Source organism: Glycine max, chromosome 20 (assembly GCF_000004515.6).
Source record: "Glycine max cultivar Williams 82 chromosome 20, Glycine_max_v4.0, whole genome shotgun sequence".
In the NCBI taxonomy this organism is placed as follows: domain Eukaryota; kingdom Viridiplantae; phylum Streptophyta; class Magnoliopsida; order Fabales; family Fabaceae; genus Glycine; species Glycine max.
Window position 1 is genome coordinate 24,088,871 of NC_038256.2, and position 72,089 is coordinate 24,160,959.

The 72,089-nt window shown below is 33.3% G+C and overlaps 2 protein-coding genes and 2 long non-coding RNA genes across 17 annotated transcripts; 2 read left to right on the forward strand and 2 right to left on the reverse strand.

Annotated features, from left to right (window-relative positions):
• Positions 1 to 1,652: 1,652 nt before the first annotated feature.
• On the reverse strand, positions 1,653 to 9,303 carry LOC100793223 (serine/threonine-protein kinase fray2). Of its 3 annotated transcripts, XM_014772970.3 has the most exons (19): positions 8,519 to 9,303; positions 7,994 to 8,041; positions 7,456 to 7,537; positions 7,264 to 7,329; positions 6,913 to 7,083; positions 6,761 to 6,826; positions 6,294 to 6,362; positions 6,142 to 6,210; positions 5,720 to 6,042; positions 3,738 to 3,874; positions 3,532 to 3,626; positions 3,425 to 3,463; positions 3,268 to 3,333; positions 2,936 to 3,025; positions 2,800 to 2,851; positions 2,660 to 2,715; positions 2,408 to 2,472; positions 2,253 to 2,304; positions 1,653 to 2,099 (listed from the first exon to the last, which is right to left on the reverse strand). In XM_014772970.3, exons 1-19 carry the CDS (start codon positions 9,049 to 9,051, stop codon positions 2,034 to 2,036), a joined length of 2,145 nt encoding a protein of 714 aa, XP_014628456.1. In that variant the 5' UTR covers positions 9,052 to 9,303; the 3' UTR covers positions 1,653 to 2,033. The 3 variants fall into 3 exon arrangements, 2 of the variants coding, with proteins under 2 accessions (XP_014628456.1, XP_014628457.1); XM_014772971.3 differs by lacking the exon at positions 3,425 to 3,463 and having other exon boundaries at positions 8,519 to 9,270; XR_001387064.3 differs by lacking the exon at positions 1,653 to 2,099 and having other exon boundaries at positions 2,251 to 2,304; positions 2,660 to 2,707; positions 8,519 to 9,270.
• Positions 9,304 to 10,852: 1,549 nt separating this feature from the next.
• LOC102662111 (uncharacterized) lies at positions 10,853 to 12,033 on the forward strand. The gene is made up of 3 exons (XR_420238.4): positions 10,853 to 11,339; positions 11,520 to 11,578; positions 11,780 to 12,033. It is a non-coding gene; the product is annotated as an uncharacterized lncRNA (long non-coding RNA).
• Positions 12,034 to 19,354: 7,321 nt separating this feature from the next.
• LOC102662197 (uncharacterized) lies at positions 19,355 to 24,491 on the forward strand. 12 transcript variants are annotated; one of them, XR_005890169.1, is made up of 7 exons: positions 19,358 to 20,146; positions 20,338 to 20,396; positions 20,627 to 20,678; positions 20,835 to 21,851; positions 22,132 to 22,225; positions 23,501 to 23,596; positions 24,134 to 24,491. It is a non-coding gene; the product is annotated as an uncharacterized lncRNA (long non-coding RNA). The 12 variants fall into 12 exon arrangements; XR_005890166.1 differs by having other exon boundaries at positions 19,355 to 19,881; positions 20,088 to 20,146; positions 20,338 to 21,851; XR_005890168.1 differs by having other exon boundaries at positions 19,359 to 20,396.
• A 12,962-nt stretch (positions 24,492 to 37,453) lies between these two features.
• LOC100793762 (uncharacterized) lies at positions 37,454 to 38,145 on the reverse strand. The gene has a single exon (XM_003555641.5). It carries the CDS (start codon positions 38,079 to 38,081, stop codon positions 37,773 to 37,775), a length of 309 nt encoding a protein of 102 aa, XP_003555689.1. The 5' UTR covers positions 38,082 to 38,145; the 3' UTR covers positions 37,454 to 37,772.
• Positions 38,146 to 72,089: the final 33,944 nt, after the last annotated feature.

Consider the following 72,089-nt stretch of genomic DNA (forward strand, 5'->3'; position numbering starts at 1 on the left):
GATTTTGAGACTTGAGCTTGGAGAGGCTTCTTCCTTCTTGTCTCCTTCCTCAATGTTGCTTGTGGCGGCACTATTGACGGTGTAGTTGTTTGAGGGGTTATGATACCAGGGACGTCCATGATAGCGTGGATGCCATGGTGTATCCATGTTTAGCATAGCATTCATTGATAGTATGTCTGGTTCGGCCATAGTAGGTGCAAACTTTGATGCTCTTTCCGACGCGAGGAGTTTCCCTTCGAACTCTCATAGTTTTTGTTGTGATTTTTGTTAAAAGAGGAAGGGAAGCGTTTGTCCACAACATTAACGAAACTATTTTGTTCTTCCATGGGAGTGGGATTCGAGGTATGTTGCTCTCATGTTGGAGTACCATGGAAAAAACCTTGTTGACAGTTGGCAAAGGATCCATGAGCAATACTTGGGAGTGGACAACAAAGAACCTTTCATCAAGGCCTTTTAGGAATCGTATGACAAGATCTTGTTGATGGTAAGATCTTGTTAGACATGCACAGGGAGTGACAGGCCTATAGTTATCAAGCTCTTCCCAAATCGACTAAAGCTTTGTAAAATAATCTCTTACTGAGTGTGTATTCTACTTGAGTCCATAGATTTCCTCCTGTAGTTCAGCAATATGCAGGAGGTCACCTTGAGAAAATCGTTCTTTTAAATCATTCCAAATGTCAATGGCAAGATCAAAATAAATCATACTCTGAAATAGATGGAGACAAGGAGTTTAAGAGCCATGACGTTATCAAGGTATTGCATCTTTCCCTGGCAGCATAAAGCGTATCCGTGGGTGGCGGTGTGTGGACAACTCCGATGAGGAACCCTATGTTGTTCTTGGAGATGAGGGCCATTCTGACGGAGTGTGACTAGGAATGGTAGTTGTTTCCATTCAAGACCGACGTCACAGTGACTGAGGACGGGCTCTCACTTGGATGGACATTGTAAGGACTGGACGGGTTTTGGTCAGCTGAGACTATGCGATTTTAAGCCATTGACAAACAAGGACAGTATCAGTAGAGCTGAAAGAGGGAGCTCTGGTACCATCAAACGTTTTGGATATTTAGGGAGAACAAAGCAGAAAGCATAAAATATTAAAAATACTTCTTCATTCATTGATTAAATATGTGAATACAAGAGCGCTTTATATAGACTTGCTTTTCCCTCTAATGGTAGAATAAGAAGGAAAGTATAGGATAAAAGGTAAAAACAAAGAACATGTGCAAGAACAATGCACAGCTAATGAAAGCAAAATAATAACGGTAAAATCTAAAAAGAAGATTCCAGAATTACACGGTCCATGTAATAGGATAAGTATGTGATCGTGTCTGATACTTAGAGTTGAGGTATATGCTGCTCTTGCAGATATTTTAATTGTCTTGACCTGAATAATTGTTGTTTTTACTTTGTTAATTACCAAAAATAATTTATTTCTGGATTCTTGTTAGTAGAACTTTCAAAGAACTTATTATCAAACATATACTGACTATATAAAAATTTTACACACTTTATGGCGTCTCACTCTCACTTCTCTCTTTATGGCCCCCTCCTATATCCTTATTCCTTGGTAGTTACTTTCCAGTTCTCATCCATGACGAACTAATTTTGAATAGCTCAAATATTTGGCCTTTTCAATCGGTACAACACATTAATTAATTATATACAAGCTTTAGCTGCTATGAAATTAACAGTTAAATATGTAGTGATATTCTACATTTACAACAACCCGTGTGGATCTGCAAACTTATCAGGTTGCAGAAGATACAGCAGGGAAGCTTGGTTACATCGGAATTTTGTATGAAATAAACAATGAGATTAACTGAGATATTATGTCTGCAACTCTGTATATTGGCCTTGCTAAACTATAGGTATTCATAGAAACTTATTAATGGCAAGGCAAGTTGGATCGCGGATGATATACAACTCTTTTTTTTTCAATATCCAAATCCCGTTCTCCTTCGGCAGAGGTTCATCACTCAAGTGGATGTGCATGTACTTCATTAAGGAATGATCAGATCATAATTAATCAGCTTTCATGCAATTTCCTCTCTCTTGTCCATATTTTGTTCCTGACTGTAGAGAGTTAGCTGTTGTTGCAACTGTTAAATAACCAAGTGGTTAGTTTGTTCTTAAATTTTAAAGCTTCAACATATATTACATGCTTCCTGGATTCTTCATCTAACTACAAACCCATATTGGTTAATGAAGAATACAACAAAGAGAGTTAGTTAAGAGCTTCTGCAGAAAATTACCTGCATGTATTTTAACTTCTCAGCAGTCAGCTCATCAGTCAAAGTGATTATCCTGTAATATGAGACGGGGCAGGCCAGAGAGAGAGTTAAATAAGCTATTTGAAGTAAAAGTAAATGGAATACTGAGAAAGAATATTGAAATTGATATGACAAACCGAGTCTGAAGCTCTAAAATTTTGAGCAGCAGAAGACGTTCCCTCTCTGAAGCTGCTGTATCAACCTGCCAAATGACACAAATGTCCAACGAAAACATCAAGCTGACGAACAATTGTTACATTATAGGACTTAGTAGAGGTTTATGTAATAAAAGCAAGATTGACTAATTCTTCAACGAAAATCAACACACAGCAATTGGAAAGTAATTAAGCATACCAGTTAAAGGGATAAATTAAGTAAAAGTTACTCACACTTCCATTGATTTCTGAACTGCGAGGTAATGGTGGCAGCTTTCCATTCTGAGAAACTGAAAATTTTTATTGAATCATTATATCCTTCAAAACCGCCAACAATTGCCTCAAATATTATCAAGGGAAAATCTTTCACTCACCTTCAATTGCTTCAGCAGATTGCACACTATTTAACAGATTCATTATAAGATCCTGAAATTAAAATAGAACTTTCCATGAGATCATAAATTGGTAAGGTCGCAGTTTTGATTATTAAATTTCTAACATTTTCCTCACCTGTTGAATAGATGTTTGCTGTAAAAGATTTTGAAGGTGAGTCGTAAGAAGTGATGCAGAGATACTGTCGGTGGCAGAATCTTCAGTGGCCTGACCAATTGGTGAAGAGAAATAGATTCAATAAAAGATAAATGAGTCTTATATATCAAGCAAGTAATAAATGATACATCATATAGATGCCCTGTAACCAATCCAAGAAGCAAAAGTTTCCCAAAATTGAAGATGAACTCTGTTTGTTTAACTTTATAAATTGTTTTGAGAGCATTAACCAAATATGGAATATGCCGGTAAACAAATTAGTTAGATATGATGTGTATGGCTTATGTACAAACCATTTGTTTGGAATCCAACATCCAATCACTAACACTGGCAGATTTCCGCAGTGGTGATACTGATCCCTATATCAAATGTTATGGGAACATAAACATCAGATAGGGAAATATATAACATGAATACATAAACAATAATCAAATTAGAAAAACAACAAACCTGTGAAGATTGGCGTGAAACTGAACTTACAGGAATATCCTATGGCACAATGTTAAGTCAGTTAAAGTTAAATGCTGAGAGAATTCAGTTGTAAGGGTAGAGCATACCTTCACAAGATCTAAATTTTCTGATGTTACAGAGAATCGCCCTTTAATTTGCACAAGAGTAGCCTTAGACTTGTCATCCAAGGAATCTCTGAATCCTACCAAGAGTGATGGGAACCAAATTAAAGTCAGAGTTAAGATTGTTTGGTTCAAAAACTAGTAGAAATTCTGCACATAGCTTTATGGTTCACACAGTATAATTTAAGTACCTCCAGAAGACTTTATTGGAGCTGATAAACTATTTGCTGAAGCTCGCGTCGGAAGCATCAATGGACCACTAAAACTTGGAGGTTGTCGCGCTTCACGGTTATTTTTCTCGCCCAATAACTGATTTCCATTCTCAAGCCTAAAAATAACAAAGCATTAAATGTTTTATCGAGCAAAATATGATGATATCGACAAGAAGTAAACAACAATCACACTGAAGCATCAGTAAGAAATGGATAGAGGCACATGAGACAATGGATCCTTAAATTAAACTTCAAATTACATACTAATAGTCACAGACAACTCAAAACACATGAGGGAAAAATAAAACTTTCATGCCTACATATTCTTCACAGTTGACTTCAAACTTACATCTTTAGATACTAAAAAAATGCTTAAAATTCAAAATGAAAAATAAACAAAATTGATTGCCTGTGTCACTAATGTTTTTAATTTTTTTTTTTTATAAATTAGTGGCTAGAATTACAACTTTAATAAAAAAAAAATTAATAGCAAGATTTGTGAATTATTCTCCATAGTCAACTGCAATTTCAAATGGAGAAAATACCCCAAGCATACTTTTCTGAAGGTGCATCCTCATTCTCCCATATTCTTCATTCCTTCCAGGTGATGTTGAATTACCATAAAAAAAAAATCCACTATATAGAACAGAATATTATATTACAACCTTACTTAGTTTAAGCTTTTTACCTAAAAAATATTAGAAGTAAAATGCTTTCATGTATTTAGGTACAACTGATAATACTCTGGCAATACATCCATAGTATTGGATAAACATTTATGAATATGCCAGCAATTTTGGTGTATCCAAACATCTTCTAGGTTAATAGGAAAGAATAATATAAAGCAGCAATCTCAAATGCAATAAAAGCCACACACACACACACACAATTGTATATAATAAAAAGAAAACAACAAAATTACATTAAAGATAGAAACATAACTGTTTTTAGAAAATAATATTTATTATTAACAAACTCATAAACCAAAATCAAATTAGTATGCTGAATGCTTCAAAATTGTGCACTATCATCATTAGTTTGTATTCAGCTATCATTATTATTAACAAGAATATTCTTTGTTTTGTATTCAGCTACCTGTGTTTAGAAGCATTTCCCTTGACAGTTCATTTTTTGCCTTTGTTTTAGTGCCTTTGGCAAAATCCACCTTAATAAATTGTTTAAATTGAACCAATCTTGTCTTACTCCCTGTGTTCATAGTTTCCCCAGAGAATCAACCTCACCCCACAACATTCCAAGATTTTAGGATAGACTTTAACACAAGAGAATTGTTCCGGAGTCATCACGGTCCCTCAACCATCCCAGAAAATCAGTTTGGCCAACAACAGCCCTAGATAAAGCAGTCTGGTCCTGCCATTCTATAGTCACAAACTATATTTTTTGATTTCTTTCTAGAAGGGTTTATTTGTAAGTTCATAACTTAGTAAGCTATAGCTTGAGGGGAGGTATTAGAATAGATGAAAATGTCCAATATTATATTAACCATAACCTTGAGTATCTTAAGCTTTAGCTTGAGCCGAAGTGTTAGAATAGATGAAAATATTCAATATTATATCGATCATATCATAGTGGTATATTAGATTATCCTTTAGGATTACTTTCCCTATTTCCCAATTATCTCTCAAGATTAGTCACCATATTTCCTTATCACATGATTTGTTTCTTACTTAGTTAGAATTATGATTAGTAAAAATAAGGGATAGTACTGTAGGTTTTATGAGCATACCATCAGATTGTAATACATTATAATACTCAATAGAACATCATTCAAAATCTTGTAACAATTTTAACTAATTACAGATCCTCTGCTATCACTAACTTGTAACTACCTGACAATATTTGGGAAACTATAACAGGATCTGACTTCAATTTCATCAAAGAGTCTGTTAAACTTCTAATCATATCTAAAATAAAACAAGATGTGATACAAAAATATGAAGTACCTTTCTAATGTTCGTCTCCTTTCTGATGCAGAATGACTGAGAACTGTGCCTGGTAACCCACTTTGGGTTTGATGGCTCATACCTATATCTTTCTCTATAGTGGATGTTGTTGCCTCCATAATTGACCCATTTCTCTTCCAAATAATATTTCTGGGCAATCCAGGTTCCTGGAGATCACTTTCAAGATTCTTCTCCTTTTTGTTCAAGTATTCATTTTGCTCAGTCTGTTTTATGTCAAAAGCACCTACCAGTGATGTGATTTTATTCTGTGGTGATTTCTCTGTATTCATTTTGACAGTACCAGACTGGGAATCAATTGCACTCTGTCATGACAAACAACAGTAGAAAATGAATTTCTTTACTGTAGAGAAAGTTTAAAACAATTGAACCAACATTAAAATTCAGTAGCTCGGTCTTCGTACAGCCTTGTAATTAGTGAAAAATTTGTTTTCATCTTCCCTCATCTCTGCATTATCATTATCATCCATCACCTGGAAAAACTGAAGACATTAGTTCAGATCTAATAAAGGGACAAACTAATCAAGCAAATAAATCTGAACATGATAATACATACCAATGAAGCTTGAGCTTTCAAATCATCAATATCAAAGTTCCACGCACTAACTCCTCGTTGATATTGACTCTAAAGCAAAAGATATAAATTCGATTATCTATGGATCCAAAAATAAAGGTGCTAATCTTTCTTGTTTTCTACAGGAAACGTATATGTGTTACATTAGATATTAATTGAAGCTTTAAAATGTTCAGTTACCAAAAGGAACACATTTATAGGGGTTAGGGACAAAGTTCCCCAAATTAAATCATGGTTACTGCTAGAATATATGAAAAGCTCATATTTTACATTATCCAATAGGGTTAGTTTCCCTATTTCTTCACTATCCATTGGGATGGGTTATCATATTTCTTTATCATGATTTAATTCCCTAATTAGTTAGAATTATGATTAGTATAAATAAGGTTTAGTTCTCTCGTATCATATCACAGTAAGTGACAAATAAACATTTGAATATCAGCTTTTACCTGAGATATTGCCTCTTCATCTGCAGAAGGCATTTTCTTCACTGCTAGTTGTGCTGCATCTTTGAGCTGCAAGAATTCGTAAAGTCAAGAAAAAGTAGCAGGAAGATAGAAATTCTAAAACATGCACTAAAGCCTGCTGCATGAAAGCCCACCTTGAGGGATTTTACACAGTTCCAAAGAGGAGGTAAGTCAGCAAACAATTTCTTTACAGAGAGCTCGGGAGGCTTAGCATGTTTGAAGAAGGAATGTTTCAGTAACTTCTCTGCTGATGGCCTTTTTGTTTGATCTTTCACCAGGCACATAGCAACCATTTCCTTAAAAGACTGATCACAACTGGAAATACTTTAATTAGACTACGATTAAACAAGAAATACACTATGACACAACAACCATATCAGAATCAAAGATCAATCTTGTGTGCCATGACTAATGAACTAAATAAAACTATAAGTATCATAATGATGACTCTTGTGTAACAGTGCATAAAGAAAGAACAGCAATACCTTAGAGAACTTTTTATCTCGATCATCAAGTCCAGGAGGGGCATTCTGCATTGTCATTAGAAGAACCTATACATGAAATAAAAAGTGAACTCTCTTTTTCTTTTATTACAAATTATATCACATGAACTTCAATCGGTCCAATGTTAACATGTGTCTAGACATTGTCTCTGAACAACCACGGGATGTAAATACCTTCATTGGAGGATATTTTGAAAATGGTGCATGGCCATGAGCCAACTCAAGTGCCGTAATCCCAAAAGACCAAATATCAGCCCTGTCAACATCTATGCACATCAGCAATAACAATAAACTTGGTGCATTATTCAATCCTAATAAAGACAAAAAAAAAAAGGTTTTGCAGTCTATTGAACAACTTGTTTCAATAAACTCGATGGAAAAGCTTATTAGAATAAGCTCTTTTCAGCTTATTTCAATTGGACAAGCTTCACAGTTCACAGTCAAGTATATAATAATCTCTCATCCAATAAAACTATTTATCCAAAAACACCATAAATCAGTTGAACGGATTTAAAAACCAAGCAGAACAACACAATATTGAAACTCTTACAGTACACCAGCCATGCCTGTAATGCTAAAACACATTGGCAGCAATCATGTGTTTTGAGTTAGTTAGCAGTAACATAAATGGCAATGCAGCGCTTTGGTAATTAATTGGCAGAGACAGCTAAAAGACAGATAAAAAGAAGAACTGAATGAATGACTGACTGACTTGGAATTATAGCCACTTCCAGCTGGTTGCAGCACCTCAGGAGCCATCCTGCAGGCATGAGAAAGGTAGTGACAACATAGAGCATGTTATGTTGAGACAAAATAAAACAAGGCAAATGCTAACCATGCCCAAAGGGCACTAGTCAAGGAACAAAGTAGAAAGATTTTTATTGGAATGCGTAAATTACGTTGCTCATACCCATGATATATTTTTTTGTGTTAGGTCAGAAATAACATATCCCCAACCCATTGGGTCATCCTCAATCCAGTAAGTCAGAGACTAATCCGCTTACGGTGCGTGATTGCCTGGTCCAACACTGATTCTCGGATTCTCAGGCAACGTGGCCTAACACCACTGTGCCAACCCTTTGGAAAAGGGTTGCCCATGCCATGATATTGTTTACGCTCAATAAATACTTTCTTTCTTTTTAGTTTCTTAACCAATGCCCTAATGCCCTAAGAGCACACCAATGAGCACTACCCATAAAACAAATAGAGATGTTGCGTTGAGATAGCAACATATTACCAGCAAGGGGTCCCAACAAAAGTATTTCTGCAACGCTGCCTGTCGACGGCGTCGTACAAGCAAGTGGCGACGCCGAAGTCGGAGAGTTTGACAGCGCCGGAGGTGTCGAGTAGAATGTTGCCGGCCTTGACGTCGCGGTGAATGTGGCCGTGGCGGTGAAGGTAGTGGAGGGCCTTGAGAGTCTCCTTGAGGATGGATCCGATAGCGTCCTCTTGGAAGCCGTGGGAGAGAGCAATCTTGATGAGGTGGAGGCAGGAGCCCTGGTCCATAAAGGGCATGACCACCCAGAGGCTCCGCTCCACGGCAAAGGAGCAGTGGGCCCTCACCACGTTGGGGTGGTCGATGAGGCTCATGGTTTGGGCCTCCCTACGCAGGTCGTCGAGATTGATGTTGCAACGATCGAGATCCAGGGACTTGATGGCCACGAGTTGGTTGAAGGGGAGATACATCGCTCTGTACACCGTGGCTGTGGCGCCATAACCAATTTCTTCTAGAAGCTTGTAGTCCGCGGGGTTCGTAGAGTACCCTCCCATTTTCCAACGAACGATATTCCTTGTTATGTTATGTTATGTTGTGTTCTGTTCCAACAACAACAGTTTCACCGCGATCAGAATCCATTCTTGTCTTGTCTGTCTAATGCTAATTCTCGTTCCAGTGTTCAGACTCAGACTCACTACGCCACCCCCTAACTGAACCGATGATGTGTCCCTTTTTCTTCTCTCTTTCGACACTTGGATTGTTTTCTATGTATCATTACGTATTACTTATCTGCTCCAGTAGTTGATGAAAAAAAACCGGCAATAATAGAAGGATTAATTATAAATTATTTTAAATATTTTAATTTGGTTTTCAAATTTAAAAGTAAATAAATAAATTTCATTCTCAAATTCTTAAAAATAAGTATTTTTAAATTTTTAAAAACTTAATTTGATCCTAGGTTTTCAAATATAAACTAATTTGATTCTCAAATTTTTAAAAATAATTCTCAAATTTTTAACAATCTAATGACTAAATTAATTTATTTTAAAAAATTTAAAATAATTTAAAAATCAAATTCATAAATAAGTCGTAATAAAATCATGTCTGCTTCCTCACCTGACCTTTTCTCTCTCACGCTCACCAACTAACCATGAACAGGTTGTTGGGTACTTGTCACCAAACACCAGTATCAATTCCAAACTAGAAATTAACAAAACGAAGAGTCGCGGTCCAAAAGTGTTGTCACTGAAAGGTTAGTTCAATAATCACTAGCAACTAAAATTTGAGAGCTTATACATATATAGGATCATGAGAGATGATTAAATTTATATTATATAATTAAATATAAAGTTAAAGATTTAATATCATGTGAATTTTTTAAAAAATAATATGATTTTTTATATTAAATTTCAATTTTTCATTTATGATTATATAATTTAGATTTAATCTCATTTTTTATAAAATATTTTTTTATATAAAATATATTTTTCATTTATCATTATACGATTTAAATTTAATCATCTCATTCTCATATAAAATGTTTCTTTTCATATAATTTTAAAAAAAAAATTACACATATCTTCCTCATAAACTCTACTCAATAATTTCATTTAAAATAAATATAGAAACCTACACATAGAATATATTTCATTTCTTTCTTTTTTTATTGATGGAATATTTTTTTTTAATTAATAGGTATTTACTACCTATATGAAGTCATGCAAAATGATGTTACCAAATCAAAATTGGGTGAAACCTTTTAAAGTCAATCACTCCTCACTTGAATTAGGAATACTCTTAGTGGCGCTACCTAAGTGAAGATAAGTTGATTGGTGCACTACTAAAATAATTGTTTATTACGATGCGCTAATAACTACGGTCGACCATAGACATCTTGGAAAATAAGATAATGCAGTATTGTAATTAAATGCATTAATATTATGAGTTTAAGTATGGTTATTCAAAAACTGTAGTAATTGAGTTATATACAAAGACAGTTTTATAACAAAAAAACCATCTTTAAACGTTTACACTTTATCATTCTTTCATTAGACAATACAACCTTTTCGCTTTCTCTCTCTTGTTGGGCAGGGCACTTACCTTGTCGAATTCTTTGAATGGTCACTCTCCCTTTCTTCTCACAGTCACACATTTCTTCACTCCTCACAATTTCAAAATTCCTAAAACACTCACCCTAATTCATCATTTACGCCAAATTCTTCTCAAATCTATACCGACAATCAGAAAAATCGTCAACAACATCAACTCCGCCCCTATGGCGCCACGTCGCACGCCCTACATCGCAACTAGAGTGCTATCTATATAATTATACAAACAAGGTCCTGACTACTTTTTCTCTGTCCTGTTGACACCTGTCCACTGTTCTATAAAATTATACAAACAAGGCCCTGACTACTTTTTTCTTTGTCCTGTTGACACCTGTCCACTGTCAATTCTCTGTACTGTTGACACCTGTCCAGTTTAGGCCTTCTTTTATGCTTCTTTGCTCATTGTCACGTGAAGGCTTTCTCCTTTCTGAAGGTTTGTGTTTTAAAAGGCCCATTCTCTCTTCTTTGTGCCAGCTGTTGCAATTCCTTATTTCCACAACCACCAAGCCACGTGTCACTTTCTAATTGCCGGATTTTATCGCACCATTTAATTCTCCTTAATTCCAGAACTTTCTTCTCTCTCTTCCATTTCTCTTGCATCCGTCTAGATTCTTCCCCTCCTCTTTCTTCTCTCTCTTTCCCTTTCTCTCACTGCTCATTTCTTCTTCTTCCTCTATTCTTCTTTTACTCTCACTTGAACTACACTGGTAGAGGACGTGTATTTCCTCTACAAGGTACTTCCTTTCTACTTTCTTATTACTCCTTTTTACTGTCAAACGTGTATGGTTTTTTTTTTTCCATTTGTGCGCTAACCCCTTTATCTCACTTTTCACTTCTTCTTCTTCTTCTTCTTCTATTCTTATCTTTTTCCCTCTTGAACTACAATGATAGAAGTCGTGTGTTTATTTATGCAGAGAAGGTGAAAGAACACATTAAAGCTGCGATTTTTATCTCAAAAAATCCAAGAGTACAGGTTCGTAAACACAAAAGCTTAAATTTTTTTGGGTATTCTGTCTTTATTTTGTTTTCTGACTTCTCAAGATATAAAAGTTTACATTTTTTTGTGTTCTTCAGCCTTCTCCAACGTGCTCATTGCTTCTTATGCTTAGCTTTTTGTGTTACCATTAGCTTTTCTTCCTTATTTTTATCTCTGATTTTATCATTTATCATGTAGGATGATGTTGATTGTTTTAAGTACTATGCCAAGCTTGCAGGAGGATTGCTGATTGCAGCTGTGTTCCTAGAAAACCTGTGGAATTTTGATTTGGTTCTTTTTTTTTATATCAGATTTTGATTTTCTATAGTTAGGATTCAAAAGAGGTTGTTTAAGTAAAGTAGTTTAGTTCTGGGATAGTTGTATCCCCTTCTGCTTTTTATTGTAAGGGATGATGGATTTTTTACTTTTTACTAATATGAATATGAATGAATGAATAAAGTTAAGGTGAAATGTATTGGTAGCTATTTGTATTTTTTGTAAGGCTGTGATGAGAAAAAGCTTATTCTTTATTATTTTTATCCTAAAGTAAAACAATATATTCTTTGATAAGAAAAATAAAAAACGTGAATGGTGATTGGATTGATGATAAAATAGAATCCTGGGTCTATAAATTATAAATTTCTATATTAGAATTCTACTTAATAATTTGTCCCCTGAACTTTACAATTTAATTTTAGTCTCTCACAAATATCCTTATAAAGCCACCCAAATCATAGCTTAACAAGAATAAGTCACTCTCTCACAAATCACAGTGGACACTCTCATATAAATCCATACCCCAAATTGTACCTTTTAATATTTATTTTCTTACTTATATTCTTTTGGGTTTGTAACTAACTTAAGCATTACAATCCTTGCAATACTCCCACCACCTTACTTCTAACCATGAATGTTTCCCAACACAATAGGCAACATCAACATATATATATATATATATATATATATATATATATATATATATATATATATATATATATATATATATATATATATATATTAAAATAACAATACTTATTTAATTCGAAATTCGATCAATACTTTAGTTTAAAATTCTATTCATATTCATTATTTTTTCAACCTAAAATTCTACTTCAAAACAGGCTGTTTAGTTTTCTGAAAATATTTTCAATTTTCATTTTTGAAAGACTATTTTTATTTTGAATCAATCAAATCATTTTAAGAGTGGGTCGTAAAATTATTTACCAATTATGGCCCGTATAAAATTAATAGACCTATACCAACAGAATATGATAATTAATTTGAAGATTATGATTATTCTCATATTTGAACAAAATATTAAAAACAAGCTGTTTAGTTTTCTAAAAATATTTTTTGTTTTCATTTTTGAAAGACTATTTTCATTTTGAATCAATCAAATCATTTTAAGAGTGGGTCGTAAAATTATTTACCAATTATGGTCCGTATAAAATTAATAGACCTATACCAACAGAATATGATAATTAATTTGAAAATTATGATTATTCCCTTATCTGAACAAATTATTTAAAAATGATTTCTAACTTTGTGCTTGTTTTGCAGTTGTATACAATATATAATAGACCTATACCAACAGAATATGATAATTAATTTGAAGATTATGATTATTCCCATATCTAAAAAAATATTTAAAAATGATTTCTAACTTTATGCTTGATTTGCAGTTGTATAAAATATATATGCTTTAAAATATGAATTTGATTGATTCAAAAATATATTGTGATTCAATTTTGATTGTTTCAAACAATTTGATTGATTGAAGATAATTTGTAATTAATCAAAATAATTTTTAAAAGGGAAGATGACATATGATAACTACATGTTTAAATTTTGATTGATTTCAAATAATAAATAATAAATACAATTAATTTTTTTGTATTCATAGTAACATATCATTATATTGAATTCGATTATATAATAAATCAAATGTAATAATGATAAAAATATGATACAATGAAAATAAAAGCCTCTGGGAATTTTATTTTTTTTGAAAAAAATTAACATTTTGAAACAATAATCCACGGTAAAATTGCAACCAATGCATTTCAGAAAACCATCGATTTGCAAGCTCCTTTTACTTCCAAAATCCCGAAATTGCTATAAATTAAAATAGAGAAAAATGGAAAAAAAATTTCATACTAAAGTGAAATGAATAAAATAACTAATATTAAATAAGTCAGTGCAACATAAAATGCATTATCTGGAAACCATAATGATTAAATTACAACTTTAAACTGTCAAACCAAAGTAACATAAAAAATTTCTCCATCAATCAAAATGGGGTCATCATCAGTCTATTTTTCTCAGAACATGGTAACTCTTTTTCATTTCAATCTCCTTATTTTGTTTAATATGCACATTTGGATTTTTATCCTAAAGACATTTAATTTTATTTTCCTTTATAATTTTGCTCACATTTTTTAATTTTTAAATGTTTTATTTCTTATCTTTTTTATTACATTGAATTCTTAATTTAATATATTCATTTAAGGTACTATTGAAAAATGAATTGGTTGGTTACAAAGTAAAAAACAGGAAATAAAATATAAAAAAATAAAGATTCAAGAAAAAGTGTGAATTTTAAAAAAAATTTAAAAACCAAAATTTTTTTAAATTTGAATTCAGATTTTTTGTAGTTAGTTATTTGACTTAAATGTCATTTCAATCTCCTTATTTTGTTTAATATGCACATTTGGCTTTTTATCCTAAAGACATTTAATTTAATTTTCCTTTTTATTTTGCTCACATTTTTTGATTTTTAAATGTTTTATTTCTTATCCTTTTTTATTATATTGAATTCTTAATTTAATATATTCATTTAAGGTACTATTGAAAAATGTATTGGTTGGTTACAAAGTAAAAAAAGAAAAAAAATGAAATTAAGTAAAATTAAAGATTAAACAAAAAGTGTGAATTTTAAAAAAAATTTAAGAAACCACAAATTTATATTTCGAAACAAAGGAATCAAAGGTTGATACCGGAATTCTGTCCTGTTGACGCCTGCCCAATACAAAAATAATAAGCCCTCTACCTTCTTTGCTCACTTCGGTCCCACGTGCAAGACTTCATCCTTTTTTGAAGGTTTGTGTTTAGAAGAGCCCTTTCCTCTTTTTGTGCCCGCCTCCCTTTTTAAAATTAATTTTTATTATTTATTTATTTCCACAACCACCAAGTCACATGTCACTTTTTAATGGCCGGATTTCACCGCACCATTTAATTCTCCTTAATTTCAAAACTTTCTTCTCTCTCTTCCATTTCTCTTGCATCGGTCCGGATTCTCTTCCCCTCTCCCTCTTTCTCTTCCTCAACTTCTTCTCTTTTCTTCTCTATCAATATCCAGTTTCCCTTCTTTCCTCAACTTCTCCTTTTTTCTTCTCCGCTTTTGTTTTTCCTCCTTTATTCTTTTACAAAAAAATCCATTTCATTATTTTTTTACATCCCTTTCCATTTTATGAAAAAATAAAAATACAGAAAATATGTGAAATATAACTTCAATTTTGTCTAAGGTTACCTTACTTTTGTCATCTACAGTTTTATATGGGCCATAATTAAAACATGCATTAAATATTATTAATAACATTAAAGATTTTTATACTAAATTCTCATTCTATTAATTTTATTTCATTCAACATTATAAAATTAAAATTAAAATTATGCCTTTTAAGTCAGACAAATGATTTTAAAAAAATTATATATATATATATATATATATATATATATATATATATATATATATATATATATATATTTCATTTTTAAAATTCAAAAAAGTAACTTCTCTTAATTTAATATTTTATATAAATATAAATTCATACATATATAAGAAAAGTTAATAATTAAATGATGTGTTCCATCCGATTTTTAAAAAACATTAAACTATCTTCTTTATTTTAACTGGCTAAAAATATGGTTGATATTTTTATCTTTTTCCCTCCTCAATTCTAAAGCTTTGTGTTTTAACAGACCACTTCTCTCTTCCTTAGTGTCAGCTGTTGCAATTTTTTTTTAAAAAAAATTATTTATTATCAATTTGGTCTTCTTGATTAGTTGACGCGTGGATTCCACTTTCCTCTGTGTACATCTCAGATGCGTGCTTTCTCCCCTCAATCTCACCACTCTCCAATCTTTCATTCTCCCCTCTTTTCTAGCTCCCGTGGAGTCTGGAAGCGTTCTCGAGCCTTCTCGCTTTCCACGTGTTTTGCTTTTTTCCATTTCTCTCTCTCATGCGTTTTCACTGTTTCTTTTTTTATCTTTTTTTCCTTTTGTCTCTGTCACTACCTTCTTCTCTCTCTTCCTCTCTCTCCCTCTCTTCCTCAGCAAGTTTGTATTCTTTGATTTTTTGGTTTATGGTTAAATTTTTTCATCTTCATCAAAAAGTTTTGGGTTTTATGATTTTTCCCATGACAAAATAATTTTTTTTCAGGTGTTCTCCCTTTATTTTGTTTTTTGAGTTTTCACAAATATTTTTTTATATACCTTCTTCTCATATTTTTATTTGTGCATACCTGTCATATTATATGCATGCTGATCATATTTTGCTCATATATTTGTTTCCCTACATTTTTATAAATATCAATATTGGTTGTGGACATTCAATAAACAAAAAAAAAACACTTTGGCTGTGTATGCCACCGCAAATACATTCACAATGATTCACATGACTCTCCACCTCCAATCTTGCCATACTGCATTGAATGCTCGACAATTCTCAAACCCCTCCGTATTCCGCCACTTCAACATTTTCACTAACCACTGTGTCACTGCAACATTTATTCTCCACAAACCACTTCTTTGGCAAATATTCCATGTTCATTCCTTTAACAAAAATTATTGAAACGACTCGGAGAATGGCTTCAGAGTTATCGACTGAGACAACCAAGACAAGTACCAGTTTTGATTCATCATCAGCAACAAGCAAAGTGAATGTAAAACCAATTACTCGCTTACTTTTTCAAATTACTTTGAACATTGCTCATTCTCTGTTTTCCTTTTTCGGTTTGGGTTTTTGTTTTGCTTCCTACTCGCTCAGCTTTTGATTTCCTTTGCATGTAATCGTTTTATTTTTTATTTGGTTTTTATGTATATTGCTTTCGACTGAAATACTGAAAAAATGCGTGACCTTTGTCATACCTAGGTTTTCTTTGTCTCCTGCTATTCTGATCTTGATCTAGCTATGAAACAAACCCTTCTTTCTTCCTTTATGTTTTGAATGCATACAGGGATATATTTTGACTCATTAATATTGTCAACTGTTGCAAACATTATTTTCTTCATTTTTTACCAGCAGACAACAAATACACAATTTCCATTGTTATTTGCTTTGTTTATTTGGAATATACCGCTGATAGATAGCAATTAAATATAATATTTTGCTGGTAGGATTGTTATTTCCTCTGTTTCTTCATGACTTTGCACGTTACAATTCTTTTTTTTATGCTTATTCTTTACCTCAATTGTTTATGGATAGCAAATTATGCTGCTAAACTTTGGAATTTGGGCCTATATTGATCTCTCATCTTCACTGATAGTCCTATTCATTCATTTTATTATGTTGTTGTCATTGTCCAGATATTTTACACTTTCCCATTTCAGTACCATACTTGATTTTCATTTTTTGCATTTCCTCTCACTGCAGATTCAATATCCAATTCACACAAATCCATTAATCCTACAGTTCACTGCAGTATTACACAATGATATGGTAATGTTACATACTAATTCTTTTTATTCTTCATATAGTTTCATATTTTCTTTCTTGCTATGATTATTTGCAAAACATTATAGAAGTGCCCATTTCTTACCACCGACAATGGGCACCAGAATACCCTGAGTTTGTCAACTTTAGATATGATGGAACAATATACCAAATCAAGCTAAGGCAGCATCGAGCAAAAGTCTACTTTGCGGAAGGGCTGAAAGAATTCAGAAAAGATTTATCAATTTTTGAATATGTGATGATTAAATTCTTGGCATGCAACAACAAATCCATGTTTGATTTTTATTTCGTTCCCTCACTGGAATGCCTGACTTGCGGAAGGCCAAAAGTTATGTCAAGACAACATATTTGGACATTGAAATCACACAATCAATGCTTGGTGCACCAGGACCACTAGTAACAATGAAAACCTCTTCAATGTTGCTTATTAATTCAGGCTTATATATCATGCTGTTTTTTTCCCATGCAGAGACTCCCCAACTGTGCCATGACACATGTAAATGCCTGCGGTCAACACATGACCATTCTCAGAAGATTTGGACCTCCATTACAGTGGAATGTTGTCGTGGTTGATGGTGGAGTTGGGCGCAAATATGTTGTACAACCATGGTATGAATTCCTTGTAGATAATGATTTCTCCCACGGTGATGAAGTCTCCTTCTATTACAGGACCATTGATAAAATATGGGAAATTGTCATCCGCCGGAGAAAGAATTGGGACTATTAGCTTTAGTTTATGTACTTTGATTTATCTATCTTTTTGTCTTTTATGTTTTTCCCCTCTCCTCTCATTTAATTGAAACAACATTTATTTTTTGTGTTGGCATTTTCATTTTCACCCACTCCTTTTGTTCCTTTTGTTTTCTTCTTTTTTACTACACCCATAAAAAATTGGTCTTGCATCTGTTCTCTTGGCTTTTGCATTCTGGGTACTGTCATTCAATTTTTAATTTTGTGGTTTTTTTTGTTCTGCTAACCTTTGTGGGCACATGTTTTCTTACATGAGTATCGGTTCATAAAAACATTTTTATTTTGTTTTCTGACTTCTCACAATAGAATCACTATTGTATGCACATGTTATTTTTATTTTATTTTCAACATGAATATTATTGATAGAGCCACAATTAAGCATTTTGCACATCGACTATATTTCTGATGCAGTTGACATGTGTTACACATAAATTTTGGCTTTCAGATTTTGCTTTGTCGTATGACATTGTTAACAAATGTATCACTCAATTTTGAGATTTCATGGTTTGAATTTGAATGAAATGACTCTGTTTAATTTAATCTGCTATATTAGTAATTTATAACTGTTGTACTACAAATTTTTGGTATGGTAAACTAAACATTGTTGATAAAGCAATATTATTGTCTACTTTGCTCATCTTACACATTCCCTGCTATAGTGATCTTATATTTATTTGCTGCCTCTTCCAGCGTTTATGTTTTATAGACCATGTAATATTCATGATCTATTTTCAGATTTACTTGATCAGAAAAAAAATCCTATCACACCATGTTGTGTTCTTAGACCACATTAATATATATAATTTATGTGGAAAAAAAATTTTCATACGAAAGTGAACTTTTGGTTTGTCTTGCATTTGCTTCTTTTTTTGTGGTTATGTGTTCATTGTCTGTTAACCTTTTTCGGTTTCTTTTGGACTGAAAGTGGTGAAAACATGCGTGAGCTTTGTCTGATTCTAATTTACATTGCTACTGTTTATGCCTTTATGTTCGTTTTGATGCCTACTACTGTTTCTGTTTTGCTCTTTTTTACACACGTTTGTATGTGGTTCGTTTTGGTCTTTGTGTTCGTTTGCATACAATATTTTTGAATTTATTTCCTATGTTTCTTTTATATAATTTAAATCAATTTTAAAATATTTTCAACACAATCAACTCTTCATACAAATTATCTTTATGTTATATGCAAACAACATGTTAACAAATAATATTCATGTCACTTACAATAAAATTATACAAACAGTACCCTGACAAATATTATTTATTCACTTCCAGTCTAATGATACAAACAACACTTTAACAAATAGTATTTATGTCACTTATAGTAAAATACCGACCCGTGCATCGCACGGGCTCTCCACTAGTAATTATATAAACAAGGCCCTGACTACTTTTTCTCTGTCCTGTTGACACCTGTCCACTGTCAATTCTTTGTCCTGTTGACACCTGTCCAGTTATAGGCTTTCTTTTATGCTTCTTTGCTCATGCCACGTGAAGGCTTTCTCCTTTCTGAAGGTTTGTGTTTTACAAGGCCCATTCTCTCTTCTTTGTGCCAGCTGTTGCAATCCATTATTTCCACAACCACCAAGCCACATGTCACTTTCTAATTGCTGGATTTCACCGTACCATTTAATTCTCCTTAATTCCAGAACTTTCTTCTCTCTCTTCCATTTCTCTTGCATTCGTCCAGATTCTTCCCCTCCTCTTTCTTCTCTCTCTTTCCCTTTCTCTCACTGCTCATTTCTTCTTCTTCCTCTATTCTTCTTTTACTCTCACTTGAACTACAATGGTAGAGGATGTGTGTTTCCTCTACAAGGTACTTCCTTTCTACTTCCTTATTGCTCCTTTTTACCGTCAAATGCGTATGTTTTTTTTTTTCCATTTGTGCGCTGACCCCTTTATCTCACTTTTCACTTCTTCTTCTTCTTTTTCTTCTTCTTCTTCTTCTTCTTCTTCTTCTTCTGTTCTTCTCTTTTTCCCTCTTGAACTACAATGGTAGAAGTCGTGTGTTTATTTATGCAGAGAAGGTGGAAGAATACATTAAAGCTGCGATTTTTATCTCAAAAAATCCAAGAGTACAGGTTCGTAAACACAAAAGCTTAAATTTTTTTGGGTGTTCTGCCTTTATTTTGTTTTTTTTTCATTTGTGCGCTGACCCCTTTCTCTCACTTCTCATTTCTTCTTCTTCTTCTTCTTCTTCTTCTTCTTCTTCTGTTCTTCTCTTTTTCTTTCTTGAACTACAATGGTAGAAGACGTGTGTTTATTTATGCAGAGAAGGTGAAAGAACACATTAGAGCTGCGATTTTTATCTCAAAAAATCCAAGAGTACAGGTTCGTAAACACAAAAGGTTAAATTATTTTGGTGTTCTGCCTTTATTTTGTTTTCTGACTTCTCACGATATAAAAGTTTACATTTTTTTGTGTTCCTCAGTCTTCTCCGATATGCTCATTGCTTCCTACTTTGTCCTGTGCATGTTGCATTTTCTGTTTTTAATATGATTCTCTTCTCATCTTCATTCTATTCTTTGGTCTGATTTTTTGTGGTTTGATTTTTGGGACAGACTACAGTAACAACGGCGGTGCTGAAGGTCAGGACGGTGTTGAATAATGAAGGTGTCATTTTGAACTATTTTCCCCCTTTTTTGGGTCTGTTATTTGTCTCTATTTGCAAGGTTTTAATTTTGTTGTTATACATGTTTTCCTTTTAATAATATTTATTTTTTGTTACTGATTTTTCAACTGTGTTTTTGGTTCCTTTTTATTTTCCAGGGCTATCAACGAAGAAGCATTCAGCAGGCAAGTTGTTTTTATTTGGAAGGTTTTAATTTTGTTTGTTGTTATGCATGTTTTTTTAATAATAGTTATTTTTTCTTACTGATTTTATAACTTTGTTTTTGGTTTTTTTTCTCGAGCTATCGATGAAAAAGCATCATGCAGGCAACTTTTTTTCCCTTTTGTTGTTATGCATGTTTGTTTTGGTACTATTTGTCTCTATTTGTAATGTTTTAATTTTGTTTGTTGTTATGCATGTTTCCTTCTTAATAATAGTTACTTTTTCTTACTGATTTTTACAACTCTGTTTTTTGTTCCTTTTTATTTTCCCGGACTATCGCGAAGAAGCATCCACCAGGCAACTTTTTTCCCTTTTGTTGTTATGCATGTTTGTTTCATTACTATTTGTTTCTATTTGCAAGGTTTTAATTTTTTTTTGTTATGCATGTTTTTATCTTAATAATAGTTATTTTTTCTTACTGATTTTTCAACTTTTTTTTTGCTCCCTTTCTCCAAATTTCTTAGATTAGGTTCTATCTAATTACCTTGGACCCATTGATTGCAGAAAGATATTCATAGGGGGTTTAGCGAGAGAAATGACTATTGGTGAGTGTTTTCTATTTGTATTGCGTTGGTTTGTTTTCTTTTCGGGTTTACCAATGAGCATTCGTGTAATCAACTATTTTTTAAAAATAATTTTGTGTAGCGCAATTCATCAAACACTTAGAAATCGTGGAGAACACAGTTCAGGTTACCGTGGATTATTGTTTCAAAATGTTAAATTTTTCCAAAAAATTTTTCTCAGAGGCTTTTATTTTCAATTGTTAAAAATTAAGCCCATTGCAATGTGTCCACATGTTGATAGGTTTGGCATTTGGATAGGAGGGAACCACAGGTATATTGGTTTAAGGTGGAGTTTCTTCTGCAGTGGCAACACATGAAGGGTTGGAAACTTCCATTAGCTGGAAATCGAAAATGCAAGAGTATTTTAAGATTTACCGCATCAAACTTTAGGTATCAATGACATTGGTTACCACTCTCTTCTAATATATTGTCTTTAAAATATAGGACAAAGAAAATGTTTCCAGGCCTTGAAGGTTTTCCCAATCATATTGAAAATGCTACTGATGTACATGATGGGATGGATAGGCTATCAAAATTACTTCACGGCATAAGTTTTGTGCACAATGAAGCGGTTTTTATAGGATATTTATTAATAACCATAATAATTGATGATCCAGTTTCATTGGAAACAAGATTGAATGTTGTTGTGAATCATTATTCGCTGTTTCAGGTTCCTATAGACTGCTTGATGATCAAAGAGAGGGAGTGAGGTTTTGACATGGTTTTCTCAACAACGATCATGGAGGCATACTTGGAGATGACATGTGAGTTGCAAATTGTATCCGCCTTCTCTTTTTGGTCCTTCTTGGCTTGAGACATCTTTCAATCTTCTGGAATTTATATTTATTTTGGGTACTCCCCTAAAGCGTGCAGCAAGGGGCATGCATTTTAAGTTACATTCCTTTCCTTTAAATGCCATATCAAGCTACTCATAAATCATTTTGCCATGTGCATTTTTGTTTTTTTGCCTTTGTTGATGCAGTATCTGATTTTGTCTCTTTTCAGCATTTAATAATTAGGCTCTTTTTGTTCTCTTAGTCAAAAGTTGAGAAACAAAGTGAACAATTAGTTAACAAAGGAAAATAGGAATGCAGCAAGGATTCCTCATACATATGCATATCAGATTTTCTGCAACTTCAAAGGACATGGCTTTTTTTGGGGTAAACAAGTTTGTGCATTCCGTTGGTTCTCTTCTAAGGTTTAAAAGCCACAATTCATTCGTTCTCTTATGACAATTTTCCTATTTATTGTAGAAAGAATAACCTAACATTGAGTCATGCCTAATTTAAGAGGAAAAAGTATATAATCTTATATTTAAGATTTTATATTAGAAAACCTTTTTTCTTTTGGTACTTGAGATTCAAAATTTTTACCCCTAAAGTTTCAATTTTTTTGCAACAAGCAAAAAAAAAAAAACTGAAATAAATTTACGGGTACTTGAGATTCAACATTTTTACCCTTAAATCTCAATTTTTTAAAAGCAAGAGTAGTGCTGTTTTCATGTATGCGTTCTTACATGCATGTTAGCTTTTCATTTTGTTTGTGTTGGACGAGGTTTGGCTTCTCTTCTGGTGCTGTTTTCATGCATCCTTTCTTACATGCATGTTAGCTTATCATTTTTCTCTGTTCATGGTACCTTTGCTGTTCTGTTTTTTAATGGTAGCTTTGTTGTTGTATTTTCTTTTATCTTTGTTCAGTGGGGCAAAAAAAAAAAAGAAGTTTAGAACAAACACATGTCTTCTTTGTACTTTTTCTTATTTTTTGTTATTTTTTGTTATTTTTTTGTTTTGATTAATTATTATTATTATTATTATTATTATTATTATTATTATTATTATTATTATTATTATTATTATTATTATTTGTCTTTCTTCTTTGCGATTCCGCTTCTTTGCTTTGGCTTTCTTCTGCATCATTTTTGTGTAACCCAACAATATTATTTTTATTGAATTAATGAGAAGGTGTGGGGGTTCGATGTAATTTGGTTACGTGAAAAGTGTTGTTTACATGTTTTGTTGCTGAGAACAGTTTAATTGTAGAGAGGGAGCAACCATACCTCGAGAAGGTTTAGAAGGGTGCAAGCGAAACACAGGGCAATGAACAATATCAATGATTATGCAGAATCCCTCTTTCAGGTTCATGATGCCTTTTCTCTATTATTATCATTATTATTATTATTATTATTATTATTATTATTATTATTATTATTATTATTATTATTATTATTATTATTATTATTATTCTTTCTTCTCTGTGATTCTGCTTCTTTATTGTGGCTTTCTTCTGCATCATTTTTGTCTCGAACGTTTGTGGTGGAACACATTTTTTAGTAACATGATTATTGATATTGGTTGTGATATGTGTAATGTTCTTGAAAAATGATCATTTTTGTCTTTAGGGCTCGAGTTTTATGGATAAGTTTTGTGAATATGAATAACTTTTTACTATTTTGTGTGTTACTATTAACTTTGAGAATGTATATTAATTTTGAATGATTAGTATATTTACATGGTACAAGGATAAACTGCTTGCTTCAATTTATTTATTATTTAGGGCCTTTTTCTTTTTTGAGAATGCTTCTATGTTTTGTCCACTTATACATTATTTATTTTTTAATGAGTTTCTCTCTATGTTTCTATGATTCCATTGTGATGAGTGGGGAATTGTTGCAGATGTGCTCAGAAAATGGTGCGGGGCCAGAAAGAGATGAGCTTGATTTTGAGTTTTTGGGGAACAAAACAGGAGAACCTTATTTGATTCAGACTAATGTTTACAAGAATGGAACTCGTGGGCGTAAGATGAGGCACATGCTTTGGTTTGACCCCACAGAGGACTACCACACCTATTTCATTCAGCAAGAATTAGAATGAGATCATGTTAAAGAGGCATTTGCTTAGTTGATTCTAACTAATTAACTGCTATATAATTTTAATTTTTGGAGTTATTTGCTGCTAGCTAGAGGACTTATTAGGGAATAATTGAACATGAACATGAACATGTCATTTGAACCTTATGATCAAAATTGAAATATCTTGATTATTTACTCTATAGAAGCATGATCTGAAATGTGATTGTTATTTTAACTTTATGGTTGAAACACATTTTGCTAGCATCTTATACTACACCTTTGAATAGTTATTCAATAGCCCAAAAGGAATTACAAATCTGTCATAGCAATGAAATTAACACTAAAATTTGATTATGCTACAAATTATATATAATCCTATAGCGCTGATAAAAAAACTATATAATCTTATAGCATAATTATTTACTTTGCAGGGTTACTTCTCTTTATTTCTATCTTTAAACATGAGTAACCAACAAGTTGATTGGAAATGGATAGAAATGCAACTATTTTCAAACAGGAGAGACGTAATCTGGATTCTATTATAGTTGCTATTAAATCTAGAGCTTGAAATTGGATATCAACTTTCGGGAAAGGACTAGAAATTTCTTTGTATTTGTGGCGCTTGGATCCTACACATTACATCAAGTTTCTGTCATAAGGTTATTCATAATAATAGTCATAAAGCATTAATATTTTCAACTTTAACATTATTCCACGCACATGATCCTTTGGTTACAAGGAAAATATTCAATGTATACTTTAAAAAACCAATAGATGTATATAAAAATAAATAAATAAAAACATGAAATAAGAGTAAAATAGTGATGAATTTACCATATGAGTGTTGGTGCCAGTGCCACTGACCGATGTATCAACCTTGGATCTTGAAGAAATGTAGCTCCCAATGAACCTCAACCTAACCCAACACCCAACCTCAGGCGCACCCCCTTCATCCCCCTTCTTCTTCTTCTCCCTCCCTTTTGATTTACACACATCCCAAGATTCCACCACCTTGCCATACTCTGAAAATTATTATTATTATTATTATTATTATTATTATTATTATTATTAATATTATTATTATTATTATTATTATTATTATTATGTGTTGTTGATTTAACTTTAGCAAGTGTGTTTATTTTTTATCTTATTAACTTTTCAACTTATTATATATCCTTTTTGAATTTTATTTTTTAAATCACCTTTTTCTTTTTCAATTAATTAATAATATTTCTATTTTTATCTTGCTGATTGCTTCTTGCATTTTTATTTACATAATATATTTCTGATTTTCTGTGTATTTTAATTATTTCTCTTTATATCTATGGGTGAAAACAAATTATACTCTGAATTTCTTATTTATTGTAATTGAAAATACTCTACCAACTTTAATGTTGAGATTCACACGGGAGACAAATCACGTCGGTAGTGCAATGAAAATTAGAAATTTTCCTTACTATTTCTTTTTGTATTTAATTAATTAATTTATTATTATTATTATTATTATTATTATTATTATTATTATTATTATTATTATTATTATTATTATTATTATGTGTTGTTGATTTAACTTTAGCAAGTGTGTTTATTTTTTATCTTATTAACTTTTCAACTTATTATATATCCTTTTTGAATTTTATTTTTTAAATCACCTTTTTCTTTTTCAATTAATTAATAATATTTCTATTTTTATCTTGCTGATTGCTTCTTGCATTTTTATTTACATAATATATTTCTGATTTTCTGTGTATTTTAATTATTTCTCTTTATATCTATGGGTGAAAACAAATTATACTCTGAATTTCTTATTTATTGTAATTGAAAATACTCTACCAACTTTAATGTTGAGATTCACACGGGAGACAAATCACGTTGGTAGTGCAATAAAAATTAGAAATTTTCCTTACTTTCTCTTTTTGTATTTAATTAATTAATTAATTAATTTTGTTATTTATTATTATTATTATTATTATTATTATTATTATTATTATTAGTATTATTATTATGTGTTATTGATTTAACTTTAGCAAGTGTAGTGTGCTACGATTGACAGGGTAATGTGCTTATTAGATAAAAGCATTCTGAGTGCACATGCTCTGATGCATTTGTTTTTCATCTTTTCTAGACTCTAGAATGTCATGTCTCCTGATAATTGAGATTATCTAATTTTGAATTTTGTCATTAAGTTAGACCATTTTTTTATATAATCTTGGACGACTTTGGTCGTTCAACTTCTTTGTAAGGAAAGAAAAGAAGAATAGTTTCAAATAGGTAGGTTTCCTATTTTCGGGATTTATTGTTCTTTATTATTATCAGTACTACAAATTTATTGTTTATTAAACTGAACATTATTGATGGAGGCATATTGTTGTCTACTCTGCTCATCTTACACATCCCCTGTTATGCTCATCTCATATTTATTTGTTGCCTATTCCAGTGCTTATGTTTTACAGACCATGTAATATCCATGTTATGTTTTCAGATTTACTTGATTAGAAACAAAAACTTATCCCACCATGTTGTGACCTTTCAATATTTTTGCTTCTAATTAATGAACATTTTAGTTTTTTAAAGTTACGGGAAAAAGTTTTTTGTTTTTTCCTAACCTTTGTGTTTTGCATTTTCGTTTCCCACAAAATTACCCTTCTTCACTAAATAAGAAAGCCAATAGTAACATAAGCAATTAATTCTCTCATTCCCATGCTGCACTTGGAAAACAACAGCAGAGAGTAAAAAAAAAAGAAATAAAATATACAAAAAATTAAAGATTAAACAAAAATTGTGGATTTTTAAAGATATAAAAACCAAATATTTATATTTTGCAATAAAGAGATCATAGTTGTGAATTTTTAAAAATAGAATAATCAAATGTTTTAATTATAAAATAAAGAGATCAAATTGTAGATTAAATAAAATTAAAAAAACAAAATTGCATTTAAGTTTAGCAATTTTTAACTATTAAAATGCTATATGTTTAAATTAATTTAACCTGCATATTTTTTTACATTCAAATTGCTAGAATATTTTTTTAACTTTAAGTTACAAAGAGCATTAACTTTGTGTCCCGTAATCATATACCTAACTAAAATTGTTCTAAAACATTATTTTATATGCATGATTATAATTTTTTTTTTGCTGAATTAGATTAAAATTGATTTAGGATAAGAAAAGGTTATTTTTAAATAATATTATTTATAGAGATTACAAAATTATTTAACATAACAACAAATTATTTTTATAGATTGAAACATTTTTTAAAACAAAGATTAAAACTTTTTCTCTGTCCTGTTGACACCTGTGTACTGTCTATTTTCTGTCCTGTTGACACCTGTCAATCTCTTTCTATTATACAAGCAACAAGCCTCTTATGCTTGCTTCTTTGCTCAAAAGCAAGGCCCTCTTTTATGCTTTCGGTCCACCAATATTTTTTAATTTATTTCCTATATTTCTTTTATATAATTTAAATCAATTTTAAAATGTTTTTAACACAATCAACTCTTGATACAAATTATCTTTATGTTATATACAAACAGAACCCTGACAAATAGTATTTATGTCACTTATAGTAAAATTATACAAACAACACTCTAACAAATATTATTTATGTCACTTACAGTCTAATAATACAAACAGCACCCTGACAAATAGTATTTATTTCGCTTACAGTAAAATACGGACCTGTGCATCGCACAGGCACTCCACTAGTTAAGTTAGTAAAAATAACCTAATTTGATCAAATTCCCACGCATTGCTTAGATTTTTTCTTCTTCATAGTTATCGGATGCTTTTTACTGTCATTTTATATTATGTTTTTATGGTTTCATATAGGACTTTATAGAAATTTTTAGATTTGATTGATACATTCTTTGACATTTTGTACTCTCTCTTCAATATTTTAATTTTGTAGGAAAATATGAGTTATTTTGAAAGAGATGAGGACGAGGATGTGCGATTTTAAAAGAAAATTTGAATTTATTTGTTCGTAATAGAAAAGTATGATTTTTATTCTTTAATTTGTTTATAGGCTTGAAGCAATTTGTAGAGCATTTCTTCAATATATGCATTCTAAGTTTTCAAATGAGAACAATTAAAGTTAGGTATTAATTAAAGTAATTAAATTGTTTAATTACCATAATTTGAATTAAATTATCATTTTTCTTTAGTTAAAGTAATTAAATTACCATTATTTGAATATTAGCGTTATATAAAAATTAGTATTCATTAAAATAATTTAATTTATACTGAATTCTGAAATGAATAAAATCATTTTATATAATTTGAATATTAATAAAAATGACTATTAATTAAAATAATTAGTTATATTTTTTTATTCAAATTTAATTATACTGAGTATCCATGATTTAAATATTTATGAAATGGAAGGATGTAACAAAGTTAAACATATATAAATTGTATTGATAAACTGCAGTAAAAAAAATTGTATTGATAAATTTGTAATGAAGAAATAAGACATATATGTTTTCTATAAAAATTCTTTCAATCCCAAATTAAAGGTTTAGGATTAGTTTTTTAAATCATCGTTATAGTATTTAAATACAATTTTCGTATTTATATTTATAAAAATTATATTCCTTTTTGTTATTAATCTGTTAGTTTTACAAATACAAAATTGGTGTTAAAAATATTTGTTAATTTAAATCATAATTTTTATTAAGCTATTAAGGGTTATTTTAATTTCTGGTATTGTAATTTGTAACTAATATATTTAATTTTTCATTCCTAAATTAGAATCTGCCCCCAAAAAAAATACAAAAAACTTATAATACATTTTTTGCATTCCTAAAACCTTTTTATTAATATAATCAGTTAAAAATTAAAAATAAGTGAAGGTGATTTGTTTCAAATTACAAGGGCTCAAATTAAGGATAAAGTTACAAATTAAAATTTACATAAACTAATATTTATTGTAAAATTTAACATAGTAACAATAATAAAATTAAAATATAAAATACTATTACTTAAGAATATTAATCATAATTTCACCTTTTTTATTTGTGCAAATATGTTATTTCATTCTTTCTTGTAAAACTTTCTATAAATCTTTGTATAAATATTAAGCTCTCAAAATACCTTATAACCCTTGAGAGAAAGGACTAAAATGTTGAGTGATATATCCGCCTGTAAGACGACCATACATTATTCATTGTGCAAACTTCCAATAAATCTTATTAATTTGTTTAGAGCTAGTAGTGATGTAGTAGGATAAAGAATATTGGGTTAAAGTCAAACTTGGGGTAAAACTTGCATGTGTAAGAGCCAAAAGTGATAGTGAAAAAAATACTTGTAACTTTGTGATAAGTTAATGGAAACTTGGTGGGTTGTCAAGAACTAGATGTAGTTTCGGGATAGAGGTGAACCAAGATAATTTCTTGTGTGCTTTCCTTTATTGCTTTAATTGAAAAAGGGTTTGAATTTATTTTTAGATCTTATATCTTATTTTGATCTATGAAGAAAATTGTTTCTTCCATTGTCTAATAAAGTTTTTCTCAAAACCTTCTTTATCTATGTTTTAGGTATATTTACATTAGATGATAAACGTGTTTTCAGTCTTAGAAAATGTTTTAAATTTCTAAAACACAATTCAACCCTCCTTCTTTTGTTATTTGCTTCTACAGTTTGGTATCAAAGCTCAACCCCTAAGGGTTGAGCACTTAACAATGTTCAGAGAAAAAGATCTAGATGGCAGATAACCAACATCAGTTCATCACTGAAGGAGCATCTCTCACAAGGCCACCAGGCTTCCCTGAAGAAGACTGCCCTTACTAGAAGGAAAAAAATGTGATGTACATCAAGTCCAGTCAATACAGGATTTGGCTTATCGTTACCAATAGGGATATCCTTATTCCCAGACCTGAAGCTGAATGGGCAAATGAAGATCTAACCATTATGAAGCTCAACACAAAAGTCAGATATACTCTGACATGTGCTTTGTCAAAGAATGGGTACAATAAGATCTGTAGACTGAAAACTGTCAAAGAGATCTAAGACTCATTGAGCATAAACTATGAAGGCACTAAAGATGTTATACTGATGAAGGCTGCGACTCTGACCAAACACTATGAAAGCTTTACCATAAAGGATGGAGAGTTTGTGGATGATATGTTTGGAAGACTTCAAGTTCTTCTAAACAATCTGGAAGCTCTTGAACAAACATACTCCAAGGCCCAAATAAACCTGAAGATTCTAGACAGGTTTCCCAAGATGTGGGAACCAAAAACCACATCCATTCAAGAAGCAAGAGAATGAAAATCTTGCATGGGAGGAGTTGGAAGGCATCTTGAGAGTTCATGAAGTTCACCTTCAAAACAGGGAGCATCTGCAAAAGAAGAATTTTGTTGCCCTTTAATATGAAAAGACAAGCTTTAGAAGAGAAGAAAAAAAGAGCTTGTCTAAAGCTCTAAAAGTGTAGATGTAAGAATTTGATGGATCCACAAATGATGAAGTGACCTTCATGTCCAGAAAGTTCAAACATACGATGAAGAAGAAAGGAAAGTTCTAACACTCCTCCAAACGTAAAGATTCCAAATTTAAAAAGAAAAATAAGGAGGAAAGCAATGAGGTTATCTGCCTTGAATCTAGGAAGCTTGAACACATGAAGGCTGAGTGTCCCTAGCTGAAAAAGATAAGATACTCCGGGACAAGAAAAAGAAAAGTCTGATGGTCACCTAGGATGACTCAGACAATGAGAAGAGTAGTAATTCAGACAATGAACAAGCCAACATCTATCTCATGGCAGATACAAACGATAAAGTTGAGATATCCTTGTTAGGAAAATACTTGATAGATCTTAGTTAATAGAACATAACATGTCTACTATCTAAAGATGATAAAAGATGACTTTGGCATAAAAGAATTAGGCCTATTAACTTAAAACATATTTCAAAACTATCCAAAAAGGATTTAGTAAAAGAACTGGCCAAGATATGTTAGAAAACTCATATTCTATGTGAAGCATGTCAACAAGGGGAACAAATTAAAATTTCTTTTAAATCTAAAGATGTAGTTTCCACTTCTAGACTATTATAGCTATTGCACATGGGAGGAAAGAAGTATGGCTTTATCATAGTTGATGACTATTATGAAATACAACAAATCACACTAGAAAAGGGGGGGGGGGGGGGTTGAATAGTGTGTTAGTCAAAATATAAAACATTTTCAAAATGGAAGATGTTATAATAAACAAGCCTATAAAACCCTCGTCCAATGACAAAGGTGGACTATCTTCCAATGAGATGTAAAACTTGTCTTTTAGTAAAAACCTTTTGTGCAAAGTGTGACAAAAATGGGCAATGAAATACTTTAATAAGCTAATGAAGAGCAGTAAAAATACTTCATTTTACACTGGTTCACTCAACTTAAGCTACGTTCAGTTATCGTTTACCAACTAGTAAAAGATTCCCTTAATAAACCTTGATTACAAAAAATATTCTTCCCTGCCACTTTTGGCTTACAAGTATTCTCAAGGTCACTTCTGGCACAATCCTTAGACTCCTATTAAATCTAAAAACACCAAAGTATTATTTTGCCACTAAGTCACTCCTAGCTTTCACAAACAAAAGTTTGATATAGAATCAAAGATTCTTTACAACACTTAGAGAATAAATTTATAATAAGGTTCTTATTTCTCACTAATAGTTTCTATACAACAAAGGATGGACTCTCTTAGACTCAGTGTGTTTCTCAATAGTTGTTCTTTCTCTCGTTTCTTGATTCACGACTCTTGTACGTTTTTCAATTTTCTTCAATCTTTGATGTTTTATTTATAGGTAGAGAGACGCTTGTAATTGTGGAGAGTATCTTCAGAATTGAATGTTATGACTGTTGTGCAGATTAATCTTTGTTTCCTAAATTAAGCGGATACTGCACGTTTCTATCTTATAGGATCAGGACTTTCCATATTTGTCATTCATAACTCAATACGATTGTTAAACACATAAATGGAAATAAAAGATAGTTTCACATATATGTTCATTTTAGAAAAAATCATATAAACAAGAATAAATTGATAATTCAAATAAAGAGCTTGTTCCTTATGTTGTTTGGATGGACTAGATAAAGTACTTGATGCTTCCAATAGGTGAATTATCTAGTAATGGATAGGTCTCTCTTGGAGTTGCTTCCCGTCATCAAACCTATTGACGCATATGCAACAAAGTGGTTAACATAAATTTATATTTTTGTTTTCATCAAAACTGTAACAGATGTTTGTGTCATGCATTGATGGATCGTCCAGTGTCTAACATATTCAAGATATACCTTGTATACTTCCTTGATCAAAAGCATGATTCATTCAAAGTCTTTGAAATATTTTGTAAAAGAGTTCAAAACGAAAAAAGGCTTATGTATCTTTTCTATCAAAAGTGGCCATGGAATGGAGTTTGAAAATGTTGAGTTCAGATCATTCAGTGAAAAGAATGTTATTTTCCACAACTTCTCTTCACCAGTAACACCTTAACAAATTAGGGTAGTTGAAAGGAAAAATTAACTTTGCAAGAGATGGCTAGAACCATGCTCTTTGAAAACTCACTTCCTAAGCACTTCTGGGTAGAAGCAGTAAACACAACATGCTATGTTCAAAAAAGAATATTTGATCAAACCATTGATAAAAAAAAAGACTCCCTATGAATTATGGAGAGGAAAAAGATCCAATATTTCATACTTTCATTTATTTGGATATGAGTGCTTTATCCTGAACACTAAAGATCAACTTGCTAAGTTTGATTCTAAAATGGATAAAGGGATTTTTCTTGGCTTTTCTAATACGTCTAATGCTTATAGAGTTTTTAATACCAAAACTTTAGTTGTAGAAGAATCCATTCATGTTAAATTCAATGATAAACTAATGTCTGATAAGTTATTAGATGTTGAGGATGATTTTGCAGATATGTAAATAGAATCGTCTCTAACCCCTACAGAAAGAGAGATCAAACAATCCAATGAAATTCTTCCTTAGACTAAAGGATCCTTAGGTCATCAACCACAAACGAAGGACTGGAAGTTTGTCCACCATCATCCATAGGATCAGATCATTGGAGATTAGACTTAAGGAGTCAAGACTAGATCATCATTCAAAGATTTTGCTTCATGTGCTCTTGTGTTTGAAATAGAACCCAAGACCATAGAAGAAGCACTTACAGATGATGACTAGATTATTGCCATGGAAGAAGGGCTTCACCAATTTACTAGAACAATGTTTGGACTCTTGTTTCCAAACCTCAAAACAAAGTATCATTGGAACAAGATGGGTATTTAGAAATAAATTGAATGAACAAGGAAAAGTGGTAAGAAAAAAAACTAGGTTAGTAGCTCAAGGCTATAACCAAAAAAAATGTATTGATTTCACTGAAATCTTTGCTCCTATTACTAGACTTGAAGCTATAAGAATCATGCTTGCTTTTTCTACTTATAAAAACATAAAGTTTTTTCAAATGAATGTCAAAAGTGCATTTTTGAATGGCTTTATTGAAGAAGAAATGTATGTTAGACAACCTCCTAGCTTTGAGGATCATACACTTCCAGACCATGCTTTTGAAATTTCCAAAGGCTATGTATGGTCTAAAACAGGCACCCCATGCTTGGTATGACGGACTAAGCTTTTTTCTTTTAGAAAGTAGTTTTATGAGAGGCAAAGTAGACACAACTCTTTTCAGAAGAGAAGTTGTCAAGGATGCGTTATAGTTCAAATATATGTTGATGATATTATCTTTGGAGCTACTAATGAATCTTCGTGCAAAGATTTCTCTGATCTTATGAAGAGTGAGTTTGAAGTGAGCATGATGAGAGAACTTAAGTTCTTTTTAGGGCTTCAAATCAAGCAAGACAATAAGGGTATCTATATCCACCAACAAAAATACACTAAGGAACTTCTAAAGAAGTTTAAAATGGAAAATGCTAAGCCTATGAAAACTCCATCGCATGCTTCCAATCCTCTAAGCAAAGATGAATCAGGTAAACCAATAGATCATACGATCTATGGAGGTATGATTGGGTCTATTCTATATCTAACCTCTAGTAGATATGATATTATGCATAGTGTATGTCTGTGTGCTAGATTTCAATCTAATCCTCAAGAATCACATCTTAAAGCTGTGAAAAGAATCTTACATTATCTAGTAGGTATTACTAACCAATGTTGGTTTTATAAAAAAAATCAAGATTTCATGTTAGTAAGATATTGTGATGTAGACTATGTAGGAGATAGAGTAGAAAGGAAGAGCACAAGTGGAGGATGTCACTATATTGGACCATGTCGGGTATCTTAGGCAAGCAAGAAACATAACTCATTTGCTCTGTCTATAGCTGAAGCTAAATATGTATCTACTGCAGGTTGTTGTTCACAACTGTTATGGGTAAAGTATCAACTAGAAGATTACTCTAATATTGAAAACAATATACCAGTATATTGTGACAACACTAGTGCAATAAACCTATCTAAAAATCCAATGCAGCATTCAAAGGCTAAGCATATTAAGATAAGATATCATTTCATTTGTGATTATGTGCAAAAATGTGTTTTTGATATAAAACTTGTAGACATAGATCATCAATGGGTTGATATCTTCACTAAACCTTTGTTTGAAGAATGCTTCATCTATATAAGGGAACATTTAAATATGACTACTTTATTAGATTAATGATTTTTTTTCAGGCGATAACATCGTCTTAGTCTCTTATCATTAATCTGTTGGGACTAACATTTGTTGAAAAGTGTACAAATGGAAGAGGAAACATGTTCACAAAGACAAAAATGTTTCAGTTTTCATTGAGGAAAGAATAACTCTCTAAGTATGTGCAAAGACACTTAGAGAAGTTCCTTAAATTTTTAAACTCTCAGAAGTAGTTGTGCTTGTGCAAAATATCGTTTGAGAACTTAAAAACTTCAAAAACTCTCTTTTTCCTTAAACTCTCTATGAACAATGGCACCTCTAGGAAGAATGAGTCCACTAGCATCCCAACCATCAACAATGTTGATGATGCAACATAAGCTTTCCCTAAGGATTGATTTATCCCTAGGAAGTGGATAAACTTCCAAAACCTGAAGGAGGAAGGATTTGATGTAAAGGGATTGTTTGGCAAGGTGAGCTGGACTTATTTTCTGGAAAAGTTCAACACCTGACATTATGGCCCTTATGCTTTCTTCTAAGGAAATACTAGGCAAGATGCATCCAACATCAAGGGAACTATTGCTGGGACTCAGGTGGTAATCTCTCCGGCCACCATTGTTGCTACATCTAGATGTGCTCTGGATGGTCTGACCATGAGCAAAGACTAGGAGGAGATAACCTAGGACAATGTTGAAAAGCTACTTTATGTAAATCCTTGACTAGGCAAAGGTGATAAGATGGCTCTCAACAACTTCTATTGAACATCTAACTTGACCTACATGTGTAGGATGATCCACATTGTGCTTTTCAACATAGTCATGCCTCGAGTAGGATCCAGAGACAATGTCAGTGATAGAGACTGCTTCTGCATCTACAAGATCATGGTATGTGAGAAGGTGAATATGCCTGAGATCATCTTCTTTTACTAGATGCAGGCCTTCAAGGACAGGTTCAACCCCAAATTCTAGGAACTCAAGCTAATCCTTTGAATCTTAAGTCTAGAGCACCTTCTCCGCAAACACAAGGGGAGCAAACAAAAACCCAAGCCAAGCCAAGTCAACCTAGACAAAAGCTACCAACCAAAAGAAAAGATCACCCTTCATCTTCTGAACCTAAACCCCTAACCTCAGCCAAAAAGCCTAAAACCCAGCCTTCATTTGACCCCAAAAAGAGAAAGGGTTCTCACTCTGACTCAGACCATTCACCCAAACCTAAAAAGCCTACAATCAAAATCAAACCTTTCCAGACCCAACCATCCCAACCATCAACTGAACTTTCACCACCATCCTCTAAACCTGTTCAAAACCCTGAGCCTAAGCTACCTCACCGTCATCTAAGGTAGAAATCCTAGAAACACCTACCCTATCACCCTCACCCTCTTTAGCCCTTGCTTCTTAACCAACACCCAAATCTACTTCATCCGCTCCCAACAAGGCTAAAGCTATTGCTATTGCCAAAGCCAAACAATGTTCTCTTGCGGTACATAACCCACTTTGCTGATTAGTCATTAATTTATTAGTGTTTCATTTGCTCAAACAAGAGGAACCTCGACATTTGTTCACAGTAAGAGTTTCAAAATATTTTATTGTTAAAAAGATTCAACTATGCATGCATTCTATCTCTGAGTTAACTATAAATTGAGAATTAGCTTCTAATAAAAAATAAGTTTGCTTTATTACTTAGATTGAACATATGATCTTTCCTTTTTTTCAATTTTTTTCGGCGGCTTCTGTCTAGTGGTTGAGTTACAATTTGTTTCTTCATTAATGACAGATAAACTAAGCAACTAGGCATACAATCTGGTACAGAAACATGCCAGTAAGGAGGAAACGTACTTAAGTATAAATTACAAGAATATTGAACCCAAAATGAACTCTAGTTGCTTTTGCACCAGGAATGGATGTACGTTTCCCAACACAGACATAATCCATATGCATTGTTATAAAATAAAACAAGCTAATAACACCGATTGAAAAACGTGGATGACAAGCTATATATTACAAATTATAGAGGAGTCGCACTGCATAATTGAGATTACACTGCTTGCCCAAAAATAAAAGGAAAGAGTCGCCTATTCTACAAAGACAAATTAATTGGCTGAGAATTTTAAGCAGACTGCTCGCTTGCAAACCACATAACTGCAATTTAGATGTTTACAATTAATCTTTTTCCTTGCCATTATTTATATGTTGTGTATAATCCAAGCCAAAATTTAGATATGATATATGTGGGTTCCATAATAAAAAATATAGTTTCATCTAATTAACTAACACAACTTAAATGCCGACTTTTATTGTCTAAGACTTTTAATTAGCTAAGATAAAACTAATTTTATTATATAAAAAAAGAACAGAATAAAAATATTAAAGAAACTGTACCTAAATTTAGTTCATATACAAAATAGTTGCTCCTGTACGGGCATCAATCAGAGATTATCATTCAATGTATCTTCCTGTAAGTTCCAATAATCAGGAATGTATCCATCGTATTTATAGATCAGTTGAAAAGTCTCAAGTCTATTTCAAGTACTGAACTGTAATTTATTTATATACAATTATACATACATATTAAGTTGAAAACACACATCAATGAATGAATACCTTAAAAAACTTGTGGTTTTGCTCCACATTAAGTTTGAAGTGTATATACAAAAACCTAGCCTGGTCGGTCCTGATCAGCCATCTTCCGTGAGTGACCAATTAAAAGCCCTATAACATTATCACAAACGGCACCTATTAAGGCCTAACTACCACTCTTTCCAAATGGTACAATTGACAAAAGTGATATTTCTTTTGGTTCTAACAAGGTACATAATTGACACGAAATGAATAATTTTTGTCAAGAAAGTGGACGAAAGTGAGCTCTGGAAAGCATATAGCCGAAACCGAGGCAGAGTGCCCAAAGTCCCATATCCATGGCCCGCCTCAGTATTTCCAAATCTGTTTCCAAGTGAAGGCCCGCTTCTTCAAGCTCTGCTGGATTAGTATCAATACCAATAGGAGGAAGTTCTGTTTCCTCCGGAATGTCCTCCAACTTGTTCCTCTTCAATCTCATGTTGTGTTGTTGCTTATGCTTCACAACGTTAACGACTCCATCCAACTCTAACTCTAACTCTAACTCTAACAGTGAGTGCGATGACCAACACATGCTGGGCCTGGTTCCAAGATGACGTACTTGTTATTGTTAGGGAGATGAAGGATTACAAGGAAACGGTGCTATTTATTTGTTTGTTTTATATGGTGTCCGTGTCGGCGTGGAAGGGAAATAGCACCAAGTTTTTAAGAGCCCCGCCCATAGAGCTTGAGACTAGAGTCCACGGTTTTGTGTTTTCCTTCCACATCAAGTTGATATTTGCCGCTGGATACCAAGTTGTGATCAACAAAATGACAAACCACCTTTATTTTATTTGAACACTACATTTGTTTTTATATATTTTGAACACTGCATTTTGACCGTGTGATATAGAGTGTCTGAGAATTTTTTATTCCAATATGATTATGCTTTATGTGATTATAGATATATAATATATATATATTTTTTTGTTTTATGAAGGATTGAACTTAGACATGACCAATGTTTAACAGTGAAATAATAATTGCAATCAAATATATATAATATTGATAATGTAACTCCAGTTTGTTTAATTTGTTTTTTTTAATAAAATAAGTAATCTTTTTATGTTTGTCTAAATGGCTTTGTTAAAAAAGTAGAAGCCAAAATACAACTTTCTTTCCTCTCTTCTACTCAATCTTGTTCTCCTCATTTTAAGTTAAAGACATTTAATCATTCAATTTTTTAAAATCATTAATTTTTGTTTTATAACATTTCGACTAATCATACCTAAAAAACAAAGTAATCAAAGACTGTGCATGTATGAAACTACATTAATCCTTAAATATTACAACTTAGTGATAAAATAATCTCACAAATTTAATGATAAAATTAATTTGTCATCTTTTTTATACATTTAAAAATTAAATTTATATTTTTCATTTTTCAAAAGATGAATTTATCATTGCGATAAATTTGATATTTATTCTATTATCATTTATAACGAGACATTTGTTTTAAGGTATTATAAAAGATTTTGGGAAACGTGGGCATAAGAATATCATATTCTTATGTTGGTACAAGTTGTAAAAAACATTATCAAGAATACTTGATACTCAGGAATACAAAATCTTTCATATTTACTTTGTTTTACATTCTCATGATTTCCATGAGAATGAAAGTTACTTTCTAGATTAAGTACCTCTCTCTACTATATTATTTCACATTCTTTTTCGTGTTCATTTTTTTAATTAAATAAAACTTATTTACTTCATTTGCAATTACTAATGTCATCAAATATGTTCATATGTTCACACTTCATGGGAATAATATTTCTTGTCATGTTATTCCAGGGAACGTGATTCCCGGAAATGCAATGATATGCCAGTTAGAACTTGTTGTTCTTGCGCACACACAGGCACACACGCGCACAAAGAGGTAACTTGAGGAAAGAGAAAAGTGAGAGAGGTTTAGAGAGAAGCAAAACTAACAAATAAGGAGAATGAAAGAATCTGAAAAAAATTATTATTGAAAGAACAATGAAAACAATATTTATAAGAGGGACAGAGACTGAATTGTATTTTGCATTTTGGTCCCTTACTAACAACTTGATTACATCATTATTAACTAACCAACTAACTTTCTATATTAGAAAGGCTTAACCAACAAAGTCAGAATTACTATCATTTCTAACACTCCCCCATAATTCTGACTCTCATTCAATCATGATCATCATCTTGTTTCTCAAGTCTTCAAATCTGTTCTTCTTCAAAGGTTTGGTCAGTAAATCTGCAAGATTATCTTCTGACTTGCAGTATAGCAGTTTTACCTTCCCTTTGCTCACCTTGTCCCGAATAAAATGGTACCTAGTTTCTATGTGTTTGCTTCCACCATGATGAATTGGATTTTTAGCAAGGCTGATTGCAGATTTGTTGTCCACCAGTATGTTTATAACTTCAGTCTTCTGGATCTTCATTTCTTTCAACAATTTTCTTAGCCATAAGCCTTGACACGAGCACATTGATGCTGCTATGTATTCAGCTTCACAAGTTGATAAGGCAACCGAATCTTGCTTCTTTGAACTCCATGACACCAGTGCATCTCCAAGTAGGAAAATATATCCAGCAGTGCTCTTTCTATCATCATTGTCTCTTTTCCAGTCTGAGTCAGTATAGCCAACCAGTTCCATGTTTGAACTCGTGATGGTATTTGGCAGTAGAATACCATAGTTAATTGTACCTCTAATATACCTTAGAATTCTCTTTGCTACCATCATGTGAGGAGTTTTTGGAGCTTCCATAAACCTACTGATCAGTCCAACACTGAATGCCAAATCAGGTCTTGTATTGCACAAGTACCTTAATGAACCCACAATCTGTTTGTACTGAGTTTCATCAACAGGTTCTCCTTCATCTCTCAAACTCAATGCCAATCCTGTTTCAACTGGGGTGGCTGCTGCATTATAGTTAGTCATTCGAAACTTCTTCGACAGGTTTGTAGCATATTTTCTTTGATGCATCACAATTCCAGCTTCAGTTTCCTTGAACTCAATTCCAAGGAAGTATGAGAGAGATCCTAAGTCAGTCATTTCAAATTGATTCTTCAGCAGTTGCTTAATCTTGTCAATCTCTATCTTGTTGTTTCCTGTGATGAATAAATCATCAACATAGAGGCACAATATTACTATGTCTGACTCATATTCTCCTTTTACATATACTCTATGTTCAGATATGCACTTGATAAAGCCAATCTGAATTAGGACACTGCCAATCTTCTTGTTCCAAGTTCTTGGAGCTTGCTTCAGGCCATATAATGCTTTCTTCAGTTTGTATACCTTTCCTTCATGTCCAACAACTTCAAATCCAGGTGGTTGTTTGACAAACACTTCTTCTTCAAGAGGACCATTCAGAAATTCGGATTTTACATCAAGTTGATACATTGACCAGCCTTTCATGCTTGCTATTGCAACTAAGTCTCACTGTTTCTATCCTTGCCACAAGGGCAAAGATCTCACCATAGTCTACACCTTCTTTCTATAGGAATCCTTTTGCCACCAATCTGGCTTTGTGTTTAACTACTTCACCAGCAGGATTTCTCTTCACTTTAAAAACCCATTTTACAGCAATAGGTCTTTTAAGTTTAAGTAACTCCATTAGCAGCCAAGTATGATTTGTCTCAATTGATTTCAGCTCCACTTTCATAGCATTGACCCACTTGTTGTTCTTCAAGGCTTCTTCGAAACTCACAGGTTCAACATATGCATATAGGGCAAAGTGTACAATATCACCTTCATCTGTGATTTGGTTGTCTATGACTTCATAATTTTTCAACATTTTTGAGGGTTGCATAACCCTTTAAGACCTCCTGGTTCCTCCTTCAGTGTTCCTTGTAGGCAGTTCATCAGTAGTGTCACTCAATTCTTCTGGAATGAATGAATCTACCAGAATCTTGGTTGTATTGTTTATAGGGTCCTCCTTCCACTCATATTCCTTTAGTTCATCAAATATCACATCTCTGCTCACAGAGACCTGCTTTGTCCTTGGATCAAGTAGCTTGTAACCTCTAGTTGCATGATAGCCTATAAGGATCATTTGTTCACCTTTATCATCAAGTTTCTGCCTCAGCTGCTCAGGGACATGCTTATAACAAAATGAACCAAAAATTCTGAGTTGATTCACTTTTGGTTTAGTACCAGTCCAGGCTTCTTCAGGTGTCACTCCTTTCAGTCTCTTGGTAGGGCATTTGTTGAGTATATAGACTGTTGTTGCAGCTGCTTCACTCCATAGGAAATGAGGTAGCTTCTTAGTCTTCAACATGCTCCTCACCATATTCAGGATAGTCCTGTTTCTTCTTTCAACAGCACCATTGTGTTGTGGTGTATAAGGTGGAGTGAACTCATGAGTGATACCTGCCTCATCACAAAACTCAGCAAATTCCTTGGAGGTGTATTCACCAACTCCGTCAGTTCTTAATGTTTTTATACAGTGGCCACTACATTTATCTACTGAGGCTTTATATTTTTTGAAAATTCTAAGCACCTCATTTTTCTTCTTGATTATATAAATCCAAACCATTCTAGTCAAGTCATCTACGAATGTTACAAAGTACCTGTTTCCTCCTAGGGATTCAACCTGAAGAGGGCCACATACATCTAAATAGATCACCTCCAATTTCTGTGTTGACTTTATTGGTACAAATTTCTGAATGCATTCCCTGGGTTGCTGCTCTCTAGGCATTCTCTGCAATTTTCTATTATCTGTCCTCAGCTGAGGTATTCCCTTGAGCCATTCTGTGCAGTTGACTCAAATCCTTGAAATTCAAGTGTCCAAATCTGTAGTGCCACAACCATTCCTCTCTACATGTCTCAGCCTGCAAGCAATTGTGTTTCATGACTTGAATACCAACCTTAAAAGTTCTATTCCTGTTCAATGGAGCTTTGATGATCAACCTTCTGTCCTTGTCATAGATCTTCATTTCTTTGTCCTCCATCACCATTCTATATTTCTTTTCAAGTAGTTGGCCAAGACTCAGAAGATTGCATCTCATGTTTGGAACATAGAGCACATCCTCAATGTATGACACTGTACCATCCCTTCTTTTAATCACAACCTTGCCATGACCTTCAACTCTTATAGTGTTTTCATATGCAAATTTGACCTTGTGATTTATTGACTCATCAAGGCTAACAAACCAGTCCTTGTGACTAGTCATATGTGTTGAACATCCTGTGCCCAAGTACCATTGATCTTCTGCATCAGCTCTAGTCTTTGTTGTGACCATCAACAACATTGGTTTAGTGTCAGAAACAACTCCTGTGGCTAATTGTGCTTCATCATCAACATTTTTCTCCTTATACCAGCATTCTTCTGCATAGTGACCTCTTTTTCCACAATTGAAGCATTCAACATTTCTTTTATCCCATTTCTTTTTGCCTCCTCTTCCACAAGTACCAGAACCACCACTTCTTTTACTACAGTTATCTCCACTTCTTTGATCAGGTTGAGGTTTACCTTTATCTTTGGAGTAACCTCCTCTACCTCTTGTGTTCTGGAATCTCCCTCTTCCTTTCTTGCCTCTGTGATTATCAGAACCACCATTTCTTGAATGATGGTGTGCTTGCAGGGCTTGTTCTGTAGCCTTATCATTTGCTCTTTCTTGCAATCTTTGTTCATGTGCCTCAAGTGATCCTTGTAATTCATCAACAGATAATGATTCCAAGTCCTTTGATTCCTCAATTGCAACCATAATGTGATTGAATCTTGGATTCAGGGTCCTCAGAACTTTCTCAACTAACGTCAGATTAGTAATTGTATCACCACAACTAGTGATTGAATTTGCAAGAACCTGCAATCTTCCAAAGTTATCTCCAATGCTCTCAGTCTCTTCTATCTGCAGCAATTCAAATTGCCTTTGAAGAGTCTGAAGTCTCACCTTCTTGATCTTATCAGCTCCTGCATAAGCCTTGTTCAGAATGTCCCATGCTTCCTTTGCGGATTTAGCATTTGCGATTTTCTCAAAGTGAGAATCATCGACACATTGATGCAAGATCACCAAGGCTTTGCAGTCTTTCTTCTTCAGATCCTTGAATTCAGTCTTCTGTGAATCTGAGGCTCCTTCTTTAGGAATTTCTATTCCATTCTCAATCACATCGGTCAAATCTTGAAATCCAAGCAAGGCTTTCATTTGCACACTCCATCTGTTGAAGTTCTTGCCGGTTAGAATTGGAAGATTTGAGGGAAAAGGACCATTGGAAGCCATGATTGGAGAATTGGTCCCTTTTTCGAACCTAACTCTGAAATACCACTGTTAGAACTTGCTGTTCTTGCGCACACACACGCACAAAGAGGTAACTTGAGGAAAGAGAAAAGTGAGAGAGGTTTAGAGAGAAGCAAAACTAACAAATAAGGAGAATGAAAGAATCTGAAAAAATTTATTATTGAAAGAACAATGAAAACAATATTTATAAGAGGGACATAGACTGAATTGTATTTTGCATTTTGGTCCCTCACTAATAACTTGATTACATCATTATTAACTAACCAACTAACTTCCTATATTAGAAAGGCTTAACCAACAAAGTCAGAATTACTATAATTTCTAACAATGCCTTGAAACAATACAGCCATACACGTAGGCATATTATCAAAATGTTGGGAACTAGCATAAAATTTAGATGCTTATGCAAGTGAATCAACATTTGATTATCTTTTTCACCTGATGAAACACACCCGAAAGATTTGATAAATCACTAATATATGTTTTGCTTTTGTGAATAAGAGATCCACATTCAGAGTGATCAACAACATATGCAATCAAACTCAATAATAACTTGTTTTAAATTCAGATGGACGATTCCAAAAGTGTCGCTGCTACTGCCTCAAACGATAGTGGACATCTTCGCTCGAACAAACTCCCCCATGCTATTACGCATGCACATCACCAAACCAAAAGGATTTTGCTCCGGGAATTGTGTGGAATGCACTGAAAAGAAAAGATAAAGGATTTTGCAATGAGTCACAAAGACGCAGCGTTATGGAAGGCCCAACAATGCCTTTTGACCCATTTCAAGCAGTGTTCGAGCATGAAGCATTTGAAGGAGATGCACGCTCGTGTAGTCCAGAGTGGGTTCGATAAGACCCCGCTCGTAGTGGGAAAGATCATTGAGTTTTGCATGGTTTCGGGGCACGGAGACATGACTTACGCTGTGAGGGTTTTTGACAGAATTGACAAACCCGGTGCTTTTATGTGGAACACCATGATCAGGGGCTTTGGGAAGACTCACCAACCAGATAAGGCCATTGATTTGTACAAAAGAATGCATAGTGGGGAAGCAACCCGATGCAGCTGACACTTTCACGTTCTCTTTCCTGCTTAAAATTATTGGTTGATTGGAAGAATCAGTTACACTGGGAAAGCAACTGCATTGCACCATCCTTAAACTTGGACTCGAAACTCATGCATATGTATGGAATGGTGAAGGACATAGAAACTGCACACCACCTGTTTGAGGAAATTCCAAATGAAGATTTAGTGGCTTGGAACTCTATCATAGACTGTCATATGCATTGTGGAAACTATAAACAAGCTCACCATCTGTTTTGCAGAATGGTGCAGAATGGATTGCAGCCCAATGACGCCACTCTGGTGGTGACCCTCTCGGCGTGTGGTGCAATAGGAGCCCTGGACTTTGGGAGGCGAATTCATTCTTCTCTCATACAACAGCATACCAAGCTTGGCGAGAGTACATCGGTCTCAAATTCCATAATTGACATGTATGCAAAGTGTGGTGCAGGGGAAGAAGCCTACCATTAGCAGTATGAAAGGGAAGAATCTGATTTCGTGGAATGTCATGATTATCAGGCTGGCATCGCATGGTAATGGAGAAGAGGCGTTAGCGATTTTTGCAAAGATGTTACAGCAGAATGTGGAGAGACCGAATGATGTTACATTCTTGGGGATGTTAAGTGCTTGTAGCCATGGAGGATTGGTTGATAAAAGTAGACGATGTATTGATATTATGGGCATTGACTATAACATCCAATCCACAATAAAGCACTATGGGTGCGTGGTGGACCTTTTGGGTCGAGCTGGTTTAATTGAAGATGCATATAATTTGATAATGAACATGCCAGTTGAGTGCAATGCAGTTGTATGGAGGACTTTGTTAGCTGCTTGTTGACTTCATGGACACGTCGAACTTGGTGAGAAGGTGAGGAAATATCTGTTGGAATTAGAACCGGAGCATAACAGTAACTATGTTCTTGTTGCAAACATGTATGCAAGTACCGGTCAATGGAAAGAAATGAGCAAAGAAAGAAGATCAATGCAGCAAAGGAGAGTTCAGAAACCAGAGCCTGCAAATAGCTTCATCGGAGTTACTTAATTGACATTGGAGATAAAGACTATTGAAACATCGATGTAACACTTAAATCAACACTCAACGGCATGGGCTGAAGGTTTGAAATGTCTGAGTCAATGTTTGAAATATTTTCGTGGCTTAAATATGTTTTTGATCCTCAATAAATACCTGATTTTTGTATTTGTTCCTTAATAAATTTTTACTTTGCATTGAGTTTCTAATAAAGTAACACTTTTGTTTTTTATCTTTGATATTTTGTTTTAGTTTCTGATAAATTAGAAAATTTAGTGTTTTTTCCTAATAAATTAACAGATTTTGTTTTAGTTTGTATTAATAACAAATGGGAAATATTTATCATGGAACAAACACAAAATTTGTTAATTTATTAAGATTAAAAATAAGTGTTGAGGACCAAAAATAAAATTGTTGTTTTATTAGAGACTCGTCGCAAAACAAAAATTTACTAGGGAGTAAATGCAAAATCAGATATTTATTAGGGTCAAAAACATATTTAACCCTATTTATACCAATGAAAAGTAGGCATGTTAACCCTTAGCACTGGCTGTTTGATTTGTGCCTTGTCTTTAATTACTGAAAATTGAAGCGTGTGACTGGATTAAATAAGGAACTCTATAGAAGAATGCAGTCTTTTTAATTGTTATTTGTCTCTGTAGTTCTTCTTTTTAAAAATTTCCTACCAATTTATTTTTCAATGTTTCTTGTTGGTTTGTGCATGCTGGTTTGGTTTGCTAAACCGGATGCTCTGCTAATGGATAATATATTAGTAAGGTGCCACAATTCGGCATAGAACCACACATGGGCAATTGTAGTTCTGTTTTATTTCCAATTTCTTTTTCCTTGTATTTTGTTGGTAAAAGTTATAATTTGTCGATTCTGATACATGGCCTTTTGAACCTATACAGATATCACTGATCTGGTGTCTTACAGATCAATTCAAAATTTCAAATTGTTTATTGCCTAAAGTACTTTTAAGCTGATTAGGACAAATATTGTTCTTAAATTATTGAACTTCAGGTGGCCAGATGATGGGAAGGGTTTTGTTTCAATTTTTGAATAAGGAGTCTTGAGTGAGATTTGGCTATACCACTTTATATTGATTATACTTGTAAAACGAATAATGAAGATTGAAGAGTACTGAAAGCAAAATAGGGATACAAAACATATATATTGAGATTTTCCTGAGGAGAATGACCAGTGCATTTTATGACTTAGTGTATTGATGTCTTGTACGTATTGGTGGGTATGTGATACACTAATAAATCCTTTGTTTTGATATATGGCATAGGCTGTGGTTGACCAGGTAGTTATGTTTATCAGAAGCCATATGTAGAGTTCTTCTGCTCTAAGGAAAAGCTGGATGCTCTTGTTGATAAATGCAAGGATCGAACATCTTTAACTTATATGGTTGGGAATAAATACGGGAGCTGGAAATCTAATGTGGGTCAAACTGATGTTAATACAACCAACCATCGTAGATCCTGTCAGCTTCAATGTATGGAAGGATGAGGCTTTGAAATTTGGTCAAGAGGATGGGCAAGATTGTACCCTGAGGGGATGCATCTAGGAAATTGGTTGGTTTCTAAATCTATGGTCCTGTAAAACCTTGCACACTGCCTTCTTATAAAGGAAACTAGCTTAATGCCCGTGCGATGCATGGGGCGGCATTTCACTGTAAGTGACATAAACACTATGTAGAATGTTTGTAAAAAACTATAAAAAAATTATAGGAAATAATATGAAACAAACCTAGAAAATAGATAGTTCCAAACACAGAAAAACAATTAATATTATATATTAATTATAATAATAGAGGTATATAGTGCTATGACAAAATAGATATAAATGTATGGCAAGGAAAAAAAGGGAAAATTATTTATCCAAATTTCTATCAAGACAAATAGGATAATAGAAAAGCGATTAATATGATATAATAATTACATTAATATAGGTATACAGTGTTATGACAAAATAGCAAAACAAAACAAAGAAATAGAGGGTTAAATAACTAAATGGAGAGGACAAAAGATTAGGATTGAGTTAAGTATGTAACAAAGTTGTTAATATAATTGAATTTAATGTGAACAAAGCAGTACAACAAAATGGCTAATGTGTGATGGTAATCAAGCTTAACATGGATGAAACAGAAGAACTTTGATTGTGTCATATGTGGACATAGATCGAATAGCTACAGAGACAAACACATAAATTATATATATTAATGTGGTCTAAGAACACAACATGGTGGGATAGGAATTTTTTTTCTGATCAAGTAAATCTAAAAACAGAACATGGATATTACATGGCCTGTAAAACATAAACACTAGAATAGACAGCAAATAAATATGAGATGACTACAACAGGGAATGTCTAATATGAGCAAAGTAGACAACAATATCCCTTCATCAACAATGTTCAGTTTACCAAACAAAAAATTCGTAGTACAACAGTTATAAATTACTAATATAGCAGATTAAATTAAACAGACTCATTTCATTCAAATTCAAACCATGAAAACTCAAAACTCAGTCATACATTTGTTAACAATGTCATATGACAAAACAAAATCTGAAAGCCAAAATTTATGTGTAACACATCTCAGTTGCATAAGAAATACACTCCATGCGCATAATGCTTAACTCTGGCTCTACCAATAATATTCATGTTGAAAATAAAATAAAAATAACATGTGCATACAATAGTGATTGTATTGTGAGAAATAAGAAAACAAAATAAATTTTTTTTTATGAACCAATACTCATGCAAGAAAACACGTACCCACAAAGGTCAATAGAACAAAAAAAACCACAAAATAAAAAATTGAATGACAGTACCCAGAATGCAAAAGCCAAGAGAACAGATGCAAGGCCAATTTTTTATGGGTGAAGTAAAAAAGAAGAAAACGAAAGGAACAAAAGGAGTGGGTGAAAATGAAAATGCCAACACAAAAAAATAAATGTTGTTTCAATTAAATGACAGCAGAGGGGAAAAACATATATAGAAAAAATAAGAGAATGTCGGAGGTTCCTAAAATGAAAACATCTACAGGCACGAAAGGATAGGTAGAAAGAAGTTAAATAGAAGGCATTAATAATGTGAACTATTCAGACATCATATATAATTCAAAAAGTTGTGTAAGTACCAACTTAACAGTTTTGTTAAGCTGCATCATATTTGTACATGATGAGAGATGTAGTATACATGATGTGTTTATCGGGGATGAGTTCTATTCCCCTGGTTTGTAATTTTTTTGGGATATGTGCATTTTCCTTTGTTAAAACAGAATTAAATTTGAAGGTAATCTATAAAATAAAAAGATTAAACATTTATCATATATCTGATGTTCAAAGTCAAATAAGTAAATAAGAAAAAGACAATGTAATTGACAAAATGTTCATAAAAGACAAAAAGATAGATAAATCAAAGTACATAAACTAAATCTAATAATCCCAATTCTTTTTCCGACGGATGACAATTTCCCATGTTTTATCGATGGTCCTGTAATAGAAGGAGACTTCATCATCGTGGGAGAAATCATTATCTGCAAGGAATTGATACCATGGTTGTACAACATATTTGCACCTAACTCCACCATCAACCACCACAACATTCCATTGTAATGGAGGTCCAAATCTTCTGAGAATGGTCATGTGTTGACCGCAGGCATTTACATGTGTCATGGCACAGTTAGGGAGTCTCTGCATGGGAAAAAAACAACATGATATATAAGCATGAATTAGTAAGCAACATTGAAGAGATTTTCATTGTTACCAGTGGTCCTGGTGCACCAAGCATTGATTGTGTGATTTCAAGTGTCCAAATATGTTGTCTTGACATAACTTTTGGCCTTCCGCAAGTCTGGCATTCCAGTGAGGGAACGAAATAAAGATCAAACATGGATTTGTTGTTGCATGCCAAGAATTTAATCATCATAGATTCAAAAATTGATAAATCTTTTCTGAATTCTTTCAGCCCTTCCGCAAAGTAAACTTTTGCCTGATGCTGCCTTAGCCTGATTTGGTATATTGTTCCATCATATCTAAAGTTGACAAACTCAGGCTATTCTGGTGCCCATTGTCGATGGTAAAAAAAAGGCACTTCTATAATGTCCTGCAAATAATCATAGCAAGAAAGCAAATATGAAACTATATGAAGAATAAAAACAATTAGTATGTAACATTACCACATCATTATGGAATACTGCAGTGAACTATAGGATTAATGGATTTGTGTGAATTGGAAATTGAATCTGCAGTGAGAGGAAATGCAAAAATGAAAATCAAGTATGGTACTGAAATAGGAAAGTCTAAAATATTTGGAGAATGACAACAACATAATAAAATGAATGAATAGGACTATCATTGTTTTGTGGTTTGCTCTAGAATTACAATGTGCAACTATTGTTGAAGATGAGAGATCAATATAGGCCCAAATTCCAAAGTTTAGCAGCATAATTTGCTATCCAGAAACAATTGAGGTAAAGAATAAGCATAAAAAAAGGAATTGTAACATGATAAGACACTCAAAGTGATGAAGAAACAAAGGAAATAACAATCCTACCAGCAGAATATTATATTTAATTGCTATCTATCAGTGGTATATTCCAAATTATAACCAACATATACTACTATATTGCAATTTAATATGAATAAACATAGCAAATAACAAAGGAAATAGTGTATTTGTTGTCTGCTGGTAAAAAATGAACAAAACAATGTTTATAACAGTTGACAATATTAATGAGCCAAAATATATCCGTGCATGCATTCAAAACATAAAGGAAGAAAGAAGGCTTTGTTTCATAGCTAGATCAAGATCAGAATAGCAGGATGTGAATGTATGTATACAAGATTTTGATGATGCCAAAGAAGAATCAAACAAGGCTGCTTCAAAGGATAAGCATTTACTTCAAGATTAATACAAGATTGCTTCAACAAACAAAGCCTTGCTTCAAGATTTATTTAAGATGAAGCCTTGCCTAAAAAAAAAGTGTTTCTAGGACATGCAAGGCTCTGGTAATCGATTATCAGGAAGTGTAATCGATTACCAGAAGACAGGGTTGAGAAATAGCTGTTGAAAAGGATTTTGAATTTGAATTTTCAACATGTAATCGATTACCATATGTCTATTATCGATTACTAGCAACAAAACTCCTGAAATTCAAATTCAAAAATCATGACCTTTCAAATTATAACTGTGTAATCGATTACACAGACATTGTAATCGATTACCAGTGAAGAGATTTCAGAAAATCTGTCAAGAGTCACATCTTTTCATTGGATTTGTGAATGGCCATCAAAGGCCTATAAATAAGTGACTTGGGCACGAATTTTATGAGAGAGTTTTGCTGGTCCAAAATGTCTTATTCTCTCAAAAGAAAATGAGAGAAGAGAACTTCATTGCCAAATGCTCTCTCAAGAACTCTTGGGCAAACACTTGCAAATCCATTAAGAGTTCATCATGGATCTTCATTTTAATATTCTTTTCCTGAAGAGAGAATTCTTCTTCCATTCTTCTTACTCAATGAGATTGATTAAGGGACCGAAGATCTCTTGAGCTGTAAGGATTCCTGAACACAAGGGATGGGTTGTCCTTGTGTGGTTCAGAAGTTGTAAAGGATTTTACAAAGATAGTGGAAATCTCAAGTGGGTTCTTGAGTACTGGACATAGGCACGAAATTTGCCGAACCAGTATAAAACTATGTTTGCATTCTCTCTTCCCTTATCTTATTTATTTTGTTGCAATCAATTGTGTCTTGCATGTTTAAAGAACATTATTAAATTGATTGTTGCTTCTTCTACATTCTAAGCCTATCCTTCTTAAGTTATTGAGGCCACAAGGTCCAACACAGGAGACAAAGAAAACCTAGGTATGACAAAAGTCACGCATTTTTTCAGTATTTCAGTCGAAAGCAATATACATAAAAACCAAATAAAAAATAAAACGATTACATGGAAAGGAAACAAAAAGCTGAGCAAGTAGGAAGCAAAACAAAAGACCATCAACAAAAACCCAAACCGAAAAAGGAAAACAGAGAATGAGCAATGTTCAAAGTAATTTGAGAAAGTAAGCGAGTAATTGGTTTTACATTCACCTTGCTTGTTGCTGATGATGAATCAGAACTAGTAATTGTCTTGGTTGTGTCTGTCGATAACTCTAAAGCCATTCTCCGAGCCGTTTCAGTATTTTTTTTTCTTAAAGGAATGAACATTGAATATTTGCCGAAGAAGTGGTCTGTGGAGAATAAATGTTGTAGTGACACAATGGTTGGTGAAAATGTGTAAGTGGCGGAATACAGAGGGGTTTGAGATTGTCGAGCATTCAATTCAGTATGGCAAGATTGGAGGTGGAGAGTCATGTGAATCATTGTGAATGTATATGTGGTGGCGTACACAGCCAAAGCGTTTTTTTTTGTTTGCTGAATGTCCACAACCAATATTGATATTTATAAAAATACAGGGAAACAAATATACGAGCAAAAAATAATCAGCATGTATTTAATATGACAGGTGTTAACAAAGTAATTATATATATAATAAATAAATAATTTGAGAAGGTAAATTTTTTGGTACAACGCAAAGATTTTTAACCAAATTAGATGATTTATAACTATACATATATGCATGTAAAAATATTTAATCATTAAAGATGTTTGTGAGAAGTCACCAACAAAAGGAACTTGTACTCATAGAGTTTTGAAATAAAAACTGCAGCTTTAGTGCGTTCCTCCACCAAGAACACAATATAGAAATTCACTGGGGAGGAAGCAGACATAAAAATCACAGATTTGGTTTTTAAAATCGCAACCTTAGATGTTTAAAAAACGCAGAAGACAGGTTTAAGCTTTTGGCCCGGAAAAAATAAATTTCTAAAAATTAACCAATGATACAGATATAAACTGAAAATGCAATGCAAGGTGTAGAAGCTCTAGCAGTACAAAAAATTTTAAACTTTTTGTAGTGTGAAAACACAGAAAACAAAATAAAGGGAAAACACCTAGAAAAAATTAAAGTTTTTGTCTTGTGAAAAACAATAAAACCCAAAACTTTTTGATGAAGAAGAAAAAATTTAACCATAAACCAAAAAATCAAAGAAAACAAACTTGCACTTGTGGAGTTGTTAGATAAAAACCACACCTGTAGTGTGTTCTTCCATCAGTTGTGCATGCAATAGAGGCTAACTAAAAACATTTAAGCTTTTGCATTGTAAGAAATAAAGAAACAAAGAAAACGTAGACAATAAAAATCAATCAAAATTAGACAAAAAGAAATGGGCAAAAAACAGAAAAATGCTAATAAATTGACAATGATTACGACAAAAACAAATAGAAAATTGAAGTTGATTTAAATAATATGGAAAAATTGATAGTGTAATATTTTAAATTGATTGTTATGTACATACTAATTAGGAATAAATTAATGCCTAAATTATCATTATTTTAATATCGTAACATAAAATATTTATTAATTTGAAAATTACGATTATTTCCATATCCTAACAGAATGTTAAAAATTGATTGTTAAGTATCAAATAACTTGAAATGGAAACCAACAATAATACGAATAAAATAGCCTCACTAATTAAACATTAATAAATGAGTGCAAAATTAATGTTGAGTTACATATAGGTAAAAAAGTATGATTTTAAGATAATTATGGAATTTGAGATAAAAATTACATGTACCTAATCTTATCATCATTTATTATTTTTCTATTTGTTTACCCCGTTGAATATTTGAATCTTTTGTTATCAACCCCTTTAAAAATTTGATATAACGACATTTACAATTATTGTATTTCTGTTTTATTTTTATTAAGTTAACGTTATAGAAGAATTGTTTAATAAAAAGGATATTAATATAATCATAATAAGAGTAATAAAAAAGGAAAATGATAATTAACAAGATATTAATATAATCATAATAAGAGTAATAAAAAAGGAAAATGGTATTTAATAAATATAGAGAAGAAAAGAGGAGAAGATTTCTGAATAGTAACAGGGGTAGAGAGAAAGAGAGAGAAGAAGGTAGTGACAGAGACAAAAGAAAAAAAAAGATAAGAAAAGAAGGAGTGAAAATGTAATTTCATGAGAGAAAGAGAAGAGAAGGGAAAACGTATTCGTAACAGCTTACACTAAGGAGGGATTTTTGGGTAATAAATAAATTTTAAGAAAGAAATTGCACCAACTGACACTAAGGAAGAGAAAAGTGGCCTTCTAAAACACAAACCTTCAGAATTGAGGAGGGAAAAGGATAAAAATATTAACCATATTTTTAGCCCGTTAAAATAAAGAACATAGTTTAATGATTTTTTAAAATCTGACCCACAATTGATTCTAAATTTGAGAGAGTTTATAATGATGGAACACATCACTTAATTATTAACTTTTCTTATATGTGTATGAATTTATATTTATATAAAATATTAAATTAGGATAAGTTACTTTTTTGTTATTTAAAAAATGAAATATATATATATAATTTCTTTTAAAATTATTTGTCTTACTTAAAAGGCATAATTTAAATTTTAATTTTATAATGTTGAATGAAATAAAATTAATAGAACGAGAATTTAGTATAAAAATCTTTAATGTTATTAATAATATTTAATGCCCGTTTTAATTATGGCCCATATAAAGCTTTAGATGACAAAACCAAGGTAACCTTAGACAAAATTGAAGTTATATTTCACATATTTTCCATGTTTTTAATTTATCATAAAATGGAAAGGTATGTAAAAAAATAATGAAATGGAATTTTTTTGTTAATAATTTACACTTGTATTCAATATCGACCTTTTTGTTATACATGATAAAATGAAAAGAAAGATAAACAAAGAAGACCAAAGAATAGATAGGAAAAAATACACCAACAAAATATGCCCAAAAAACAAAATTCTAAGAACAGGTGAAAAGGTAATCCATAATATTTGCTTGATACACTGAGATGATGTCCAGTATTGGCGAAGTCCACCGTATGAAGTTGTCCTCCTTAGCCATCTTTTTCCCTGAGAGATCCGCACAAAAACTATATTAAAAAACACTTAAAACTTTGCATATAAGTTTTAATTAATGGAGAAAAATGTTTGGTAAATTACAACTTTAAACTATCAAAACAAAGTAACATATAAATTTCTTCATCAATCAAATGGGTCATCATGATTCCAATTTTGGTGCTTCCTGATTATCAGGTCTCATACACGTTAAGTACATAAAAGCTAATTAATGCATAATATTTCACTTATGGACCTATGTTCAATTTATAAAGATTGTTCGTGGAAGTAAATTACATTGAAATGCATAAGCAGTTAAAATGAAGAAACAACAAATACCATGGAGTAATTAATGCAACAACTCCAATAGGCTCCTTGTGAACATGACTCTTGGAGGTTTCCATAGGAAGGGATACAGAAGAATTTTTCTTTGCGTCCAATCCTACTGCAAGCTCGACATAGTAGTTAAAAGAACCAATAACATCATCCTACCTAATAAAGTCAGAGATAAAAATAAGGAAAAAAAGTTAATGGTAATATCTGTTGTTGACTCACCAGGTCTGCCGATGCTTCATCTAGTGGTTCTCCATAATCAATTACTTCAAGCTTTCCTAGTTCATCTTTTTTCTCTGTTATCTATGACAAAGAAAAGCACAGTAACGTGTCCACACATGCACACCAAAATGTATTTAAAGGGTTGAACTATCTTGATTTTTTTTAAAAAAAGAAAAACAACGTATGAAGAATTTATAGAAGAGGGTCATTATATGCAGCCATGCACTTGAATATGTAAAGATGGATGAGGAGCACAAAAAAATTTATGATGTTGTGTTGTGAGAACGAAGTAAACAAAATACAGAATATCTCAAAAAATTCAAAGTTTTGGGTAGCAAAAAATCGAAAACCCCAAAAAAAAGTTACCCAATGATACAAACATGAACACAAAAAAAATTAATTTTTTTGTAGTGTGAGAACTAAGAAAACAAAATAAAGGGAGGACACCCAAAAAAATGAAAGCTTTGTCAGAAACAAAGAAACAAAGAAAACATAGACAGAGAAATAAAAAAAACAAACCTGTTTGAGATAAAAATGAGTTAAAAACGAACCTTTTTGGAGTTAAAAATGACAACTTTAGTGTCTTCTTCCACCTTCAATGCATACAATAGTGATTCATAATAAACAATGAACATGCAGTGAGATAAACAAAAATGGAACCAAAACGAAAATAAAAGTAAAACGGAATATGAAGACGAATGGAGAGTGTCATACCCTAATTTCGTCCGGGGACCATCCGTTGTTGGGATGCGACCCTCGTTTGACCACTTCGAGGTACTTGGCACCCATCGTTAGTAAATTCATGAAGTTCCGTGATATGCTGGAAGTCAAAAGAAAGCATTGTAGCACAATCTGTGAAGTTCCGTGACATGTCGGAAATTAAAAGGAAGTGTTAATGCGCAATCTGTAAAGTTCCGTAACGTTCCGGAAGGCAAAAAAGAGGATGATTACGTAATCCGTAAGGTTTCGTAACATTACGGAAAGAAAACAAGCATCGTTACGAAATTCGTAAACTTTCATAACGTTATGGAAAAAGAATCACCAAAAAAGAGCAAGGGGGTGTATTTAGTAAAAATGGGGGTGCAAATAGCAACTAGGCCCACTTGGGCCTTCCAGAAAATTCCTCCAAAAGGGGGTTGCTACTAGAGAAAGCAACCTAGCTTACCTGGGCGAGCTGGGTGGCAAGCTTTTCCCCTATTTTCCTATAAATAGGGGGAGAGGTGAAGGGAAAAAATGTTCAGCCCTCCTGAAAATTCGAGATCACTTGAAATTAGTGAAAAAAATTGGTTCCGTGAAGAAAATCTAAGTAGAGGCGCTTCCGTAACGTTTCCATAACGTTTCCGTGGGTGATTTCATGAAGATTTTCAATCGTTCTTCGACGTTCTTCATTCGTTCCTTGGTCTTCAACCGGTAAGTTCCCGAAATCGAACTCTTCAATTCATTCTATGCACCCTTGGTGGTCCCCATTTGTTTCGCGTACTTTTATTCTCGTTTCATTTACTTTCCATACCCCCTTTTGACGTGCTTTAGTCATTTACTTAAGTCATTTTTCTCCCCTAATAAAAAATAAAATAAATTTCCACCGATAATTTGATTTATAATATCCGTTAATTTCTGTTAAAATGAAATCCGACCATTCGGTCATGCCGTAACCACGTTGGAAACCAAAAAGAGGTAAAATAATAATATAATAACCAAAAATATCTTTTAGTAAAATAAATCAAAAAAAAAATCGGACGTTTCTCTTTTGGATCTTTCTTTCTTAATCGAATTGACTAATAACCAAAGTGAAACTAAGGCTAAAATCAATTCATAAACCAAACTTTTGTCATCGCCTAAAAAAGCCATTTTCAAAGGTCCAAACGCCTTGAAGTGGTCTTTTCCGCTTTTATTGGTTAAGTGTAGATTTCTAAAGGCCTAAAATCAACAGGTAACTTTATTACCTCTTTCAAAAATAAAGAGATCATTAATGGCCCAATGCCTTAATGTCTTCTCTCTTTTCAAAAGAATCGAAAGATTGTTTAATGGTCCAACGCCTTAAATGACCTTTTATTCAATTAAAACATATTTTGCAAAAAGGATAAAAACAACTTAACCAAACACTTTGTTCACAAAGAACTACGTAGGTCTGATTTCCTTATCGCAATTAAGGAATACGTAGGAGCAAGGGAAACACCCTCGTCGACCGCAAAAAGATAAAAAATATAAAAAGAAATAAAGACGTAAAAGGGAACATAAAATTGAAGTCATGTTTGCACATTTAATTAAAGTCTGCTGTATCTTGTGACGGACGCGTGGGGTGCTAATACCTTCCTCGTGCGTAAATACAACTCCCGAACCTTTCACTTAAAGTTCGTAGATCACGTCTTTTCCAATTTTTCCGACGTTTTCCTCAAATAAACGTTGGTGGCGACTCCGCGCGTATTCCTTTCTTGGAACACGCACCCGCGAGTCACGCGTCGCCCTCCCGCCAAAGGGTAGGTTGCGACAGAGAGGAACGAAAATGGAAGATGGAGAAACAAAGAAAATGAAGCTATACACAGAGAAACAAAGAAAATGAACCTGCTTGAGATAAAAATTGAAACTTTTTGGAGTTAAAAATGGTAGCTTTAGTGTCTTCTTCCACTTTGTTTGCACACAATACTGATTCATAAAAAACAATCAACATGCAGTGAGATAAACAAAAATGGAACCAAAACGAAAATAGTAGTCAAACGGAATATGAAGAGGAATGGAGAGGAATGAAAATAAAAGACGGAGAAATAAAGAAACCGAACTTGTAGATAGAGAAACAAAGAAAACAAACCTGTTTGAGATAAAAATGAGATAAAAATCGAAGCTTTTTGGAGTTAAAAATGGCAGCTTTAGTGTCTTCTTCCACCTTCTCTACATACAATAATGATTCATAAAAAACAATCAACTTGCAGTGAAATAAACAAAAATGGAACCAAAACGAAAATAGAAGTAAAACAGAATATGAAGAGAAATGAAGACGGACGAAAATGGAAGTTGGAGAAACAAAGAAAACGAAATATGAAGGAAGAGGAATCGAGAGGAGCAAAAATGGAAGATGGAGAAACAAAGAAACAAAGAAAATGAACATGTAGACAGAGAAACAAAGGAAATAAACCTGTTTGAGATAAAAATCAGATAAAAATCAAAGCTTTTTGGAGTTAAAAATGGTAGCTTCAGTGTCTTCTACCACCTTCTCTGCATACAATAGCAATTCATAAAAAACAATGAACAGGAAGCGAGATAAACGAAAATGGAACCAAAACAAAAATAGAAGTAAAACAGAATATGAAGAGGAATGGAGAGGAACGAAAATGGAAGATGGAGAGGATGTAAAAAATCAGCAACAACTCTTTGTAGCAAAAATGGCAGAAGATCATTTTTTTTTTAAAATGAAAAAGAATAGAAGAGAAACAAAAAGAAATCAGCAACAACTCTTGTAGTAAAAATGGAAGAAGATAAATATTTTAAGAAAGGAAATTACGAAAAAAAATGACACGTTTTTTCTTCAACACCGAACCTGTACTCATGTAGAAAACAAAATAAAGGCAGAACACCAAAAAAAATTTAAGCCTTTGTGTTTACGAACCTATACTGATGAAGTTTTTGAGATAAAAATCGCAACTTTAATGTGTTCTTCCACCTTCTCTGCATACAACATGCCAAAAAATATATTGAACCATTACACCACCAAAAAAGGACGAAAACACAAAAAGATGGGCATATGAACCAATGAACACGTTGGAGAAAGCTCAGGAATATAAAAGAATTAAAACTTTTGTATTGCGAGAAGTCAGAAAACAAAATAAACGTAGAACACCCAAAAAAATTTAACCTTTTGTGTTTACGAATCCGTACTCATGGAGTTTTTGAGATAAAATTCCCAGCTTTAATGTGTTCTTCCACCTTCTCTGCACACAACATGGCAAAAAATATATTGAACCATTAGACAACCCAAAAAGGATGAAAACACAAAAAGATGGGCATAGGAAGCAATTGGCACGTTGGAGAAGGCTAAGAAACACAAAAAATGTTAACTTTTGTATTGCGAGAAGTCAGAAAACAAAATAAAGGCAGAACACCCCAAAAAATTTAAGCTCTTGTGTTTACGATCCTGTACTTTTGCATTTTATTTGAGATAAAAATCTCAGCTTTAATGTGTTCTTCCACCTTCTCTGCATAAATAAACACGCGTCTTCTACCATTGTAGTTCAAGAGGGAAAAAGAGAAGAACAGAAGAAGAAGAAGAAGAAGAAGAAGAAGAAGAAGAAGAAGAAGAAGAAGAAGAAGAAGAAGAAGAAGAAGAAGAAGAAGAAGAAGTGAGAAGTGAGAGAAAGGGGTCAGCGCACAAATGAAAAAAAATAGAAATGAGGAGTCAGAGAAAGGGATCAAAAAAGAATGGGAATAGGAAAGTGTGAACAAAGTGAGAATAGGAATGGAATGGGAATGGGAAAAGAAGAGATGGAAAAAAATGGGCAGGACACGTGGAGAATGGGAAAGGGTGCATGGAGTGAGAATGGGAATGGGGAAAGAAGAGATGGAAAAAATCGGGCAGGACACGTGGAGGGAGGGGCAAAATAATAGGAAGGGGAAAAGAAAAAAAAATGCAAAAACGGGTATTTAATGATTTATTATTATTATTATATTGGACATGTGTCACCATGAGAAACAACAGGCAATCGGGGTCTTCTTTATATATATATATAGAAATCAAGTTACACTAAGTGTGTGTTTGGATAGGGTAATTTAACTAGGTAATGTATTTTTTTATAGGAAATTAAATTCTTTTTTTATTAAAAGTAACTGTTTGGATATTTTAGTAAAATGAATTCAAAATTTTAAAAGGGATTTTAGTTAGTTGAAAGAATAGAATTTTAAATTCTATCTTCAAGAAAGTGAATTTCAAATTCTCAAAAGCAAGTTTCTCAAGCGACATCTTCACGGCGATGCTCTTCTCCACCAAAGACCACCGCCGCCTGATTTTCTCCGCCGACGACACGTGGCGGTTTCTGGCAGAGAAAGGAAACAAATTCTATCGTGCGAGAGGTGCAAGCAACCGCGGGTTCTTGAAGAGGTTACTTTCTGATGGAGCAACGGTTTTTAGAGGGAAGCAACGAAAATGAAGACGAAACTAGACAAACACAATATCAAAACAACAACAGCAACATATCCAAGATAAAAAAAACAACAACGAACATAATAAATAAAAAAACTGAAAAAAGGGATCTTGGAACAGCAAGCAAGGGGACTCGAGGTTAAGCATGGAGATTACCGATCTACGTGATTTTTGCGAGATCGACGACCCTGGAGGCAAGATCAATTGCTCCTTGTTGAAAAGGCGCGAAGAGGAAGATTGGGCAAAGAAAAATAGTGGCCGCATAGGGGAGGCGGTCGTGGTGGTTGGGGGAGCAGGAAAAGAGGAAACGTGAAGAGGGAGGGGAGGAGAAGACGAGAAAGGAGAAATGTGAAGGGGGAGAGGGGAAAAGAGAAAAAAGAAAAGTGAAGGAAGGAGGAGAAGAGTTTTGTGTGTGTAGAAGCAAAGATATCATGATGTTTTGATGATGCCAAATAAACGCGCATCTCAAGTTTGATCCAAAACAAGACTCCAAGAAATCCAAGATAAATGATGAAGTTAGTCTTTAGAGTCTTAGAAAGAAGTTTCCAAATTGATGATGCATAAGTTATGGCCAAAGGTTTTTCTCAAAAGCTTTTAAAAGATGTTTACTCTCTGGTAATCGATTACCAGTGACTGTAATCGATTACTAGTGGCCAAAATGCTTATTGGAATGTTTTAAAATGTTTTTAATATTTATGAAAGCTTGTAATCAATTACACAAGGCTTGTAATCGATTACCAGAAGTTTTTGAACGTTTTAAAACAACCTTTAGAAATTTGAATTTAAATTTGAAAGTCTGTAATCGATTACATAGTGTATGTAATAGATTACCAAAGTTAAAATTCAAATTTCAAATGTGAAGTGTCACAACTCTTCAAAAAACAACTGTGTAATCGATTACTCCATTTTGGTAATCAATTACCAGTGAGGAATTTTCTAAAATAACTCCCAACAGTCACATCTTTTCAAATGATTTTGAATGGCCATCAAAGGCCTATATATAGGTGACTTGGGACACGAATTTTCTGAGGGAGTTTTTCTGAATTGAAATGTCTTATCCTCTCAAAAATGATTCCTTGGTCTAACACTTGCATATTAAATAAGGAATCTTGATTGATCTTCAATTGTAATATCCTTTTCTTAAAGAGAGAAACTTATTCTTCTTCTTATTCAAAGGAAATTATTTAAGAGATCGAGGGTCTCTTAAGTTGTAAGGATTCCTGAACACAAGGGAAGGGTTATCCCTGTGTGGTTCAGACTTTGTAAAAGGAGTTTTACAAAGAGAGTGGAAAATCTCAAGTGGGTTGCTTGAGGACAAGTGTAGGCACGGGAAGTGGCCGAACCAGTATAAATCAAGTTTGCATTTCTCTCTTCCCTTAAACTTCTTTCATTTACTGCTATTTATCTTTTGCTTTAAAGAAGTTTATTTTAAATTGTCTTTTGAGTAATTCATATTAAGGGTGCATAGTTAATCCAAAAAGAGAGAGTGAAATTTTAATTAGGGAATAGTTTTTGTATCTTAATTCAACCCCCGTTTTTTAAGATAACTGAGGTCATTTGTCCAATAGTGTGTGGTCTGATCAGGGAAGGAGAAAAGTGAAGGTATCATTACTTGTCAATGTTCATAACTGATAGTGTTTTAAATTAGAATCCAAACACATAATTTTAAGAATAAAGGAATTTAAATTAGAGCATTTAAAATTTTCAGAATTTAAAATTCTTTAGAATTTTAAATTGCCTCATCCAAACACACTCTAAAAGTAATTCCTACAACAACACAAATTTCTTATATGGATTTTTTAATCATCTTTTTGTGGTCCTCGCAACACTTTTTATGGTCTCCTCAGTGCCACGTTAATGATAAGAAATTCATACAGAATTTTACTCCAATGCAAAAAAAATCGTAAGAAACTTAAAAACATCCACACATTTTAATTTTTTTATCATAACTTAATTATTATTCCAATAAAATAATTAATTCATTTTTTCAGTTTTTATGTATACAAATAATAAATATGAATAATTGAAGAAAACAATAAATATAAATTAAAAAATATTGAGGGATCCATTCTACAAATAACTATAATAATATTAATAATTATACTCATTGGGATCCATTTTAGAAAAATTACAAAAGATTGAGGCTTGATTGGGACCCAAATTTATTGTGAACAGTATGTGTAATGGTAAAAAAAATTAGGTCACAACAGTTATGTATGTACTATTAACGGTAACATTTCCAGATCAACGATAATAATTTTTTTTAAAAAAAAATTGATCAACGTTTCAGATTCTTCCCCACTAATTAATTGTACTAATCAACGTTCTAGATCCTTCCACACCAAATAATGAATGTTCCAGATCCATCCATTAATACTTGTTCACCTTCACGAAAATCCTTTTATTCTCTAGAACCTTTTCCACCAATCCTTTGCAGCGCAACTTTCTATCTTCTTCTCTAGAGAAACTTTTCTCTCCAAAACCAAACCTTTTCTCTTCCAAACCTTCTTCACTCTTCACGCATCACCTCCGCTATGCCGCTCCTTGCCATTGCAGCCACTGCTGCACTGTTCCTTCCCACTTGCGTTTTACGCCAACGCCTTCAGCCATGACTGTGTCTCTATCGTAGCACCGATACTGATAATCGTGCATCTGGTGGCGATGCCTTCGGCCATGGTTGCGTCTCCATCGCGGCACCTTCTCTGGGCTTGGAAGTCTACGAGGTCGTCACTGCAATGGAGATTTGATTTTCCCCTTCCCATCTTTTTTCCCATTTCATCTCTTTAAATTTTATGATTTTTGGGATTTATTGTGGTTGTTCTTTGATCAATTGAGTTTCTCTTCACTGTTCTTTTCTTGGGACAGTTATTTTCCCCCTATGTTATACCTGTTCTGGGTGAAGAAATTATTTTTTAATGGTAAGATATCGTTTCTTATATAAGAAACAATTCTGAAGAGTGAAGGGACACACCCTACCACGTGGGTTTGCTCCAATGCCAACAAAATTAAAGGAATGGTTTATTTACACTAAGCACCAAAAAAGAAACCTGCGCTGGAGATGTTCTTAAGAAAGTTATTATCCATCTTTTCTTGAAATCTAGTGGTTAAGATTAGTTACTCATTACAACAAATTAGATTTCAAGAAAAAGAATCGTGAGGATGAAGAGTAATTTTCTAAGAATTACTCTTGGTGTAACTCAATCCCTCCTCATATATATATATATATATATATATATATATATATATATATATATATATGATTAGGCTAAGTTTTAGTATGAGTGCATTAGTAAGTTATAATTAAATAGTATCTTAAATATATCAATGGTGTAGCTTGCTGATCAATCTCTTGAGATCCTTATTGAATAAGTTTACTTGTCAACTCTTTCGGTTTCCTAAAATATTAGGAATCATTTCATTTTTGGATGTGCTTTGTCTATTTGTGTTAGAGTTGAGATCATTGAAGAAATTTTGGGTTATTGATTTTAATTTCAAGCATGTTGTATTACTTAACAATTATGGAGCTACTTGTATGGGATAATGCGTAAGGAATTCTGATTTATGTAGTATATGTGAATATTATGCAACAAGTTTCTATTTTATAGAATAATGAGCTAGAATGGATAATTGAAAACTGTGTTATGGGGATGCTGATAGTTCGGATGATACTTTTTAAGGAGTATGAGGGGTTAGGATCTATTTTTGAGGCGTAGTTGTTACGAGAGGGTGCTAGTATAGTTGCAACAATTCTAAGAGTAATGCTTTTTAAGTATGATGTACTTGTCGTCAAACATATAGATGGACACATCTTGGGCTAACTCTATATTATGAAGAAAATTATGTTTTTGCCCTTTGACTAAACTAAAATCAGTCATGCTTATACACTGGATTGTGTATCTGTACATGAAAACAATTGAACCTAAGATGATTGTAGCAACTAAAATACAACTCACGGGTATCAATTGACAAAAATTCAAAGACTAGTTGTAGCAATAAAAAATAGTTTTAAATATGTTTTTTTATCCTTGATATATATCCGATGAAAAGCTTTGTGCAAGGTCCCTGCCTTTAAGAGGAATCTGTTACATGCTGATGTGACTGTTAACTTGACACGTCAGTAAGATACCAGTGATGTCACGTCAGATTAAATGTGACACGTAAGTTGATAGCGTGTTGTTTGACATGGCATCATATTTTAATACATTTTAATTAAATTAGAATGAATAAAAATAGAAAGGGTTGTGTCTTCTTCCCTTAGTGTTGGTTATCACGATAGAGAAGAGGAGCTCGACGATCTAAGATTCATAGTGATGCACCTCCTTATAGTGTTGTGTTGGCTTTGCTGAGAGGTGTTTGTGCGAGTCAAATGTCCTCGATCCCAGAGAAAAGAATGGCATCCATGATAGCTTTTTCTTTGTCATTTGGGTTCCTTTCTACTCGTTGATGCGACAAGGCGATGATTCAACTAACATCTTGAACTAAGAAGCATCCAGACAAGATATTTTGGCAAATATCCTAAGTGGAATGTAAGAAAATTTTACTTTTGACATAGTTGGTTTCTAGTGTGTTTTTGTTTTTGTTGTGTTCTATTTTAGGGTTCTTAATGACTGTTGTATAATATGCAAGAAGATAAGAGGTGTAAATTTTAAGTCTAGGATGATGATTTGACAAAACATTTAAACCAAGGTTTTGGAAGTACTGTGGAGGTTAATGTTTATCTTTCACAATTGGAGGAACTGAAGCATAAGGATATAGCAATTTAATATAAATTTGCATCACATAAGGAAATAATTTTTTTGTATGATGTACAAATACAAAACTTGAAGAAGATGCTTGCAAAAGAAGAGGCTTAATCTCAGGGATATGCCGAAGGTGTTTAAGAGCTATGGAAAAAAGATAACAAAACAAAAAATAAAGACAAGCATTGAATTGTGTGTTGTCACCATTGCATTTGCAATTAAGTAGATGATGTAAACTATTGTTGTTTTGTTTTATGAGATGTACTGATTCAAGTTGTGTTGTGATCAAGTTTAAGGTTGGGGGTTTGGTGTTTAGTTATTGTAAGCAGAAGTTTGTATGAACAACTTTAGTAATGATATTTTGTGAAAGTAGTAATCCATGTATGAGGTCTATGTATTCTGCAACTATATTCATGAATTGTGTTTTAGGTCCCTATCAAAGTTCAGAACACTTTCTGAGGTCCCTATTAGATTGCATAATTTTGTAAAAAGCCCCTATCAAATTGCACAACATTGTATGAGGTCCTTATTAAATTGGAAAATTTTGTATGAGGTCTCTATCAAATTATAGAATTATAGTCTAATAACAATGACATTTACAAATTTGTCATAATGTAACAGAATGCTAGGACATTAACAAACTTGTCATAACAATGACATTAATAATAATGACACTAACAAACTTGTCATAATGTAATTACTAAGGAAAGAGTATTGAACATGATCTCTGACAAGTGACAAAGCCTGCAACATTAAACCAGGGTGCAACTTTGGCTACTAACAAAGCCATGTGATACAAACAAAAAATCCAACCAAAATGACATTATTACATGGATAAAGTTTACTTAAAGTCTATTTGAAACAACCAACAACCAAAAAAATAAGTCTTCTTCAATGTTGGTTTCAAAAAATCATCTTCACTTCCAGACCATTATGTTAGACCAGCGGCCTCAATAACTTGAGAGGGATAGGCTTAGAATGCAGAAGAAGTAGCAATCAATTTAATAATGTTCTTCAAACAGGAAAGACAAAATTGATTGCAACAAAATAAATGAGATAAGGGAAGAGAGAATGCAAACACAGCTTTTATATTGGTTCAGCAAAGCCCGTGTCTACGTCCAGTACTCAAGCAGCCCACTTGAGATTTTCCACTCTCTTTGTAAAAATCCATTTACAAAGTCTGAACCACACAGGGACAACCCATCTCTTGTGTTCAGGAATCCTTACAACTTAAGAGACCCTCAGTCCCTTAATCAATCTCTTTGAATGAGAAGAAAGAAAGAAGAATTCTCTCTTGAAGATAAGGATATTACAATTGAAGTCCATGGAGAAACTATTAATGGATTTGCAAGTGTTTGCCCAAGAGTTTCTTTAGAGAGAGCATTTGGCAATGAAGTTCTCTTGGAATCTCTCTCATTTCCTTTTGAGAGGATAAGACATTTTGAACAAGCAAAACTCTCTCTTCAAAATTCGTGCCCAAGTCACCTATTTATAGGCCTTTGATGGCCATTCACAAATCCAATCAAAAGATGTGACTGCTGACAGATTTTCTGAAAACTCTCCACTGGTAATCGGTTACAATGTTTGTGTAATCGATTACACAGTTATAATTTGAAGGGTCATGACTTTTGAATTTGAATTTCAGGAGTTTCGTTGCTGGTAATCGATTACAAACATTGGTAATCGATTACATGTTCAAAATTCAAATTCAAAACCCTTGTCAACAACTCATTCTTCCCTTCTGGTCCTGGTAATCGATTACCATAGCCTTGCATGACTTTGAAACCCTTTGTTTTGAGGCAAGGCTTGATCTTTGAAACAAGGTTTTTTTTGTTGAAACAATCTTGAATTAATCTTGAAGCAAATGCTTATCCTTTGAAGCGGCCTTGTTTGATTCTTCTTTGGCATCATCAAAATTCATGTATTCATACATTCACACATTACTAATTCTTAGGTGTTCCTTGTGCCTGATAGGAAGGCTACTAACTTCTTCAGATAGATTGTCCCTTCTTTTGACTTTGACTTTGTTTCTGGTCACTAGTTTTGGTGGCCTAACAACTTCAACCTTGTCCCTAACCCTTGTATCTCCTTTTTGCTGAGTACTCAAAAAGTCAAAAGTTTATAAGTATTGAACATTGTTACATCAAGCAGAAAGGTTCAATCAAATTAGAAATAACCTTGTCAAGACTAGTAACAACACCAGATGTTGATTGTTTTGGAAAAGCCAGCCTATCACACACTTCAGTCAATCTTGTTGATTGCAACATTTTCCTTTGAATGGCATCATTAATAGATTGGCCTTTTTGCAATTCTAAAATCATTTTTAGACTGTGAATTCCAGTAGGGGCTATTCATGCAACAGGTATTGATCTTTCAGACCTCTTGACTTTTTTGCTAGGTGTTCCATTTCCTTGCAAATATAATATAAAAACATTAATAATGTCACATTTGACCAACAAAATTGATGTTCAACATCAGTTGCAATCTCACCAAGTTGGTGGACTTTGCAGTCCCAAAAGACGTATGTGTAACAGGTTGTGATTAAGAAGTTGGTTGTGACACAGACTTTGAACTTTTGATAGACTTTGGTGAAGATTATTTTTGAGGTCCGAACTTATCACTTTTGACAGTGTTTGAAGCTTGTGGATTAGGGGTTGGTTGTGCATGTTTGGCAGACTTTGAAGAAGCTTGTGGTTAAAGGGTCTGTTTTGTCTTTCTCATAATCTTTGAAGGAGCTTGTAGTTAAGGGGTTTGTTTTTTCTTTTTCACAATATTTGAAGAAGCTTGTGTTTGAGGTGCTTGTTTCCTTTAATTCAGCTAACCACCTTTTGGTTGAATTCCCTAAACCAATAATAAGTGTCATTTTAAGTAATTAACATATAAAAGATGTTAACTAATGTAAATAAAGATTAGAGACTTACCAAGTTACTTTCCTTATTAGTTGCTGCATCTTTGTCATTTTTCGTGTGTTGAGGGATAAGTTCTTTCTTAGCTTGATTGAATAACATGTACTATGTTGTCATTCCTAGTGACTCTGCTGTCAAGAACTGTGTTGTTATTGTGGCGTCCCTAAATTAATGACTGGTTTAATAGTAATAATTTAAATAACAAAAACCATGGTAAATTTTTTTTTTCTTCTTTTCTTTTTTCATTTCTTTCTCTTTTCACCATAACTAGGTTTAGAAGGAAAATCCTCACTATAAAGTCCTGAATGGCCAGTTCACAACTCTATTCGGAGTCATTTCTTTCTTACCGCTCATAATCCTCTAAATTATTTTGCTGTTTCAAAAGGAAGAATATACCAGCCATTACTTTAGGTCGTCACGTGAAAATAAAAGGATAAAATACAGTCGATAAACTCTTTTACAAATAAAGTTGCTAATGCTTTCTTTTCAAATAACAACATTGATCATAAATGCATTCATCATTTAAAGCTGTCCAAAATGTGGGAGTTTTACAAAATATATAGTGTCATCCAGAGCAAAGGTGTCCATAATGGTGGCTTCAGCCACATGTATACAATCATCAAATTCCTATACATCAGGTCTACCCATACAAAAACAAAAGAGTAAACCTAACAGTCAGTCCTAGATACACCCACCCTCAAAAGTATACAAAACTAATCCAAAAGGCTGTCCACTCCACCGTGCGCTGAAGCGTCCGTGCAGGTTCATCTGGATGCACCAAAGAAGTAGCCGCGAATCGAATGGTGCCCCGAAATCGGCACCTCGTGTTGCCTTCGAGGGTCTCCCAGGCTCCCTCTAGGCACTCCATCTCTACTCGATCATGGATTAGCTGCGCCGCCATCACGATCTACAAGGAAGAAAAGAAAGGGGTAGACTCTTTCATAAGAATCTAACTATGCCGCCGCACAATGCATCTCATAACCACTACATGACATTAAAAGGAGTATCTTAAGGCTTTTCATCTCTGGTAATCGATTACACAGCCTTGGTAATCGATTACCAGAGGCTAAACTTGAATTACACAGCCTCAGGACATGAAATATGCAAAAATGCACTGTGTAATCGATTACACATACCTGGTAATCGATTACCAGTGACCCATCCCTCTGTGTAATCGATTACACAGGCTGGTAATCGATTACCAGAGGCTCCCTTAGTTTCCTGACTTCGTTTTCAAGCCTGGTAATCGATTACACCCCTTGGTAATCGATTACCAGAGACCATCTTAGTCTCCTGTCTTCAATTTTAAGGCTTGTAATCGATTACTCACCCTTAGTAATCGATTACCAGAGGCCATAATCCACATATCACACAAAATTCACAGCTGGCCAGCCACCACAAGCCTCCTTGCTTTGTGGTCTTTGTTCCTTTTATCTGTTGACTGCCAGGAGCTCGCCTGTTTAGGTACATCACAGGTTCTCACTGACCGACTATGCCCGGGTTGGGTCGGGATTGGTCAAGCTTGGTTTTGGGCAATAGCACCCCACCTGACGTCCCCAAGGTCTCCTGACCCCCGCGACATATCTCCAGGTACCACTCTGTGGTCAACAATAAAAGCAGGAAGTTTCACCCTTCAACACTTCCTCATCTCAAGCTTGTAGGATTATGGGGTACCCATCACATGTGGTACTAGGTGGCGATCGGGCGATGGTGCACAACAAGTTTTCCACATCCACAATGCGCGCATAAACCCACCATCCCCTGTTGCCCACCTCCAACTGAGCTCACGTACTCTCACGTAGCCCATATCCTCGTTTCTCTCAACACCGGGTCCCCATCAATCCTCCCAAGCTTCCACAACATCCAAGCAAAACAACATTCAAACAGCACAAGCTATCACAGCCAAGCAAAATAGAGTAAAGGCAGAAAACTCTGCCAAAACACCAACCAAAACACAGCTTTTCTCACTTAAAGACCCCAGTAACAATTCTTTCGTTCCGGTTCATTAACCGTTGGATCGACTCGAAAATTTTACTGGAAGTCTTTAGTACATAAGCCTACATTGTGACCGTTGGGATCTACTAGCAAACATCCAGAACTCATTTTACATTACTCTTTCCACAACCAGCAAATACATGGATTTTTCTGCACTTGTGCAAAATTCTGCTGCACAATTTTACAACAAAATCTGCACAAAGAGCATATTTCGAAAACCACACTTCCCTTCATCCAATTTTGCCCAAATCAAATCCTACAAGTCCCAAATCATGTATCAATCATGTCTAAACCAAAGTCAAGCTTCAAACCACAGCAACACAAAATCTAGGTGTCCAAAACCCCTCATTTTAATGGATTTTCAAGGTTTGAAAAGTGAAATTTAGAATGAGGTAAATTTGAAGCAAACTCTCACCTCACACCAGTCCATAACATCTATTTAGACTTGTTCAAACTGGATTTACACCTAAAATCTCACCGAATCAAAATTTGACTCTTCAACACCCAAATTTGCACTAGAAATGGCTCTTTGTTCACTTTGGTCATTTTGTTTTTCTCTCTAGCACAGTCCAAGCTTTCTCATAAGTCCTAAATGACATTTCAAGCTAGGATTAACTCACTTTAACCTCGATTTACCATAGAATTCAGACTTAACCTTCCAACTCTCAAAGCCTCACTCTTTTTCCACTCATAACACCACATTCTCACTTTCCAACCCTAGGTTAACTCTACCTTTCATTTCTAACAGTTTTCCATGAGCAATTTCAGCATATAAACATCACAAATATCATCAAAAAAACCCTAAAACAGAATGGGTATGTTTAACTCATCCAAACATGGCAATTTCAACAAGCTTTCAACAAGAGTCTTCACAAAATCCATCATGAAGCAGAAAACTAACAAAACTACCCATCATATCTCCCAAAACCCCATACCCACGAAAATCAAAGGAGAAAGAAGTCCACCCAAACCTGAATTTTCGAAGTCCCACTCGTAGCCACGCACTTCACGACTCCAAAAACGCCCTCCTTTCACGATTTGGAGCAGAAATGGGCACCAAAGGTTGAAGCTTTGTTTGGAGCTTCAATGGAGAATGAGGGAGAAAGAAAGGCAACGTGAGGGAGAGGGAGAGAGAAGGCTTCTGCAATTTTTCTGCTGAGTGAAGTGAGAGAGAGTGGCTTTTTGGTTTTTAAAAAAACTTTTTCCTCTTTTCTTATTATTTTATTTAAGCAATGCCACATGTCTCCATTTGAGTGGAGCAAGAAGGGCCCACTTTCTCTTTTTGACTGTGACCCATACTCAGTCATAAAAGTGAGAAAAATCTGACCTTTGAAACGCTAAAATCCTGCCTCGGTTTGCGTGCCGTTTCTCTGGTTCCAGTTTCTCGCGTTTCTCTGCGTCCGTCGGGGCCAGTTTTCGAAAGTAACCAATATATATATCAAAACGCTCAGAATAAAACCTCGAGCGTGGTTCAGAGGTTGGTTTCGTTAAATTTTAAGTTGCACGCAAAATGATGATTTTTAAACTAATTAATTAAGAATTAACCCATAACCTCCCAGTTATGGATTTCTCTTCCTTAATTAGTCTAACCCGCGTATCTTGCCCCCGCTATTCCTACTTCTACCAAGAACATATATGCATATACACTGAATAACACTTATATATATATATATATATATATATATATATATATATATATATATATATATATATAATCATTCAAAATACATCGTTTCCGAAAACTCCGGGTATAAATTTCTAGGATGTTACAGTTATTCTCTAGTTCCTCAACAATTGGAGGAGGCAAATCACACTTCCTCTAATTGTGGCTAATTTTCCCACAACTTTTACATTAGTACTTGGTTGTTTTTTTCCGCTCAATTTAGTGGGATTGGGATCCTCATCGGGTTCCCTT

What these genes read in the sequence shown, in the direction of transcription:
- LOC100793223 (XM_014772970.3), bottom strand. Translation starts at nt 9,051, where the DNA reads ATGGGAGGGTACTCTACGAACCCCGCGGACTACAAGCTTCTAGAAGAA. An exon ending in ACTGTGTAAAATCCCTCAAG is followed by an intron (nt 6,827 to 6,912) that starts GTGGGCTTTCAT and finishes GAATTCTTGCAG; the next exon opens with CTCAAAGATGCAGCACAACT. An exon ending in TGAAAGCTCAAGCTTCATTG is followed by an intron (nt 6,211 to 6,293) that starts GTATGTATTATC and finishes CAGTTTTTCCAG; the next exon opens with GTGATGGATGATAATGATAA.
- LOC100793762 (XM_003555641.5), bottom strand. Translation starts at nt 38,081, where the DNA reads ATGTGTTGGTCATCGCACTCACTGTTAGAGTTAGAGTTAGAGTTAGAG.